The sequence below is a fragment of the Humulus lupulus genome, chromosome X, assembly GCF_963169125.1.
Source record: "Humulus lupulus chromosome X, drHumLupu1.1, whole genome shotgun sequence".
In the NCBI taxonomy this organism is placed as follows: Eukaryota; Viridiplantae; Streptophyta; class Magnoliopsida; order Rosales; family Cannabaceae; genus Humulus; species Humulus lupulus.
The window spans coordinates 155,547,013-155,619,101 of record NC_084802.1 but is presented as its reverse complement, the minus strand read 5'-3'; the positions used below and the strand labels follow the sequence as shown (position 1 = coordinate 155,619,101).

At 41.0% G+C, this 72,089-nt stretch overlaps 1 protein-coding gene across 1 annotated transcript; it reads left to right on the top strand.

The window, feature by feature from the left end:
* The first annotated feature begins 25,804 nt into the window (after positions 1-25,804).
* Positions 25,805-46,230, top strand: LOC133804499 (E3 ubiquitin-protein ligase UPL2-like). Its single transcript, XM_062242654.1, has 17 exons — positions 25,805-25,961; positions 26,182-26,311; positions 32,874-32,969; positions 33,044-33,250; positions 33,428-40,004; positions 40,195-41,273; positions 41,366-41,665; positions 41,756-41,960; positions 42,516-42,796; positions 42,903-43,198; positions 43,445-44,579; positions 44,668-44,814; positions 44,890-44,970; positions 45,057-45,282; positions 45,417-45,556; positions 45,715-45,821; positions 45,946-46,230. The coding sequence occupies exons 2-17, from the start codon at positions 26,213-26,215 to the stop codon at positions 46,046-46,048; spliced, it is 11,079 nt and encodes a 3,692-aa protein (XP_062098638.1). The 5' UTR covers positions 25,805-25,961; positions 26,182-26,212; the 3' UTR covers positions 46,049-46,230.
* Positions 46,231-72,089: the final 25,859 nt, after the last annotated feature.

Below are 72,089 nucleotides of genomic sequence, written 5' to 3'. Positions count from 1 at the left end.
AGGCTAGCGCTATAGCGCTAGTCACAGACTGGCCAACACCAGTTTTTCCCCTCTGCGATTTCCTCGAACCAACCTCAACCAAAACTCTTCCAAATCTTCCCCAACCTCAAAAACAACCTTATGACCATACTCCACTCATCCCAAGCACCCCAAATACCTAGAACTCAAGCACATGCATCCACAAACTCAGAATTCACCATAGCCACTCCTAAACACTTAAACTCAGCAGAAACCAATTGAACAACAAAGTTAGAGTTTATACTTTATACCTTTGATAGGATTTCGACCACAAGTTGCCTCTAGACTTCCTTGGCTTGCTCCTCCTCAGCCTTAGGCCTGAATTCCTTAAAGTTTCCATCCAATTCAACTTAAACACCATAGCACACAAAAACCAGAAACAGAAACTGAAGAACTCTAAAGTCTTACCTCAAGTGTTGATGAACCATTGCTAAACCTCTGCCAATTCCCCAGACTTAGCTTAGAATCCTTGATGCTTAGTTTATCCCAGCTCTCCTCTGAGATTTACTCCAGAAATCCTCAAGAAATAGGTGAAGGAAATATAAACCGACCTAGGGAACTCTCTCTGTTTGCTCTCCTTTCTTTTCCTTCTTTTTCAGACTGCTACATTTCTCTACACTTCCCACTAACATAAAGCCTTGGTGATACTTAACTCCTGTAAGTCAAATGACTATTATGCCCTCCCTATTAAGTCTAAACCCTTTAATCCACTTAAGGGCATTCCAGTCATTTTATCCCAATTCCCGCTAACTCCTCGAGTGTCTCTAATATTTCCCGCTTAATTCCCGATACCTATTTAATCACCAATAATATTCCTCAATACCAAGATAAACTCCAGTACACTCACTAAATTCCCATTTATACCCCCAGGCTCACCCCGAGCCGGGTATAAATCCCCGACATGACTTTTTCGCTACTTTGCTCACTAGGATCGTCTCGAGTCACAGATCACAAATATATCCACATAATAATGTGGTCTCGACAATTATCACATATATCAATACAGTTATGCCCATAATGGCCAAAATTACGATTATGCCCTTCTAACCTAATCAGGGCCTATAAGCATACTAATACACATAGTCATGCATCTCAAATATTCAAATAATCATATAACATGCTTTAAATCATAATCATGCATCTTAATCATTAAAGTCACACATAATTCCCATTATGCCCTCCAGGCACACTAATCAAGGCCCTTAAGCCTTATTAGCAAATTTGGGTCATTACATAGCACGGAAGTACGGAGGGGAATATATATATATTCTTTTTTATGTACAAGCTGAGTTAGCCTCGGCCCCATCACGTGATGTCATGCGCTACCCTAAGTTACGAACCTCGGTTTCCTAACAGACCCATGATATTTAGGGATCCGTGTGTCAGAATGTTAGGCCACTACTTTCCTTGGGAGGTGGTTTAGTGCAAATCCAACCAAGAAGCGTGACCCCCAAGCAACCTGGTTTGGACCCTAAAAACTTTTCACCTTCTATATCCCGAATGGGTATTTTCTAAACAACGTAAATTAATTTGAGCCATCTGATTTGGTTAGTACAAGATCCAAAGGCCATGGTTAAAAAGACAAAACGGTGACAAAAAGGTTACAAGACAATTATTATAGGCCTCGAAACCCGTACAGACGCCAATTATGGTATACCACGTGTCCAGTACTCGAATAGTGGGCAGGCATGGTTTAATGCAACAAAAGTCTAAAAGTCCCTACTATGTAGGTCAGAAGGTGACGACATGAACCACGAGCAGGGACTTGGGGGCAAATGTTGTACCCTAATTTCAGCACTCGTCCTTCACTCAGCTCGGGTACAGCTGGCAAATAAATATATGGAGAAATGACCAAGGAAATGATATTTGTTTATTATCCACGTAAGCAACTCTAGTTTCACATGGGCACATGTGGTGTTAGGCATCCTGGGATTAACTTGAGCTACAGACATGAAGGTTGTGAAGCACGAGCTCATGATATTCAAATGACTGCCGAAGTACGAGCTCGAAGAGATATCTAGTTCATGGTAATTCAAATATACTGCATACCTGCGGATCCCCAAAGACTCGGGTACTTTTATACGATTATTTATGACCAGCCTGTCATATTTAATATCCTAGATATTAGGAGATCATTTATTTCATGATCAAATCATATCCTAGTATAAATGAGAATTGCTTGTATTAAATGTAATAAATATGTAAATATGTGATTGACTCACGCGGTTACCCAAACCTGTCCATGGAATTTCTCTATAAATACTGAGAATATTGGACAGGGAAAGGGACGATAATTCTGTTATACTGAAACTCTGCCAAAAATAGAGAGAGAAACAGCAGTAATATAGACTCGTGGACTAGGTGGATTTTTAACCACTAAACCACGTAAAAAGATTTGTGTTCTTGTGAATTCATTTCATATTTCGGTTTATTCTTAAGCACTAGTAAACCTTATTATTTATTAAATACACTGTTGACGAAAAACCGCGTCAACACTATGTCAACAAAAGGTTATTGTGGGCAGAATTGAGGTACCTGTTGATGGAAAAATTGGCTCTTAGCCTGATACATTCATCTTGAAAGCTTCGACATTATTTCCAGGCACACCCCATTCATGTGCTAACTGACCAGCCACTACGACAAGTTTTGTCCAAACCAGAGGCATCTGGAAGATTGTTAAAGTGGGCTATCGAACTCGGACAATTCGAGATCACATACCACCCGAGAGCGACCATCAAGGGACAGGCCTTGGCGGATTTCATTGTCGAGTGTACTGGAATTTCAAATGATGAAGTTGTAACCTCAACCCGCGAATTGTGGATACTTTATGTCGATGGATCCTCCAACGAAAACGGGTCAGGGGCAAGCATTATACTGATTACTCAAGTAGGAAATCGATTTCACTCAGCTCTAAGGTTCAACTTTGAAGCATCAAATAATGAGGCTGAGTTCGAAGTGTTACTAGCAGGACTTCGAATAGCCAAAGAACTCAAAGCAAAAGTTATACACTGCTATAGCGACTCGCTGCTGGTGGTCAACCAAGTTTTAGGGGAATATCAGGCTCGTTGCATAAAAATGGTTGCGTACCTAGAGAAAGCAAAAGCTGCGCTCGGACAATTCAAATTCTATGCTATAGAGCAAGTCCGTCGAGAACAAAATTCAAATGCAGACGTGTTGGCCAGGCTCACTACAACCAGCGAGGCCGATACACTGAATGTGGTCCCGGTAGAGTTTTTATCGACCTTGAGTATCAGCGAGCCTGACGAAGAGGACATATGCATGATTGACTCACAACCTACCTAGATGACCCCAATAATTGATTACCTCAAAATTGGAAGTTTCCCAACAGACCGGAACCAGGCTCGGAGGCTGATGTATCAAATCCCGAGGTACATTATTGTGGAAGGAAGGTTGTATTAAAGAGGGTATTCTATGTCCTTACTCCAATGTGTAACTCCACCCGAGGCAAAGAAAATTTTGGAAGAAATTCATGAAAGGTTTTGTGGAGATCATACTGGGGGGCATAGTCTATCCAAAAAAGTGATAAGACAGGGGTATTCTGGCCCACAATCAAGGCAGATGCGTTCGAGTATGTCAAACAATGTGATAAATGCTAGAGATTTGCCTCAATTCCATGAGCTCCACCTACCGAGCTTACCATGTTGACCTCGCCATGGCCATTTGCAGTATGGGGGATCAACCTCATAGGCTCATTACCCACTTGCAAATGTGGAGTAAAGTACGTCGTGGTCGCGGTCAATTATTTTACGAAATGGACCAAGGTTGAACCCTTAGCCACTATTACCTCGAAAAAAGTTTTAGACTTTGTGGTAAAAAATATCATCTGTCGATATGGGATGCCCACAAAGATAGTGTCGGACAATGGAACCCAGTTCGACAGGGAAAGTCGGTAAAAACTTAGAGACAACAACAAAAAATAAATTAGTGGAATTTTTTAATGAGAACCAGGAGGTGTTTGCCTGGTCGCATAAAGATATGGTTGGGATAGACCCAGCGGTGATCAGCCATGTCTTAAATATAGACAAAAACTTTCCACCTATACAACAAAAAAGAAGGCTTCTCGACAAAGACAGATCGAAGGACCTAAAAGATGAAGTCGAGAAGCTGAAGGAAAACAGATTCATTAGGGTAGCTTTTTATCCATCTTGGGTCTCTAATCCCATACTAGTTCCCAAGTTGAATGGTAAGTGGAGGACGTGCGTGGATTTCACAGACCTTAATAAAGTCTGCCCAAAGGATTGTTCCCACTTCCAAGGATCGACCAGTTGGTCGATGCTACATCAGGGCATGAAATTTTATCATTCATGGACGCATACTCTGGGTATAATCAAATCAGTATGCATCCACCTGATGAGGATCATACTAGCTTTTGAACAAATACAGGACTTTATTGTTACAAAGTAATGCCCTTCGGTTTGAAAAACACTAGCGCGACTTACCGGCGACTGGTCAACCATATGTTCAAAGAGCTGATCGGCGTTAGCATGGAAATATATGTCGATAACATGGTGGTTAAGTCAAAGAAAGCTGAAGAACACATCGAGGACCTTCGAAAATGCTTCAACATCTTGAACAAATATCAGATGAAGCTAAACTCCCTCAAGTGTTCCTTTAGTCTTGGATTAGGGAAATTTTTGGGATTCATAGTAAACTCGCGAGGAATCGAAGCTAATCTCGAAAAGATTCAGGCCCTAATCGAGATGCAGTCTCCTGCCAAGATTAAAGATGTTCAAAGCCTAACTGGGAGGATCGCCGCATATCCAAGTCAACGAACAAGTGTGTCCCATTTTTCAATCTACTTAGGGGAAACAAGAAGTTTGAATGGACAGAAGAGTGCGAACAGGCTTTTCAAGAGCTAAAGTCCCACATGTCACAACCACCAATCTTGTCTAAGCCGATCGAAAAAGAAATGTTGTTCATCTATTTGGCAGTCACAAAATATGCTGCTAGTACTGTTTTAATCAGAGAAGAAAAGAACGTTCAGAAAGCAGTATATTATGTGAGCAAGAGGTTAGTGGAAGCAAAATTGTGATATCCACCCTTTGAAAAGTTAGCCTATTGCTTCATTCTGGCCTCAAGGAAGATGCGACCTTACTTTCAAGCTCACCCCATCATAGTACTCACCGACCAGCCATTATGGCAAGTATTATAGAAACCAGAAGTCACTAGTCGGTTATTAAAATGGGCAGTCGAACTAGGGAAGTTCAACATTTCTTACTATCCACGAGCAGCTGTGAAGGGGCAGGCTCTAGCGGATTTTGTCGCAGAATTCACCGGGATCCCAATTAGCGAGCCAATGGAAAAAACTGAAAGTCAAAATCAAACTCCTCCCTAGAAGTTGTTCGTAGATGGCTCTTTCAACGAGCATAATGCAGGAGTAGGTTTGATCTTAATCACACCCGAAGGACATCGGTTCCATTGTGCAATCATATTCGACTTTACAGCGTCCAACAATGAAGCTGAGTATGAAGCTCTGCTCGCAAGATTAAGACTAGCTAAGGACATGGATATAAAGTCACTGGAAATTTATAGCGATTCCCAACTAGTGGTTAATCAGATTATGGGAGAGTATCAGGCTAGGGGTCTCAAGATGGTTGCTTATTTGAACAAAGCAAAGGACTTATTGGCATAGTTTGAAAAGTATACTCTCCAACAAGTGCCTCGCGATCAGAATTCAAATGCTGATGCCTTGGCCAAGTTAGCAAGCGCGAAAGATGCTGACACCTTGAACATAGTACTAGTTGAACATTTGTCGGCACCGAGCATTCAAGCAGAAGAGTCTTCACTGGTGATTCAAGCGACAGACACATGGATGACGCCCATCGTTGAATATCTCGAGCAGGGATTGCTGCAAGCGGAAAGAAACAAAGCGAGGACTCTTCAGAGACAATCGGCTCGATTTATTCTGGTCGATGGAATTTTATATAGAAGAGGATACTTGATGCCTTTGTTGAGGTGTGTTTCTAAGGAAAAAGCCAAGGAACTAATGCAAGAGGTCCACGAAGGCTTATGTGGAGATCACGCTGGGGGGCAGAGTTTTTCAAAGAAGATCTTAAGGCAAGGATATTTTTGGCCTACCATGAATGAGGACTCAATGGATTTTGTTCAAAAATGTGACAAGTGTCAAAGATTCTCCAAGATACCGTGAGCAGCCCCAAATGAGCTCAAACAGAGCCCGTGGCCATTAACAGTTTGGGGGATTGATTTGATCGGGTCTTTACCTACAAGAAAATGGAATGTCAAGTATGCAATAGTTGTTGTTGACTACTTTACAAAGTGGGTCGAAATTGAGCCACTAGCAACAATAACGACCAAGAAAGTATTGGACTTTGTTGTCAAGAACATCGTGTGTCAATATGGGTTGCCAAGGAAAATTGTCTCGGATAATGGCACACAATTTAACAGTGACCTTTTCACTAATTTCTGCGAGAGGCATGGGATTATAAAATGTTTTTCATCGGTAGCTCATCCACAAGCAATTGGACAAGTTGAGGCTGTCAAAAAGACTCTGAAGGACACACTGAAGAAAAGGCTTGAAGAAGCAAAATGTGCATGGCCAGAGCAATTACCAGAAGTACTTTGGTCGAATAGAACATCCCATCGAACAGCAACATGCCATACTCCATTTTCCTTGGCCTATGGGTATGAAGTCATGTTGCATGTTGAGCTCAACCCACCATCACATAGAAGGCTGACATACGATCAAAGCACTAATGATCAATTCTTGATGGAGTCCTTGGATTTGGTCGATGAAAGGCGCGAGCAAGCTCAGCTTCGAGTAGCAGCTTACCAGCAAAAGGTCGCTCGATATTTTAACTCTAAAGTACGTGAAAGAAAGTTTAACGTGGGAGATTTGGTACTAAGAAGAGTTTTTCTCAACACTCGCGACCAAGCTGCCGGAGTGCTCGAACCAAACTGGGAAGGTCTGTATCAAATTGAAGAAATTCTTCAACTAGGCACATATAAACTTGCTCACTTAAACGGAGATCTCATTCCTCGCTATTGGAATGGAGAACACCTGTGCAAGTATTATCAATAAACAATTCTTTTTAAAGAACTGGCTTGTATTAATTTCACTTTTTACAAGTTTATGAACAAGGGCTAGTCAATTATATGACTGGTCGCTTACAAGTGTAAGATCAATTTTTGATCACTCATACATACACGATTTTGTCCATTTATTACGAGAAATAAAAGGAACTGTGCGCAGCAAGTTATTCTTGCCAAATTATTGTATTTATTACAAGTATTTGCTCATTACGTGTGTTGTTTTGCTATATTACCGCTTTTGATTATGAGTACGCGAGCACTAATGTTCGAACAGGACTTGGTCATGGCAAGTGACCGAGAACCCTAAGCTCCTCAATCACTTGGGGGGCATATAAGATACTAAGCAAGCAAAGCATATCAACATGCATATGTAAACACACAAGCAAAATAAGGGAAAGCATACTATAACACTTAGTATTTTTTTAAAAATTTAGTTTAAATTTTGTAAAATCAAAACAAAGTGCTATGCTAAGTTCGGTCATATGAACATATGTTATAATAGTACCAAACATTATAATATCATAACGAAATATTTTACACCGTGAGCAGCTACTGCTCGGATGCAAATTAATAAATTAAAAGAAAGCTGCCTTGAGCAGCAAAATTGTCTCAACATTACGAAACGTAGTTCGTATGTTCCAGTTACAAATATATATATATAAAAAGAGTATTTAAATCACTGAGCAGCAGGAGGATCTAGCTGGGATTGCTGGTCGACGGTGTTCCCTGCTTCCTCTTCAACAGCTTCGGTGCCAGTCACCAAGGAGATTTCAGGAGATTCCTGAGCTCTCTTCTCCTCCTCTAGGCAAGTGGCACACTTCTCCAGTTCAGTTTGCTTTATCTGCTCGAGAAGATAGTCGAAGTTCGCATCTGGATTGTTTTTCCAGAACAAGTAGAAGCAGTTGAAGGTCGCTCATTTGAACTTCTCCAAATTGTGAGAGTTGGTTTCCTCTAGCAGTTTAACTCACCCCTCCAGCTCAGTGGTTTCCTTCCGAATGATCACCAGATCATCTTGAAGTTTGGTTGCTTCTTTGAAGTTAATCTCCGAAGCCTCCTTAAACTTCTCCTTGACGACAGTAACTTTGGCCACCATCTCTTTGCACTTCTTCAGCTCCTTGCTCAGACAAGCAACCTTCTCCTCGCATGCTTTGATCTCCTTGGCATGTTTGGCCTCGGTCTCTTCAGCACGGCGCCAGCTATGGCCTATGGTCAGGATACCCTGCAAACAGAAAAAGAAAAGTGAACCAGTCAGGGGAAATTAGAGGAAATGTTGCTCGACTAAAAAAAAAAAAATACACTTACACTGAGGACTTTAGACAGCCCGCAGCTGATAACTTGGTTGCTCTTTAGCAGAGGGAGAAGAGAAAAGGCTTCCTGGCTACGACGATGCCTGGATAGCCTTTGCAGCTTCTCGTGGGTAGCATTGTAGGCGCTACCCAGCAGGTCGGTGGCCATGGATCTCCTTGCCTGCTCGGGGGGAGGGCTATGGCGAGGAGGAGGAGGAGGAGTTGTAGTCCTAGATGGAGTGGGCGCTGGAGGGTCTTCTATTCGAGTCCTTTTCTGGGAGGGATCATTACTGCTCTCCCCAGGGTGCCGCCTACTTGCTTTCTTTTTGTTCACAGAAGCTTCTGTGTTTGTGTATATATCGAAAGCATCTCCAGAAGGCATGATTGCAAAACAAAAACAGACGATCAGACAATGTAATTTAAAGGAGTAGTGGAATAATGAAAAGGGAAATTCTAAGTAATATACCCGAGCTATTATTATTGGTCGATACATTATTTATAGAACTACAACTACACTCACTCTCTGCCTCGAAGAAGTCTGAATTAAAATTATTGGTCGTAAATTTAAAGTTGCCATCCCTGTCAAATAAATGACAGGGGATGGGTAAGCTATCTAAGAGTGAGAAGTCTATACCGTTCTCGTCAGAAGACTCAAGTACAGGGTCGGTATACTCCGGTAGTTTTTGCTTGCCCCTCCCATGTTGGGCAGGGGCAACAGCAACCCGAGGGGTGCTAGATGGTTCCCGGATGGTCACTCCCATTGGTCGTCACCTTTGGGGTTGTGACACATCCTGCTGTTGCTCGGGGATTTCCTCTCTAGTAGCATTCCCCGCGATGGACTCCCTCACTTCCTGGTAGGGTGCCAAAAGGCCGACTTGCCTTAGATTGCTCTCAGTGACCAGCTCATTGATGCTCTTTTCAATGTTCGTCATGCTGGCCAGAGCTGCGGCCCTCATCTCCATCTCTAGAGTGGGGTCTAGTCGGTACCATGGACCTAGACACAACACCAATGTTCTAAAGATGATGAAGAAAAAACTGACAGAAAAGAAACGACCAGAGATTGAGAAATTTACCTCCTCGTGTGAAGGCCAGGTTGTTGGCGACCAGGTCTGTAATGCCCCAAAATCCCTAATGAGGTTTAATGGTTGGATTAGTAGGCCAGGAGAGCCATAATTGATTTATTATGCCATTAAATGATTATATGCATGTTTATGTGAATTATATTATTAAATGATGATAAATGCATGCATGTGGTTCCACATTTCATGATAGGGGCATTTTGGTAATTTGGCCCGTTGAGGGCATAATTGTGTATTTTCATGCATGTTGATGATTTATGATGAGGCCACATTATAATGTGGATTTGTTCGAGCTATTTGGCATGAGACGATCTTTTAATGCAGGTTAGCGATTTGGTCAAAACGGGGTTGATTTCGGGGCTCGGGGTGAGTCTCGGGGTAATTTGATGATTAGAATATTACCGGAAATTAAAGGGTAATGGGATATGATTTATTGGTATTTGAGAATATTAGGAATAACGGGAATTGGAGAGCGTTAATTAAGATTAATGAGATAGGGGGAAAATGACGGTTTTACCCTTGGAAGCCTTTAAAGGACTTTAAATGACCTAGGAGCAATATTGTCTTTTCAACTTAAGGATTATATTAACCATTGAAGGCTGTAGAAACCTTGCAAAACAGAGCTTCTTTTTCTCCTTCTTCCGATAGTCTTTTCTCTTCCTTTTCTCTTTGAATTTTTTAGCTTAATTTGAGGAACCAAGCTAGGGAAGTGAACCTTGAGAGTCTAGGATTGTGTTCCACCATTGAAGAGGGTTCTATACTGAGCTTAAGGTAAGTTTCTAGCCATTAAAACTCAGGTTTTATACTCTGTTTTCATTTGGTTTTCAGCTTGGATTTTTAGTTGGATAATTGAGGATTGATGAGAGTTTTTGGCTATGATTGATTTGGTTATGATGCTTAGGACTTGTAGAGTGGTTATTTGGGTTCAATTGGGAGTTTGAATGAGGTTTGAGAGCATGTTTTTCAAGTTGGAAATGGTGAAATTGAAGGAGAGAAAAAAACCAGGGCAGTTCTGCCTGGTCCTAGCGCTACAGCGCCCAAAGGAGGGCGCTACAGCGCTAGCCAGGGCAAAACTCCCCTGCTTGTAGCGCTAGGGGGCAGTGCTGTGGCGCTACCTTGCTTTTCCAGATTCCTATTTTGAGCACTTTTGAGGGTTTTTGGCTCTGGGTTTCAATCCTAAGGCTCGGGATCAAATCTACTCACCGTTTGGGTACTATTCGAGGTCCCGGGAGTGAGGTTTAGGTCACGAACCTTTCATTGCTCATTTTCATTGATGGAGGTTATATTTGGTTATAACTAGGTGATCGCTAAGGAATCAAAGGATCGATCATTCTCGAGGGTCGTTCTTTTACTAATTCTCGCTCGAACCAAAGGTAAGAAAACTGCACCCCATATGTGACATGGATGGTTATTAATGAGGCATGTTGAGTGTTTAAATGTGGACATTGATTGCATATCAAATGCTTAACAAATCTTACTTACTTGTGAATGGCACTGATTTATTAGTCAGAATCGGCAATGGTGTCGGTATTAACTGTGAAGTTGTGACTTACTAGTCAAGTTCGGCAGTAGTATTGAGCACTGGTCGTATGGTATTGGCTTAAGAGTCAAGAACAGTTTTAGCGTGTTTAACGCAAGCCGAAAAGATTAGATCTAATCGACATAAGTATTGAATGACTCATCATGAGCATTAGTGCCTGACCGACCTCAAGTTCGATGAAAATTAAAAGCGCCTGTCTAGTCTAATGGCTAGTCACTTAGAGCCAAGGCCAGAGGGCCCAGGTGACTGCATCGTCACATGGCTATGGGTGTTGAGCCCACGTTAGTGACTCACTCATCAGTCACTCATTTAATTAGGGCTACACGCCCCAGCATGGTTATTAGAATCAAAGTGTTAAATCACTCATATGATTAGGGCTATACGCCCCAGCATGATTATTAGAATCTCGATATTATTTTATTAGGGCTACAAGCCCCAGCATGGTTACCAAAACCTTGAAGTGATACTCACTCATCTGTTTAGGGCTATAAGCTCCGTATGATTATCATGATCATCATTTGGTATTATATACATGCAGTAATGAGTTTTCTTGTTGTGCCTTGGCTCACGGGTGCTATGTGGTTCAGGTAAAGGGAAAGAAAAGCTCACCCAGCCTTGAGTGGAGAGCTTAGGTGGCGATGTGTACATATGCGACCGCTTGACCACCACGACCAAGGTGTTTCTCAAAGGAACTAGGGGTTAACCCTATTTTCGCTGCATAGGTTGGCGGGTTGTAATTTTTACACTGTAATGACTATTTTGAGTTGTAAATAACTTGTAAATGCTTTTATGGGCCCATGTACAGTTTTATATTTTAAATAAAATATATCATTTCCTTTTGATCGAGTTTTTCACCTTAGCCTATTAATAACACCTAGATGCACGTTTATAACCAAATGACTTGATTAGCGAGTTAAGCACGGTTCAAATCTCACAGTAACGGTCTTGGAGTAACCAGGGCGTTACAAGGTTCGTCGTAAGGAAGTACTCCTAAAGTACTTTCCTACGTTGGATTTGTAGGTAACGTCACTCAGGAATATACGAGCAGATTCTTGGTGACAGAAGTGGAAAAACCCCATGTTGTTTTGGTTGGGGTTGGACTTGAGATTGAAAAGATAATTGATCTCGTGTGGTGTAGGCACAAGCCATTTTTTGTGGTTATAAAGGATATAGAGTGCTGATAGCACTCTATATCCATTGGGTGTTATTTGGAAGGGGCGACCTCGAAGTAATTGGCCACCCCTTGAAAAAATTCGTGCAAGGGCAAGATTGCCTCTGCCTCAATGTGAAACCTCGACCAAGCGCTGAAGGAGCCTCCAGGCACGTTTTCCATTTGGTCGGATGTAGGCTTGACTAAGGTAACCCCAGGAAGACCATACTTCTTGAGGTATTTTGTCACCATCCTAGTCGATATGACACTAAGAGGCGTGACGTACCAGTCAACTTCTGCTCGAGGGCCGTCACGAGGCCGAGCTTTCGGTTGAATATCTGGCGGTGCAAAATTTATAGGTTGAGGATCATTTGAAGGACCCATGGTACGAGAAGCAGGTTGGTTAGAAGGAGAATGGGTGGTTTTCTTTTTCTTGCAAGCTGTGTAATTCACACGACCCATATTTAGTTGACTGGTCAGGGGGTTTTGTTGTGAAGATGGAAAGTCAGAGTGTAACGCCCTGGTTACCCTTGAACAGTTACGGTGAACCGGAAATTTGACACGCTACCCGAGTCCTTTGGTTAAAAACGTGTTCTAAGTGTCATTAACAGGTTAAGGTGGAAAATCAATAAAAAGGAAATGATATATTTTATTGAATACATAAAACTGTTCATGGGCCCACAAGAACATTTACAAGTTATTTACAACTTAAAAAGGTCATTACTGTTTCAAAATCTCAAACCCGCCGACCTAAGCGGCAAAAATAGGGTAAACCCCCTAGTTCCTCTGAGAACTCCTTGGCCGTGGTAGTCAAGCGGCCGCATATGTACACATCACCACCTAAGCTCTCCACTCAAGGCTGGGTGAGCTTTTCTTTCCCTTTACCTGCACCACATAGCACCCATGAGCCAAGGCCTAGCAAGAAAACACAATAAAGCATGATATAATTTCAACAATGATCGTAATAATCATTCAGGATCATCAGTCCAAACAAATAGGTGACAGTCGCAAAAGTCACTAAATTGGGTCCAGCTCCCTTTAACCTTGTAACAATAGGGTCACCGGGGCTTTATAGATAAGTGAACTTTTATTAGTTCGAACAGGATAGGTGCATGGTGACTAGTCACCAACATAACCTTCCTCATGACCTTAGAGTCAAAACCCTGGAACAGCGTTCCCTAGCCATGTGACAAGCAGTCACCTGGGCCTTAGGCCCTGGCTCTAGTAACTAGTCTTAGACTAGACAAGCGCTTATAAGTTCATCGACCTTAGGGTCGGTCCAGCGTTAATGCCTTAGAACCAAACAACGCTGATATCGATTAGATCTAATCTTCATTTGGCTCGGCGTTCATGACACTATGCCATTTCTGACTCTTAGGTCAGTGTCCCTGACTAGTCAGTACATATACAAATATACAACATTCACTAGCATTTAATAGGCAATCCATGTCAACATTTATCAATTAACATGCCTCAATACAATCACGCATGTCACATATACACAGGGTGCAGTTTTCTTACCTCGGGTTTGAGCGAGAAATAATATAAGAACGACCCTTGAGAACAATCAACCTTTAGATTCCTTAGCGGTTACCTAATCATAACCAATTAGAAACCATCAATAAAGTAAATCAATTAATGGTTCACAATCTAAACCACACTCCCGGGATCAATCCCTCACTCTCGGGACTCTCATTCTACTCAAAAGGGGTAAAGAGCCAACCCCCGAGCCTTAAAATCCATCCCGAGCCCTAAAAACAACACATCCTGAAACTGACCTAGCGCCTAGGCGCTGCCAACCAGCGCTGTGGTGCTGCCCCAGAAACAGAGAGGGCTACTCTCTGCCCTACATAGCGCTGGGGTGCTAGGACTGGCGCTGGGGCGCCAGCTTCAGACCAGTAGCTACACTGATTTTCCCTCCTTGCGATTCCCCTTGAAACCAACCTTCCAAACCAATCCCAAACCTTACCAAAACATCCAATTCAACCCCTAAACCTCATCTACATCACCCCTCACCAAAACCCAATCAATCTTACACAAAAACTCCCATTGATTCCAACTATCCACATCAAAATCAAGAGCTGAAACTAACAACCAAAATAGAGCATACATGGAAACTAGTGGCTAAAAACTTACCTCAAATTCAGGTTGTGGTGCTCTTCAATGGTAGACCACTCTCCCAAGGCCTACTTCCCAAGCTTAAATCCTCAACAAGATCACAAAAATTCACAAAGGAGATGGAGGAAGGAGAAGGTACGGGTAAGCTTCACTAACTTGCTCTGTTTTCCCTTCAATTCTACAGCCTAAATCAGTTTATATCCATCCTAGGGGTAAAAAGACCATTATACCCCTAGGTCAATTAAAGATTTCTAAAGGCTCCCAAGGGCAAATTTGACCTTTCCAACCTATCTCGTTAATCATAATTAACGCTATTCAATTCCCGCTATTCTCGATAATCCCAAACACCAATAATTCATATCCTGTTACCCTTTTATTCCCGGCAACGGTCTAATCATTAAAACATCCCGAGACTCACCCCGAGCCTCGAACTTAATGCTGTTATGACTAAACCGCTACTTAATATTCAAAGACCGTCTCATGCCGAATAGCTCGAACAATTCCACATTATAATGTGGCCTCAACAATATATCACTGACATGCATACAAATATACAATTACGCCCTCAACGGGCCAAATTACCAAAATACCCCTGTCATGAAATGTGGACCCACATGCATGCATTTAACATCATATCATAATATAATTCACATAAACATGCATATATTCGATTAATGGCATAATTAAACAAATATGGCCCTCCCAACCTACTAATCCCGCCATTAAAACACATCGGAGAATTTGGGGCATTACAACTATCCCCCCTTACAGAAATTTCGTCCTCGAAATTTACTTGAACAGCTCGGGATACTGACTCTACATATCTGACTCCAGCTCCTAGGTCGCCTCCTCGACCTTGCTGTTCCTCCACAATACCTTAACCAAAGGTATCGTCTTATTCCTGAGGACCTTATCCTTCCTATCAAGTATTTGAACTGGTTGTTCCTCAAAGGAGAGATCTGGCTCAAGCTCCAGATCTTCATAGCTCAAAATATGGCTCACATCAGATACATACCTCCGAAGAGCTGAAACATGAAATACATTATGCACGCCTAACAACGCCAGAGGCAAAGCTAGCCTGTAAGCCACCTGACCAATCCTTTCCAGGATCTCAAATGGACCTATAAACCTAGGACTCAGCTTGCCTTTCTTCCCAAACCTTCTCACCCCTTTCCATGGCGAGACTCTAAGGAAAACATAGTCTCCCACTTGGAACTCCACGTTCCTGCACTTGGGATCTGCATAGCTCTTCTGTCTACTCTGAGAAGTAAGCATCCAAGCTCTAATCTTTTCAATGGCCTCACTGGTCCTCTGAACTGCTTCAGGACCTAAATATCTCCTTTCACCTGTCTCATCCCAATGAATGGGAGATCTACACTTCCTACCATACAGCATCTCATAAGGTTCAACTCCAATAGTAGACTGATAACTGTTATTGTAGGAGAACTCTATCAAAGGCAGATACTTACTAAGATCCACCAAAGTCCAGCACACATGCTCTCAGCATGTCTTCCAGAATCTGGATCGTCCTCTCAGATTGCCCATCTGTCTGAGGATGATAAGCAGTACTGAACTTCAACTGTGTCCCCGTGGCTTTCTACAAACTCCCCCAAAACTTGGAAGTAAAAGTAGGGTCCCGATCTGACACGATCGGCCTAGGTGCTCCATGGAGGTGCACGATCTCTCTCACATAGAGATTTGCATACTGGTCAACTGTATAAGTAGTCCTCACTGGCAGAAAGTGAGCTGACTTGGTATAGCGATCCACTATCACCCAAATAGAATCATGCTGACCAACAGTCCTGGGTAAGCCCACCATGAAATCCATCGTGATGTCTTCCCACTTCCACTCTAGGATATCCAGAGGCTGCAATAACCCTGCCAGCCTCTGATGCTCAGCCTTGACCTGTTGACAAGTCAAGCACTTAGCCACATACTCTACTACATCTCTCTTCATCCCTTGCCACCAATACAACGATCTCACATCCTGATACATCTTCGTGGTGCCTGGATGCAAAGAGTAAGGTGTAGTATGAGATTCATCCAGAATCTCTCGCCTCAAAGCAGTGTCTAACGGAACACATATCCGCCCCTTGTATCTCAACAAACCTAACTCAGACACTGCATAATCTCTGGATGCTCCAGCCAGAACATCCTCTCTGATCTTGATCAGCTGTGGATCACTCAGTTGACCCTCCTTGATCCTCTCCAACAGCGTAGACTGTAGCGTAATGTTAGCCAATTGGCCCACCAGCAACTCTATACCAGCTCTGGTCATATCATCTCCTAACTCTCTGGCTATCAGCCTCATACCATAAATCTGTCCTGGACCCTTCCGGCTTAAAGCATCAGCTACCACGTTGGCTTTTCCTGGATGATACAGAATCTCACAATCATAATCTTTTACTAACTCCAGCCAACGCCTTTGCCTCATATTTAAGTCTTTCTGGGTGAAGAAGTACTTCAGGATCTTGTGGTCTGTATAAATCTCACACTTCTCTCCATAGAGATAGTGCCTCCAAATCTTTAAAGCAAAAACCACAGCCGCCAACTCTAAATCATGAGTAGGATATCTCTTTTCATACTCCTTCAACTGACGAGAAGCATAAGCTATTACCTTCTCTGACTACATCAGAACACAGCCCAAACCCTGATGAGAAGCATCACAGTAAATCACAAACTTCTCCTGATCTGTCGGAAGACTCAGAATCGGAGCTGTAATCAATCTCTGCTTCAGTTCCTAGAAGCTGTTCTCACACTTCTCTGACAACACAAATTTCTAGTTCTTGCGTGTCAGCTCAGTCAATGCAGTAGCAATCTTTGAGAACCCTTCCACGAAACACCTTTAATAACCTGCCAATCCAAGGAAACTTCTAACCTCAGAAGCATTCTTTGGCCTTGGCCAATCTTTGACTGCTTCAATCTTTGTTGGATCTACGTTAATCCCTTCATTACTGACAATATGCCCATGAAAGGATACCTGAGACAACTAGAACTCACACTTCTTGAACTTTGCAAACAATCTGTGTTCCCTCAGTCTCTGTAGAACCAACCTCAAATGCTGCTCATGCTCTGACTCAGTATGAGAATACACCAGAATATCATCGATGAAGACGATCACAAACTGGTCCAGATAATCCTTGAACACTTTGTTCATCAGATCCATAAAAGCAGCAGGGGCATTAGTCAATCCAAAGGACATAACTAGAAACTCATAATGCCCATACCTGGTACGAAAAGCAGTCTTCGGTATGTCTCCCTCCTTAACCCTCAACTGATGATAACAAGAACGAAGGTCAATCTTTGAGAATACCTTCTTACCTTGCAACTGATCAAACATATCATCTATCCTCGGCAAAGGATACTTGCTCTTAATTGTCAGCTTATTCAGTTCTCTGTAATCAATACACATCCTCAGAGAACCATCCTTCTTTTTCACAAACAGAACTAGCGCACCCCAAGGTGAGAAACTAGGTCTAATAAAACCCAAATCTAACAGCTCTTACAACTGTACTTTTAATTCTTTCAGCTCAGCTGTGGCCATTCTGTAAGGCGCTCTAGACACTGGCTCCGTCCCTGGTGCCAGTTCTATAACGAACTCAATTTCTCTATGTGGTGACAACCCTGGTAAATCTTCTGGAAACACATCCAGGAACTCACATACAAGTCTGGTATCCTCTGGTCTCACTAGCATGACCTGAGTGGTATCAACCACACTGGCTAAGAATCCAATGCAACCTCTTTGCAATAAATCCCTAGCCCTCAATACAGAAATCATAGGAATGCGAGGTCCATGCACAGCACCAACAAACACAAAAGGATCCTCACCTTCAGGCTCAAAGGTGACCATCTTCCTTCTGCAATCAATGGTTGCCCCATACTTCGCTAACCAATCCATACCCAAAATCATGTCGAAATCAGTCATAACCAACTCTATTAAATCCACTGATAACTCTCTGCCCTTTACTGTCACTGGCAAAGATCTGACCCATCTCCTGGATACCACTAACTCTCCAGTGGGTAGCAAAATACCAAACCCCACAGCATAAAATTCACAGGGTCTACACAGTCTATCAATAACACTACTAGCAACAACAAAATGTGTAGCACCAGAATCAATCAAGACATTATAAGGGGTTCCAGCACTAAGAAGCTGGCCTGTAACAACTGAGGGAGAAGCCTTAGCTTCTGCTTGTGTCAATGCGAACACTCGAGCTGGGGCCGAGCTGTCCGCCTTTCTGGGTTCTTCCTTTCTTGCCTTAGGGCAATCCTTTTTAAGATGACCCACTACTCCACATGAGAAGTAGGCCTTTGCCCTACACTCTCCCAAGTGATGCCTCTTGCATCTTGGGCACTCTGGATAAGACTTCCAGGCTTCACCACCACCTGGACGACCCATTGAAATGCCACGGGGCCACCTATCAAGACCTGGAACTGGGAAGGTGTCAGGAACCTTCCTCTTCTGACCACTGGGGCCAACACGCCTACCTGAACCCACAAATGGAGGACTTGTCCTCCTGAAATCCTTTATGGTTGCACTATCACGCCAGATCCTGTTATCTGCACTCTCAGCTGTGAGTGCCTTCTCAACCACATGTGCATAGGTAGTAACCCCAGCCACAGTGGTGATACGTACATCACGGGCTAATATGGGTTGTAGCCCCTACAAGAATCTCTCTCTCTTGGTCCCATCAGTGGGCACTAGCTCCAAGGAAAACTTTGCCAAACGATCAAATTTCAAGGCATACTCAGTGACTGACAAACTTCCCTGAAGTAGCCTAATGAACTCCTCAGCTTTAGCTGCCCTGATTGCATCATTATAATATTTCTCATTAAACAGAGTCTGAAACTCCTCCCAACTCAGGGCATTAACATTCTTGGTCTGGGTAATCACCTCCCACCAAATCTGGGCATCCTCCCGAAACATATAAGTGGCACAGGCCACCCTCTCATTACCAGTTACCCTCATAAAGTCAAGGATATTGGTAATCATGCTCATCCATTGCTCTGCCTTGGCAGGATCTGCACTGCCCTCAAATATTGGAGGCTGTTGCTTCCTAAACCTTTCATAGAGAGGTTCCCATTTATTTCCTACCTCAAGCAGCTGCTCCGTTGTTGGCACCGACACAAGAGGTGCCTTTGATACACTAGCCATTGCAGGCACTTGTTGCTATCTCAGGAGACGAAGCTCCTCTCCCTGTTTCAACACTGTTGCTTGCAAATCATTAAACAACTGCTGCTAGTTTGCAGGAGCCGGCTGTGGAATCTGAGACTGGTCATTTTCCTGACCCTGGCTGTTATTATTATTCTAGCCCTGATCACTTTGGCCAGCTGAAGTATCTGTCTGCCCTGGATTCATTCTTATCTGAGACCTTGCTGAAATAATGATCAATACGACCATTCAGGTAGTAATAACCAAACCTCTTGCCGCCTTACGATCCAAGAACAAGCAGACAATTATCATATTCCACCGTCATTCAGTTATACAAGCAGATACATGTTTACAGCATTTAGCACTCAGCATGTATCACATAATAATTCATAATCAACCATACTTATAAGTATGTTCCAACAATCCCAGTACTAATTAGCACACAGTTGCTGAGGATATAATATTTCAGGGCACAGGTTTAACACAGTGTCTCATGCATACAGGTAAAGCATATATACTATATTTAAGCAGTTATGCACATAACTACATAAATAGTTATCAAACCATGAGTCAAGCTTGACTTCAGTGATGTGTGTACATACCTAGCTAGTCAACAGGAACCTTAACCTTGGCATGCTTTGATACCAAGTTGTAACGCCCTGGTTACCCCAGAACAGTTACGGTGAACTGGAAATTTGACCCGCTACCCGAGTCCTTTGGTTAAAAACGTGTTCTAAGTGTCATTAACAGGTTAAGGTGGAAAATCAATAAAAAGGAAATGATATATTTTATTGAATACATAAAACTGTTCATGGGCCCATAAGAACATTTACAAGTTATTTACAACTCAAAAAGGTCATTACTGTTTCAAAATCTCAAACCCGCCGACCTAAGCGGCAAAAATATGGTAAACCCCCTAGTTCCTCTGAGAACTCCTTGGTCGTGGTGGTCAAGCGGCCGCATATGTACACATCACCACCTAAGCTCTCCACTCAAGGCTGGGTGAGCTTTTCTTTCCCTTTACCTGCACCACATAGCACCCATGAGCCAAGGCCCAGCAAGAAAACACAATAAAGCATGATATAATATCAACAATGATCGTAATAATCATTTAGGATCATCAGTCCAAACAAATAGGTGACAGTCGCAAAAGTCACTAAATTGGGTCCAGCTCCCTTTAGCCTTGTGACGATAGGGTCACCGGGGCTTTATAGATAAGTGAACTTTTATTAGTTCGAACAGGATAGGTGCATGGTGACTAGTCACCAACATAACCTTCCTTATGGCCTTAGTGTCAAAACCCTGGAACAGCGTTCCCTAGCCATGTGACAAGCAGTCACCTGGGCCTTAGGCCCTGGCTCTAGTAACTAGTCTTAGACTAGACAAGCGCTTATAAGTTCATTGACCTTAGGGTCGGTCCAGCGTTAATGCCTTAGAGCCATACAACGCTGATATCGATTAGATCTAATCTTCATTTGGCTCGGCGTTCATGACACTATGCCATTTCTGACTCTTAGGTCAGTGTCCCTGACTAGTCAGTGCATATACAAGTATACAAAATTCGCTAGCATTTAATAGGCAATCCATGTCCACATTTATCAATCAACATGCCTCAATACAATCACGCATGTCACATATACACAGGGTGCAGTTTTCTTACCTCGGATTCGAGCGAGAAATAATATAAGAACGACCCTTGAGAACGATCAACCTTTAGATTCCTTAGCGGTTACCTAATCATAACCAATTAGAAACCATCAATAAAGTAAATCAATTAATGGTTCACAATCTAAACCACACTCCCGGGATCAATCCCTCACTCTCGGGACTCTCAATCTACTCAAAAGGGGTAAAGGAACCAACCCCCGAGCCTTAAAATCCATCCCGAGCCCTAAAAACAACACATCCTGAAACTGACCTAGCGCCTAGGCGTTGCCAACCAGCGCTGAGGCGCTGCCCCAGAAACAGAGAGGGCTACTCTCTGCCCTACATAGCGCTGGGGCGCTAGGACTGGCGCTGGGGCGACAGCTTCAGACCAGTAGCTACACTGATTTTCCCTCCTTGCGATTCCCCTTGAAACCAACCTTCCAAACCAATCCCAAACCTTACCAAAACATCCAATTCAACCCCTAAACCTCATCTACATCACCCCTCACCAAAACCCAATCAATCTTACACAAAAACTCCCATTGATTCCAACTATCCACATCAAAATCAAGAGCTGAAACTAACAACCAAAATAGAGCATACATGGAAACTAGTGGCTAAAAACTTACCTCAAATTCAGGTTGTGGTGCTCTTCAATGGTAGACCACTCTCCCAAGGCCTACTTCCCAAGCTTAAATCCTCAACAAGATCACAAAAATTCACAAAGGAGATGGAGGAAGGAGAAGGTACGGGTAAGCTTCACTAACTTGCTCTGTTTTCCCTTCAATTCTACAGCCTAAATCAGTTTATATCCATCCTAGGGGTAAAAAGACCATTATACCCCTAGGTCAATTAAAGATTTCTAAAGGCTCCCAAGGGCAAATTTGACCTTTCCAACCTATCTCGTTAATCATAATTAACGCTATTCAATTCCCGCTATTCTCGATAATCCCAAACACCAATAATTCATATCCTGTTACCCTTTTATTCCCGGCAACGGTCTAATCATTAAAACATCCCGAGACTCACCCCGAGCCTCGAACTTAATGCTGTTATGACCAAACCGCTACTTAATATTCAAAGACCGTCTCATGCCGAATAGCTCGAACAAATCCACATTATAATGTGGCCTCAACAATATATCACTGACATGCATACAAATATACAATTACGCCCTCAACGGGCCAAATTATCAAAATACCCCTGTCATGAAATGTGGACCCACATGCATGCATTTAACATCATATCATAATATAATTCACATAAACATGCATATATTTGATTAATGGCATAATTAAACAAATATGGCCCTCCCGGCCTACTAATCCCGCCATTAAAACACATCGGAGAATTCGGGGCATTACACAGAGAAAGGAAATGGCGGTTGTTCTTGATCTTCGAACAGCAACGCGAGAAGATCGTCATCTATTGGCCTCTCACCTCCCCAAGGATCGTGCATGAATATCTAAGAAGAGTAAATGGGAAGTGAGGATCTACGACCAATAGATAGAAGAAGAGGAAAAATATGGATAACGCTGCTCGTGTATAAAAGTTAAGCTTTTATACGACCAGCAACATCCTAATATAAACGCTACAAACATGCGAGCAGTTTGGAAAAATGGATCAAAAAGTGGAAGTGAAAAGTTTTTTCAAGAAAACTTTTTGACTCCGAAAACAGGCGGGGAAAACCCAGTTTTTCCGAAAATAATAAAATTGAATTTTCACTTCGATTTCAGGCCCTAAAACAGTATTCCTATTTTCCACATTAATTTGTAAGCCTCACCTAATGTTTTTTACTACCTAAAATTCCTAGTCTATCATGTTTCTGCATACGAACCCGATTACCCAAAGTTTTTTCTCAAGAACATTAAAAACCCAAACCAGAAAACTTACGAAATTTATTCTAGATTGTACAACAGAGAAGATGAGTTCAAAACTTACTTGGATTGCAGTTTTCAGAGAAGTCACGAAGGTTGTTGCTCGTAGCTGATCGAACGTGTCTCGGATCACTGAAGCTTTCTGGGTTTTTCTTGGGAAGTTCTTCTGAGTTCTTGAGGAGAGATAAGGATACGGTAAAAAGTAGAAAGTGAGAAAGGTAATATATTTATACTGATCGTGGTGCAATTAAAGAGGCAATAATGGGGGTAAGATTTCGATGCATGGGAAATCGCATTAGCTGTCGAAATATTTGTGGGAAACTGTAAATGTCATGATTGCTTACTTTTTCGAAAAGGTTCTGACAGATGTGACAGGTCAGATGAATAGTTGGTCGAGTAAGTTTATTAAATGCTGGTTGCAGTAAAATAAACTTGGGGGGCAAATGTTTACCCAAAAAAGATTCACCTGATGACGTGTCAAGATTAGTATGCACGTGGGATGCGCGTGACTATTTAAGTGGTTACCTTCTGGTCGACCTTCGACCAGAAGAGAATTCACTCGACAGATATTTCATGGGCGACCAGGTTGGTCGCAGTATATCAAATACTTTCTATTGATATGTGATCTCACATTTGTGTAATAATTGTAATTTCCATTATTATTTGAGATATGCTTGTATTAAATGTAATCTAGGCCCAACGGCCCATAAGAAGATCCTTGAGCCTATAAATATCAATGGGTTCATGAGAGAGGGATTTTGGGGATCTTTAGAGAGAGAATTATTGTTTTTACGCAATACTTTGTATCTTTTGTGGAGCTTGTGAAACTCGGTAAACCCTTGTTTACTGATCGCAAGTTTTCATACATTAATAAGAACACTAAGTGGACATAGGTCATTACCATCACATGGGGCCGAACCAATATAAATCTTTGTCATTTATCTTTTTGGCTTGAATTCATCTCATTTCTGTTGTTTACTTGACTCCGTGTCGTTGACCAAATCGAGGGTCAACACATGTATACTACTGTCTACACTATAACTTTTTCTATTATTATTTTATTTATAAATAATTATATATACCATAGAACTATAATTAATTATATTATATATATTTTTTAAAACAGTCAACCAGTTTTTATTAAAATTATAGACAGTGTTTACAACTTTAAAACTAAATAAAAATATGCTAAACCATTATTTTTACATATAAAAATATGGTGCATTCTAGTTTTAAAGTAAATTGTTTGATGTTGTTTATTAATTTGAAATTTAGTGTTCATAATAATTTAAATTTTGATATTTTTTATGTTTTATTTTATATATAATATATTGTAATTCTAGTTTTAAAATAAAATATTTTTTTTCTAATTTAAAAATAAAATATTCAATATAATATAGTATTAAAAAACTCTAAATTAAAAGTATGAAGTTTTATTTGATAAAATTTTAATTATTCAATTAAAACATTTTTAAAGTCAATAAAAAGGTTATATATAAATATATATTATTTAATTAATGGCTTGAACAATTAAAATAAGCAACTTCTCATTAAAAAAAACTAAACAACAAAATAATAAATATGTATATTTATGTAGCCTCAGACTATGGAACAAAGGATTATCCAAGACCTATGCCGAGGGATTGACGACGATTTTCAAATATCACAGAACAGAATGTGATACGATGAGATTGAATGCAATAGAAACAAAGACACATGGAATGAGTTACCTACTATCTTAACGGTCAAAGTGAATCCTTAAATCTCCCCTAGTAGGATTCCAAACAATTCAATTTGAGGTCACTATTACATATATGTTTGGATAAACAAAATACATTAAATGACAAAATAAATAAGTAATAAAAGAAACAAAAAAATAAATTTAAATATGTTATCCAAAGAATAGGCATGGATGACGTGGCAGACATTTTTAACACGTGGCTGACACCTGGCAAAGGTTCTGTTCGACTATCAACCAGGGAGGTTCCCCTAGCGTAACATTTGGACTTTATATACGACCAGCTTGGTCGTATACTCCGTATATTTTGAGAAGATCTTATGCAATTATAGTGATATCGGAGATTATCTCCCATAATTCTTGAGTATTCAATTATTTAGGAAATAATATCTGTAACAAATTTATGTAATCCTCCTTGAGCCTATAAATAGAGAAGAAATAGCTCAAGGAGAGGACTTTTTTGAAAGATTTAAGTTTATACTTTACAAGAGAATTAGAGCTATTATCTGACGATTGTATTATTCATCTCTCTAAGGCCTGTGAAACTCAGAGAACCCTAATTCTTTGATCACTCCTTTGAGAATTAATATCAATAATAACTTAAGTGGACACAGGTCATTACCAATTCGTGGGGCCGAACCACTGTAATTTGTTGTGTCCTTTACTGTTCTTTCCATTAGATCTATTTCAACACCTTCATTCACATCAAGCATTTGACTCCGTGTCAGTTGACCAAATCGAGGGTCAACAAAATACATAAATATTTTTCGGTTTTAGTTTTGAAAACATAATTGATAGAGTAATTTAAATACTTTAATATGAAATTTTAAAATATATAATGAGAAATTATTATAACTTATTTATTACTTTTTATTTCTAATTTATCAATCTTTGATGACTTTATTATTATTTTATTTTTTAAAATTTATTTACCTTATTTAGATATAATTAAAAAAACAATAAAAGTGTTAAATCTAATAAACTAACAATTTCAAAAACTCACATTTAGATTTGTATTATATTAGTCCATAATGTTTGCTAAGTGCTTCAAGAAAATATGACACCACTTATTAAAATTAAATAATACATAAATAAATAAATATAAAAAAAAATGTTTATAGAAACAACGTAGACCTTAACAAACCCCACAACGCCCTCCTCTTTTTCTCCTCTTCGCTTTGGGTTTTCACTTCTCTTTCCAAATCCTTAATATTTTATCTCTCATCTGCTCCAAACTTCTTCGGATGTGTATGCATCCACCGGCCCTCTCTCATTTCTCTTTCTGGTACTCTTTCATCGCTTTCTCTCTCTATTTTTACACATGTATACTGCATCTATCGTTGTATTAGTCTATCTGATCCTTATTCTTATTCGGAATTCATTAATCTACAATTTGTGTTTTTATTATGCGTTATGGGTGTTCACTATCTGGGTTTATTCAAATCCCCGATTCGGTTTCTGTTTGTTTCGATGTATATATATTTTGATTTTCATTTTTGGCGCAGTATTTAGAAGTAGTGAAACTGGGGCAAGGTTATGGCGGCCCCGAGATCGACCTTGCCCTCGAGGCTGCGGCAACTCCTGTCCGGCGGCGATGGCAGTTTTGGTCCTTCTGTCAAACTGGACTCGGACCCTGTGAGTTTTTGTGTTTATTTATTTATTTATTTTTTCTTTAAAACCCTTGCGCTATTATGTTTTTTTTTTACTTTTTTTCTTTTTAATGCTTGTATTGTATGTGCGTTACTTTTGAGTGTTTTATGAAAACCCATTGGTTAGGAAAACCAACAAGGTTTTCGTTTGAATCTTGTGTCTGGAAAGTTAGGATCCATTATAGCGAGCTTCAGTTGAGCTGACCAGAGGGTAGGTCAAAGGGGTCTTATGCTCCCCTCCCTCCTAAAATGTATAGGGTTGGATTTTTTATTTTTATTTTTGATTCTTATGCGGACTACTTAGCAACAGGTTTGAGTTTCTTGCCCAAAAAAAGATTTTAGGGTTTTGCGGGTGGACCCAGTTATGAAAAATATCGACATTACTTTAATTTTGAAGTTGGTTTTGCGCTTGAGATGTGGGAGTTGCTTAAGTAAGGTATTGACGGTTGTTTGGCTGATGGTTCCAAAGTAAATTTTTTTGCCAAGTTGTTTGTTTCTGTTGCAACCACGACTAGTTTTTGTTGATGCTATAAAGTCATGGCAACTTTGCCTGGCTTGTTCAGATTTATTTTTAGTTCATTGCTGTAGAATAGTTTGCTTTTGTAGTTTCATCGTTTGTGCTTGACACCCTTGAGGTATTTTACATTTGAAATGGGTCTAACAAATGTTGGTATTTATTTTATAATCTGTTATAGTTCACATGTCATGATGTTATGGAGGGGCGTTAGTTTTGAGCATTAGCCCACTAAGCGGGTTGGTGGGTTGTGCAATTTTTGTTTAGATTATATTTGTCTCTCTGCTATTTTTTCCTTTATCCTCTTTCTCTCTAATAAACTGAGTTTGATATCTGAAGAAAATAGAGAGGAAAAACTCTTCATCTTTTTCCACAATTTAGACTAGGCTATTGTACATAATTTATAGGAGAAGTTGGACAATAAATCTGCTGCTAACTCTCCTTTATTACATGATCAAATAATTCCTTAGAATCAGGGATTTACATAAAAAACCAATTACATCAATCCGGCAAGGAGATTTCAAATCTTAGAGATCGTTATCTTTTTATTGTAAGAATAAACCTAAATATAGAATTCTCCTAGAAATAAATTTGATACTCAACTCTCTCCCCCAAGCTGGGAAATAGATGTCAATCATTTTTAGCTTGGATATCATGTTTTCGAAAGAGTTTTTGTTAGAAATCAACTGTTTGAGAATTTGTTGGAGTATGATTTAGACACAGCACCCATTATTCAATCTCTTATTTAATAAAATGAGATCTAGTTCCACATATTTAGTTCTATCATGATGGACTATATTGATTGCTGCTGAATTGTCACAAAACATTTCAATTGTTGAGTTTGAGATTCTTAATTCTTCAAATAATATTTTGAGCCACATTCCTTCACAAATTCCTTGAGCCAAAGCCCATATTCAGCCTCAACACTACTTCTAAATTACCCCATACATAGACCTTCTGTCGGTAATAGAACTTGCCTAGTTTGCATCGGAAAAAATCTTAATGTCATTAGTTCCCTTCTTGAAGTACAACTCTTTACCATGTGTCACTTTCAAATACTTGAGAATTCTGTAAATAGCTTGGTGGTGAATTTTAGGATCATTAATAAATTGTCTAACAAAACTAATTGTAAAGCCAATGTCAAGACTAGTTTGAGAAAGGTGAATCCGCTTACCTACCATTCGATAATATTGTCCCCTTGTTGACAGGTGTGCTTTCTTCTTTTAAACTTTCTTTATAGCTTGGTTCCGTAGGTGTGTCACTGTTAGCTAGCTTACAACCAATCATTTTTGTCTCCTTCAATAGATTTAGAACATGCTTTTGTTGGGAGGCTACAGTAGCCTTTTTTGATCAAGCCACCTCCATGCCTAGGAAATGTTTTAGAGTTCCTCGGTCTTTGATTTCAAAATATCTAGCAAAAGCTTCTTTTAGTCCCTCCCATTCTTCTAAGAAATTCCACATCACAATAATGTAATCCACATAAACTATAAGAATATCAACCTTTTTGTCTTCAGAGTGCTTAACAAATAAAGTAGAGTGTTTAACAAACTAAGTATGATATGCTTGCCCTCGTAAGCACCCTTGTTGTTTAGTAGCTTTGGTAAATCTCTCGAACCAAGCCGTAGGTGATTATTTAAGACCATACAAGGATTTTTGGAGTCCACAAACCTTGGTGCTGTGTTTGGTTCCAAATTCTGGAGGAATGTCCATGTAAACTTCTTCCTTCAAGTCTCTATTCAAGAAATCATTTTTGACATCCTATTGATGCATGGGCTAGTCTAGATTTGCAACCAAGGTAAGTAGAACCCAAACAATATTTAATTTGGCAACTAGAGATCAATGTCGAAGGTTGAGTAAATCCCTTAGCCACCAACCTTGCTTTGGTACGATTTCCCTTTTGGAAAATTTGATAGTTGTTGTGATTTATTCTATTTAACTCTAATTTTCTCAATAGATGCTCTCCATTTAGGTTTCCCTAGAGCTTCATGGATATTATTAGGGATTTCAAAATTAGACAGATTAGTAACAAATGCACGATATTGAGATGACAAACCTTTATTAGAAACAAATCTCTAATTGGGATGTTGTGTGCAAGACCTTGCTCCTTTCTTCAAGGAAATACGGAACTTTAAGTTATTATGAGTATCAGTTTCGTGAGTAATATTACTTGGAATATTGGAACTTGGATTGATCAAGTTGAATCTTGATTATGAAACTCTATCTCCTCTTGAAGTCTTTTCCTCCTAGAATAAACACGCAACTCTTTAGTAGTAGTAGTGAGTATTTTCTATTGAGTGTCATGGAGAAAGTTTCTAGGAATTGACACTTGTATTTTTGGAGGAATGGAGATTAGTATATTAGGCTTGGAAGATAAGGACTTGGGCGGAGATGAGACCTCAGATGAAGGTGGGTTCGAGTGAGGTAGGTGTGGACTCTAGTGGAGTTGTGGGTTCGAGTGAGGTAGGTGTGGACTCAAGTGGAGATGTGGGTTTGGGTGAGGTAGGCTCATGTGTGAAAGTGGGATGTGTTGTACTTTGAGGTAGCCAAAATCTACATTCATGTGTATCCAAGTTCTCCCCTGAATGTGGGCATTTAGATAGTAAGCTCGATTTTCAAAAAAGGTTGCATCCATTGAGTATAGGTTTACTGAGTGACAGGAGAATTACATATATAACTTTTTTGTGTAGAGTATCCTAAGAATAGGCATTTGATGGATTTTTGGGATCTAATTTGCTTAGACTTGGTTAGTGATTATGGACAAAGGCCGTACATCCATTAATTTTGATTTTTAGAGACGAGATAATATGAACTTGAGGGTAGGATAGTAGGGGATTTTGGTAAGGGGTTTGAAAATTTACGACTTTAGAAGACATTCTATTGATGAGGTAGGTGGCAGTAAGAACTGCTACCCCTAAAAAATGTTTAGGAACATTCATAGCGAACATGATAGATCGAGCAACCTGTAGAATGTGTCATTTTTTTTTCTCCCAGCAACCCTGTTTTGTTGGGGTGTATTAATACAAGGAGTATGCTATTTTATTGAAGAAAGTCACCTAAAATCGAGTTGTAGTAATCTTTGGCATTGTCAGCCCTTAAGGATGTCTATTTTGTCTTGAAATTGGGTTTGGATTATGTTGCAATCTTTTTTTTTTTTCGTTTCAAATATTGCAAGTATCTAACTTTTGTTTTAGTAGATACACCCAAAGTTACCCTAGAATGATCTTGATCATCCATTGAAAATTAGAAATATTATTGCTAGATGGACCCCAAATTTCACTATGAATTTAGAAAAATGATGAGACATTTTATAGCCTTGACTAGGATATGTGTTTCTCACATGTTTTGTGTTACATCATGTATATAGTTGTCAATTAGTTATCAATTAGATTAATTGTAGAGATCCTAATTGACATAGTTTCCTAAGTTAGCTATACTAGTTTGTATATAAATATGTATAATTTTTCAATGAAAAGTAATGGAATAAAATTCTTTTCACCTCAGATAACATGGTATCAGTGCATTAGGGTTCGAATTTAGGGTTTTCCACATTTAGATTTTCTTTGGGTTTATAAACACAAATTAGGGTTGTATCTTTTAGGGTTCCATTTTAGAAATTCTCACCGCTTGTCCTGTGAAGAAGTCCACCCTTCGATCAGCCGTTAGCCGGAGTTTGGTGACCAGAAGACCTGCGCGTGAGCCCCACGCGCCGCCGTCCTCTGCCACGACACTCTCCACGCGTCAGCGCGCGTGGCACAATTTTCGGCCGCCGTTTTCTCGTTGGTTGTTCTCCTCTGCGTCTCTAGTTTGTCTGTACTTTGCTTTCGTCCATCTAGCTTTTGAATTTGAGTTTGTGAAGGTTTGATTTCTACTGGGTATGTGAAGACAGGAGAACAATTAGGAGATCTCTTTACAAAAGCGTTGAATGGGGTTCGGGTTGAATATCTTTGTAACAAGCTGGGCATGATTAATATTTATGCGTTTGAGGGGGAGTGTTACAGTATGTATATAGTTGTCAATTAGTTATCAATTAGATTGATTGTAGAGATCCTAATTGACATAGTTTCCTAAGTTAGCTATACTAGTCTGTATATAAATATGTATCATTTTTCAATGAAAAGTAAGAGAATATAATTCTTTTCACCTCAAATAACATTTTGAAAGTTGACGAACATCACATTGAAAATGTATAGTATTTGATTTATGAGTGAGGTAGGAAACAATTTTCTCTATTAGAAAAACCTATAATTACACAACGTAATATCGTTCTCTTTATTGGAGACAAATAAAGACACATTGCTAGCTGTTGGAGTTTGGTTTTTGGATTACTAGATGTCTTCAGAAGATAGAGCCAGACACCTTAGCATTGCCCATCGTCCTCTCCTATTCCAAGCCCAAAAATTCACAATATGTAGGGAAAGATTTAGTAATACAACTCATATTCATTGTAACCTTTGCTTATAGATAACTAATTGTATGTCAAACTTGTAGGATAATAACCGTACCAATCCTTGCTACTTTGGATAAGGAACCATCGACAATTCTCACCATAAAATTTCTAGAAAATGGAGTGTAAATATGAAATAGTGTAGCATTACCAATCGTATGGTTAGATGTCTCAGCCTAAGAGTCCAATGTCATTGCAAAATTTCCTCTTTTTGTCAATGAACTAGTACTTACGGTAGTAGTTTTGAGTTTGGGCTGAAATGTTGAAGATGGAGAATTGAATGATTTTTGAATGAGCTTCATCTTATTCTTGATGAGAAAACCAGTTGTAGGTGTGAGATTGGAATCTTGGATTGTAGCGAGGCCACGATTTTAAGGAGCTCCTTTTGGTTTATGTCTAGTGATTGGCAAGGATGATGTTTTAGACGTCCCTCGTTGGCTGAAGAAGAAAACCTCTGGAATGGAAGTCACTTTGGAGGTGGGACTTTACTTTTCACTAGTCATTTTGTGCTTAACCATCTACTTTTTTTAGGGAGAGCAGAACCCGCTCATGGATACCATGGAGAAAGTATAGAGTTAACACTTTATCTTTTTCTACAATTTAGACTTAAGCTATTGTAAATAATTTACAGGAGAAGTTTGACACCACTAATTCTCTTTTATTACATGATCTAATAGTCTTTTTAAAATCAAGAATTTATATAAAAAACCAATTTCATCAAATCGGCCAGGAGATTCAGATCTTAGAGATCCTTATCTCTTTATGCTAAGAATAAACCTAAAAATATAAAGAAGTCTCCTAAAAGTAAAGTTGATATTCAACAATATCCTTGTAATTGGTCGGCCTATATTGGGAAGTAGGATTTGATTGGTTCCTTTCCTCCAAATTAATAAAATTAATGATGAACCATCCATCTAATTGTTTTCCCCTAATAGACTTTGAATTTTGACTGGCTGAGCACATTAAAACGTGGATTGCTTTACCAGTATGGTAATACTTTTGTGTTTTGAGACTGGTGTCGAGTTTGTGTTTGTGGTTGTTGATAGGGATAATATCACTTTTGACTTTCTGTTTTTGCTAAATATTGGTTTGGACCTTTTGTTTTGAAAGTTACTTTTTTGGAAATCAAAATAGTCCCTCTAAACCCAATTTTGGCCAAAATAATTTTTTTTTAATGAAACACTGTAAAGATCTATGGATGTCCGTCAAAGTTCCATGTGTTTCTGAGGTTGATGACTATAAATATAGTCCAAGGACAAAACTATTTTGACTTTTATCGGGTTTAGGGGATTAGTTTGATCCAATTTACAAAACTCGGTAGTATCTTTCAAAACAGAAAGTTCAGACAGGTTTTTATTAAAAGATCCCTTGTTAATATTGATGAACTCACTAGTTCTTTTTGACTTGAAAGATGCATAAGTTGACAATATGTATTCTGCCTGGGATTGTGTTTGTTACGATTATTATTTTATCTGTTTTTATATTTATTTTGTAATGTGCGACCTGATCTTCATTTGTTTAAATTTGTCTTTTTTCTACCTTGTGAGTAACAACCTTATAATAGTCGTGACTACCTTTCTTTGCTTGCAGCCACCTAAAGTCAAAGCTTTTGTTGACAAAGTTATACAATGTCCATTACAAGATATTCAAATACCTCTCTCTGGTTTTCGTTGGGAGTATAATAAGGTGTGTATATCTGCTTTTGATTTTCAAATTATTGATATTTATTAATTCACTTATTTGTTGCTTTTGACTTTCAGGGGAATTTTCACCATTGGAGGCCTCTTTTTCTTCATTTTGATACATATTTCAAAACGTATTTGGCTTCTAGGAATGACCTTCTCTTGTCAGATAAAATCTTAGAAGATGAGTGTCCTTTTCCTAAACATGCAATTCTTCAGATTTTGAGGGTGATGCAGATAATATTAGAGAATTGCCATAACAAGGGTTCTTTTGATGGCTTGGAGGTATGCGCTTTTGGTTTCATCCCTGTAAAAAAATAAAACTAAAAATAAATAAAAATTGGTAGCTTGCTACAGTGCAATTGGTCATAGATTCTATTTATTTAAAAATTTGTTCATTTCTTGCAACTTTCAACCATCTGTCTGTAATTTTTTTTTTTAACTTTTGCCATATTTGTTCAGCATTTCAGGCTCCTACTTGCATCAGCAGATCCCGAGGTCCTTATTGCAACACTGGAAACGCTTTCTGCACTAGTAAAGGTTAATCCTTCTAAACTTCATGGTAGTGGAAAGCTGATTGGTTGCGGGTCAGTGAACAGCTATCTCCTGTCTTTGGCACAAGGATGGGGAAGCAAGGAAGAGGGTTTGGGCTTATATTCATGCGTTATGGCAAATGAGGCTACCCAAGATGATGGGCTGCATTTGTTTCCAGCAGATGTGCAAGTTGATAGTGACAAGTCCCAGTGCCGTGTGGGATCTACCCTTTATTTTGAATTACATGGAAATCCCCAAAGTACAGAAGAGAGCAGTACTACTGTTAGCTCTTCTAATTCAAGAGTTATACAAATACCCGATCTACATTTGCGGAAGGAAGATGATTTAGAACTGATGAAACAGTGTATCGATGAGTTCAAGGTACCTTCTGAACTCCGGTTCTCCCTGTTGACTCGAATCAGATATGCTCGTGCCTTCCGTTCTCCCAGAATATGCAGGCTGTATAGCAGGATTTGCCTTCTTGCATTTATTGTGCTTGTTCAGTCTAGTGATGCTCACGAGGAACTTTTGTCCTTTTTTGCAAATGAGCCAGAGTATACTAATGAATTAATCAGGATTGTACGTTCTGAGGAAACTGTTTCTGGAAACATTAGAACACTTGCTATGCTTGCTTTAGGAGCTCAGTTAGCTGCATATTCAGCATCACATGAGCGGGCACGAATTTTGAGTGGATCTAGTGTCAGTTTTGCTGGGGGTAACCGTATGATACTCCTGAATGTGCTTCAGAAGGCTGTTCTATCCCTTAAAAACTCCAATGATCCTTCTTCTCTTGCTTTCGTTGAAGCACTTCTTCAGTTCTATTTGCTACATGTGGTTTCATCCTCAACTACTGGGAGTAATATAAGGGGGTCAGGCATGGTTCCCACATTCTTACCACTTCTGGAGGATTCCGATCCTACGCATTTGCACCTTGTCTGCTTTGCTGTGAAAACTCTACAAAAGCTTATGGATTACAGCAGTTCAGCCGTTTCTCTTTTTAAGGAGTTGGGAGGAGTAGAACTTCTGGCTCAGAGACTGCAGATAGAGGTGCATAGAGTTATTGGTTCTGATGTGGTTAATGATAATTCAATGATGATCGGTGAAAGCTCAAGATGTGGTGATGATCAGCTGTACTCCCAAAAAAGACTCATAAAAGTTTCGTTGAAGGCACTTGGTTCTGCCACATATGCTCCAGGGAACTCTTCCAGATCTCAACATTCTCAAGATAGTTCTTTACCTGCTACCTTGTCTCTGATATATGGAAATGTAAATAAGTTTGGTGGTGACATTTATCACTCTGCAGTAACTGTTATGAGTGAAATAATACACAAAGATCCAACTTCTTTTTCTTCTTTGCATGAAATGGGTCTTCCTGATGCATTTATATCCTCAGTAGTAGCTGGAATTCTTCCTTCTTCAAAGGCCCTTACCTGTGTTCCTAATGGTCTTGGTGCCATTTGTCTTAATGCCAAAGGCTTGGAGGCTGTGAAAGAAAGTTTGGCACTACGTTTTCTTGTTGACATTTTCACTAGCAAGAAGTACATTGTATCAATGAATGAAGCAATTGTTCCTTTAGCAAATGCCGTGGAAGAACTTTTACGCCATGTATCTTCACTAAGAAGCACCGGTGTTGATATTATTATTGAAATTGTTGAAAAAATTGCTTCATTTGCTGACGACAATAGCATAGGGTCATCTGGAAAAGTTATTGGAAGTACTGCAATGGAAACGGATTCTGAGGACAAAGAAAATGAAGGACCTTGCTGTTTGGTCAATGCAGTAGATTCAGCTGCAGAGGGGATCAGTGATGAGCAGTTTATTCAATTATCAATCTTTCATTTGATGGTATTGGTGCAAAGAACGATGGAGAATTCTGAAACATGTAGGTTGTTTGTTGAGAAGTCAGGCATTGAAGCATTATTGAAGCTTCTATTACGACCTAGTATTGTCCAGTCATCTGATGGAATGTCTATTGCTTTACATAGCACCATGGTCTTCAAGGGTTTTACGCAACATCATTCTGCTGCACTTGCCCGTGCATTCTGTTCCTCTCTTAGAGACCACCTTAAGAAAGCTTTGACTGGATTTGATGTTGCTTCAGGGTCTTTCTTGTTGGATCCCCGTATGACACAAGATGGTGGAATATTTTCTTCACTGTTCCTTGTTGAATTTCTTTTGTTTATTGCTGCCTCAAAAGACAATCGCTGGGTGACTGCATTACTTGCTGAATTTGGAAGTGGCGGCAAAGATGTTTTAGAAGATATAGGGAGTGTTCATCATGAAGTTCTTTGGCAGATTGCTCTTTTAGAGGATGCCAAGCCTGAGATAGAGGATGGAGGTGCTGATTCTCCTGCTGAGTCACAACAGTCTGATTTGATTACATATGAAAGTGAAGAGCAACGATTTAACTCTTTCAGGCAGTTCCTTGATCCATTACTGAGAAGGAGAACATCAGGTTGGAATATTGAATCTCAGTTTTTTGACCTTATAAGCCTATATCGTGATTTGGGCCGTGCTACTAGTTCTCAACAAAGAACTAGTGATGGTTCTTCAAATATACGTTTTGGATCTGGTCATCAGTTGCATCATTCTGGACCTTCAGATTCTAGTGGACCTCTTAGTAGAAAGGAATATGACAAACAGAGATCCTATTATACTTCTTGCTGCGACATGGTGAGATCGCTTTCTTTTCACATTACCCATTTGTTTCAAGAATTGGGGAAGGTAATGTTGCTTCCCTCTCGTCGGCGGGATGATATTGTGAATGTTTCTCCTTCTTCTAAGGCAGTGGCTTCCTCATTTGCTGCCATTGCATTGGATCACATGAATTTCGGGGGCCATGTGAATGCTTCTGGATCTGAGGTGTCTGTATCAACAAAGTGCCGCTACTATGGAAAGGTGATTGATTTTATTGATGGAAGTCTATTGGAGAGAACAGATTCTTGTAATCCTGTTCTACTAAATTGCTTGTATGGACTTGGTGTTGCGCAATCAGTTTTGACCACATTCGAAGCTACTAGTCAATTGCTATTCACAGTCAATAGGGCACCAGCATCTCCAATGGAAACTGATGATGTAATTTTGAAGCAGGATGAGAAGGAAGATACTGACCACTCATGGATTTATGGGCCTTTAGCTAGTTATGGAAAACTTATGGACCACCTGGTGACATCATCTTTCATTTTATCTCCTTTTACAAAGCACCTACTTGTGCAACCCTTGACCAGTGGTGATGTCCCTTATCCACGTGATGCTGAGACTTTTGTGAAGGTCCTCCAATCCATGGTGCTGAAAGCAGTGCTTCCTGTTTGGTCTCATCCACAATTCATTGAGTGTAGTTATGATTTTATTACTACAGTCATTTCTATCATAAGGCACATTTACTCTGGGGTTGAAGTGAAGAGTGTTAATAGCAATACCAGTGCTCGTATTACTGCCCCACCTCCAAATGAGACAGCTATTTCAACAATTGTTGAGATGGGGTTTTCCAGGTCTAGGGCTGAAGAAGCTTTGAGACAAGTTGGATCAAATAGTGTGGAGTTGGCAATGGAGTGGCTATTTTCCCACCCGGAAGAGGTCCAAGAAGATGATGAACTTGCTCGTGCACTTGCCATGTCTCTTGGGAACTCCGATACAGACACTAAGGAAGCTGGTACAAATGACAGTGTTCGTCAGCTGGAAGAAGAGATGGTCCAGCTTCCTCCTGTTGAAGAATTGTTATCTACATGCACAAAGCTTTTGCAAATGAAGGAACCTCTAGCTTTTCCAGTTAGAGATCTGCTGGCAATGATGTGTTCCCAAAATGATGGTCAATATAGGTCAAATATTGTATCATTTATTGTGGACAGAGTAAAGGAGTGTAGTTTGACTGCTGAGGGTGGAAATGGCACCATGTTATCTGCTCTTTTCCATGTTCTTGCTTTAATTTTTCAAGATGATGTCGTAGCACGAGAAGTTGCCTCAAAGAGTGGTCTGGTAAATGTTGCCTCAGACCTGCTTTCTCAATGGGAATCTGATTCTGGTTTAGATAGCAGGTTGAAGTGTCAAGTACCAAAATGGGTTACAACAGCTTTTCTTTCTATTGATCGGCTGTTGCAGGTGGATCAAAAATTGAATTCTGAAATTGCAGAGCAGTTGAAAAGGGATGGTATCGGTGGTCAGCAGGGGTCCATTAGCATTGATGAGGATAAGCAGAACAAGTGCCAGTCTGCATTGGGAGTGTCTTCTAAGTATATAGAAATGAAAGAACAGAAACAGTTGATTGAGATTGCATGTGCGTGTATTAAGAACCAGCTTCCATCTGAAACAATGCATGCTGTTTTGCAACTATGCTCTACTCTTACCAGAACACATTCTGTTGCTGTTAGTTTTCTTGATGCTGGAGGTTTAAGTTTACTGCTATCATTGCCGACTAGTAGCCTCTTTCCTGGGTTTGACAATATTGCTGCTACAATCATTCGTCATGTCCTGGAAGATCCTCAAACTCTTCAGCAGGCTATGGAATTTGAGATAAGGCACAGCCTTGTGGCAGCTGCCAACAGGCATTCAAATGGAAGAGTTTCTCCCCGCATTTTTCTATCAAGTTTAAGTTCTGCCATTTCCCGTGATCCAGTGATTTTTATGTGTGCAGCTCAGTCTGTTTGCCAAGTGGAAATGATTGGTGAAAGGCCTTATGTTGTATTATTAAAGGATCGTGACAAGGATAAAAGCAAAGAGAAGGATAAATCTGTAGAGAAAGAAAAACCCATACTTAGTGATGGGAAGAATGCTTTGGGTAATATAAATGCAGTGACTTCTGGCAATGGGCATGGAAAAGTTAATGATTCAAATATGAAAAGTGCCAAAGCACATAGAAAATATTGTCAGAGTTTTGTCAATGTGATTGAGCTTCTTTTGGATTCTGTGTGCGCTTATGTACCTCCCTTGAAAGATGACATAGTCACGGATGTACCCGTTGATAATCCATTAACAACAGACATGGACATTGATATTGCTGCTGCTAAAGGAAAGGGAAAAGCAATTGCTACTGCATCTGAAGATAAAGAAACCAGTAACAAGGAAGCTTCTGCATCTCTTGCTAAGGTTGTATTTGTTCTGAAGCTTCTGACAGAAATTTTATTGATGTATGCTTCCTCTGCTCATGTTTTGCTTCGAAGAGATGCTGAAGTTAGCACATTTAGGGGCTCCCATCAAAAGGTTTTGACAGCCATATGCTCTGGTGGAATATTTCATCACATCCTTCTTAAGTTTCTCCCATATACTCGTAGTGCAAAAAAGGAAAAAAGAACTGATGGTGATTGGAGGCACAAACTAGCAAGCAGAGCTAGTCAATTTTTAGTGGCAGCATGTGTTCGTTCTTCAGAGGCAAGGAAAAGGGTTTTTACAGAGATTGGTCACATTTTTAATGACTTTGTTGACTCAGGTAATGGTTATAGGCCACCCAACAATAACATACAAGCTTTCATTGATCTGCTCAATGATGTTCTGGCTGCCCGTACTCCTACTGGTTCATATATATCAGCAGAAGCTGCTGCTACCTTTATAGATGTCGGTCTAGTTGGTTCATTGACCCGAACTCTCAAAGTGTTGGACCTGGATCATGCTAACTCACCTAAAGTTGTTACAGGTCTTGTCAAGGCTCTAGAGTTGGTAAGTAAAGAACATGTCCATTCTGCCGATTCTAGTACAGTAAAGAATGATATTAATGCTAAGCAGCCTGATGAAAGTCAATCTGGGAGGGCAGACAACGTTGGCAACTCATCCCAATCCATGGATACAGTGTCTCAATCCATGCATGATTCTGTGCCGCCAGAGCACATTGAGTCTTATAATACTGTGCGATCCTTTGCTGGCTCTGAGGCTGTGACGGATGATATGGAACATGACCAAGATCTTGATGGCGGTTTTGCTCCCACCACTGAGGATGATTATATGCATGAAAATTCTGAGGATGCCAGGGGTCTTGAAAATGGCATTGATATAAGGTTTGAAATTCAACCTCATGTGCAAGAAAATCTTGATGAAGATGAGGATGATGACGACGACGACGATGATGAAGAGATGTCTGGGGATGATGGAGATGAAGTAGATGAAGATGAAGATGAGGATGATGAGGAGCATAATGACAGGGAAGATGAAGTCCATCACCTGCCACATCCTGACACTGATCAAGATGATCATGAGATTGATGATGATGAATTTGATGAGGAAGTCTTGGAAGAAGATGAAGAAGACGACGAGGATGATGAAGATGGAGTTATACTGCGGCTGGAGGAGGGCATCAATGGGATTAATGTATTTGACCATATTGAGGTTTTTGGTAGAGATGACAATTTTCCCAATGAAACTCTCCATGTGATGCCTGTAGAAGTTTTTGGTTCTAGACGTCAAGGACGTACGACTTCCATTTACAACCTTTTGGGCAGAACGGGTGAGAATGCTGTTCCATCACAACACCCTCTTTTGGTGGGGCCATCATTGCACCCAACCCCTCCTAGGCAGTCAGGTACACCTTAAACACTTTTTTTTATCCTTGTTTTTGGATATCTGACTTGATTTTGAAGTTACCCTGATTTAGTCTTCTGTTCTCTTCCCCCTTCTTTTTTTATTTTTATTTTATATTATTTTTTTTTAAAATAAAGAAATTATTTGTTTTCCCCCAATTGCTTGTTGATGCTGGAAATTCAATATTTCAGAGCATGCTCGTGATGCGCTTACTCCAGATAGGAATTTGGACAACACCTCATCCCAACTTGATGCAATTTTTCGATCACTGAGAAATGGTCGCCATGGACACCGCCTGAACTTGTGGATAGATGATCACCAGCAAGGTGGTGGATCAAATGCAGGTGTAGTACCCCAAGGCCTTGAGGAGTTGCTTGTTTCCCAATTAAGGCGACCTACCCTTGACAAGATACATCAGGACACATTAGGGCCTCAAAACAAAGATGGAGTTCAATTACAAGAATCAGAAGGTGGAAGACCTGAGAACTCTGTTGAGAACAGTGTGGATGATGAAAGTAGAGATGTGCCTGCTCCAAGTACTGATTCTTCAGGAAATGCTACTGTGAGACCTGCTGCAAGTGAATCTCTACAAGCAGCAGATGTGCCTAGTACACAATCACAATCTGTTGAGATGCAGTTTGAACATAATGATGCAGCTGTACGGGATGTAGAAGCTATTAGCCAAGAAAGTGGTGGGAGTGGGGCAACTTTAGGGGAGAGTCTTCGTAGCCTTGATGTTGAAATTGGAAGTGCTGACGGTCATGATGATGGTGTAGAGAGGCAAGCTGCTTCAGATAGAACGCTATTGGGGGATCCACATTCAGCTCGTACAAGAAGAACAAATGTGTCGTTTGGAAACGCATCAACTGTTAGTGCAAGAGATGTGTCCCTGCATAGTGTAACTGAAGTTTCAGAAAATTCCATCCGAGAAGCTGAGCAGGATGGTTTGGCTACAGAGCAGCAAATAAACAGCAATGCTGGTTCTGGTGCAATAGACCCTGCATTCTTGGATGCTCTTCCTGAGGAGCTGCGAGCTGAAGTCCTATCAGCTCAGCAGGCTCAGGTGGCTACTTCTTCCAATGCTGAACCACAGAGTGCTGGAGATATTGATCCAGAATTCCTTGCAGCCCTTCCCCCAGACATTCGAGCAGAAGTTCTTGCACAACAGCAAGCTCAAAGGCTACACCAGTCTCAGGAACTGGAGGGTCAACCTGTTGAAATGGACACAGTCTCTATAATTGCTACATTTCCTTCTGATTTACGTGAAGAGGTTCATTTTCCTTGCTATATTTTCTGTATATGTATTCACTTACAATTTTGCTTGTTGTGAGAAGTAATTGATTGTTTCTTTTTATTGTTCAGGTGCTTTTAACTTCGTCCGATGCCATAATTTCCAATCTCACACCTGCACTAATTGCAGAGGCAAACATGTTGCGTGAAAGATTTGCCCATCGTTACAATCGTACCCTATTTGGTGTGTATCCTAGAAACCGTAGAGGTGAAACTTCTAGGCGAGGTGATGGTATAGGCTCTAGCCTGGAAAGAATTGGGGGCATTGGCCCTCGTAGGACCACAGGAACCAAGGTAGTTGAAGCAGATGGTGTTCCTTTAGTTGATACAGAAGCTTTACATGCAATGATACGGTTACTTCGTATTGTTCAGGTAAGAATATTTATTAAGAAATGATTCATCGCTTCTTTATGCTTTCATTTTCTCTATGTTCGGAAAACTAATGTATCCAAATTTATGCAGCCATTATACAAAGGCCAGCTGCAAAGGCTTCTGTTGAATATATGTGCTCACAGTGAAACTAGAACTTCTCTTGTGAAAATTCTTATGGATACGCTCATCTTTGATACAAGAAAGCCTATGAATCTATTAGCTGATGTCGAACCACCTTATCGGCTTTATGCTTGCCAGACTAATGTTATGTATTCACGTCCTCACTTCTTTGATGGTGAGACCTATTTTCTCTAAATGATGGTTAAGTGTTAAATATTATAATTTTATTTGAGTGAAGGGAGTGAACATGGAAATTCTTTGTTCTCTTTTCCTATATAATATATTTATTGTTGAGTGATATATTATTTGGACACAGCCAAACACATGATAATAATAATAAAAAAAGATAATCATTAGGTTGCTTGTATCTTATTTGACCTTGATACTCATTTTATTTATTTATTTGGTTATTGGAACTTACCATTGTTTCATTTGAGAATTTTCATGTGTTATTTTACTAATGCCTGCCAATCAGGTTTTTTCATTATTGTAATTTCTGTCATAACTCTGGGAGATGTTAGTTCCTGTTACCTGTCTTTTGGGGTCAATTTTCTCATGGATTCTGGAATAGATTATTTTGTTACTACACAAACAAGTCTAAATCTATTCTTTTTTTTCCATCTCCATCATTTCTTAGTCTGCTGAAATTTTGTATTGATATATTTTCACATATATATATATATATATAGACTGCATAGTTGTACTGATATATGCCAATTTTTAATTATAGGAGTGCCTCCCTTGGTGTCTCGTCGTGTGCTTGAAACTCTAACTTATTTAGCCCGACATCATCCCTATGTGGCAAAAATTTTGCTTCAATTTCGGTTACCTTTCCCTCTCCCACAAGAATCTAAAAACAGTGTTGATAAGAAATCTGGCAAAGCTGTGATGGTTGTTGAAGAGAATTGCCAGAACAAAAATGAGCACCAGGATGGATATTTGTCCACTGTGTTGCTTTTGAGCCTCTTGAATCAGCCCCTTTATTTGAGAAGTATATCACATCTAGAACAGGTGAAAACCCACTAATTTGGGAAATTGGGATGGCTTTAACATTATAAAAACATTATTTTATTTTGTATTAGTTTTAATCATTTTTTTTATAAATTTATTTCTCCAGTTACTCAACTTATTGGATGTCATCATCGATAAAGCTGAAAGCAAGCAGAGTTTATCTGTAAAATCTGATGCTTCGGTTTCCGAACAACCCTCTGCTCCACATCTTTTGACTTCAGATACTGAGATGAATGCAGAGTCTGGTGGCACTTCAACTGTTGCTGGTGCATCATCTAAGATTGTTGATTCTTCCACACCCTCAACTTCTGGTGCAGATAATGAATGTGATGCTCAAACTGTCCTACTTAATCTGCCACAAGCAGAGCTTCGGCTTCTATGCTCCTTGCTTGCTCGAGAAGGGTATGAAATAGATAATGCATTTAATTTTTTTTTTGGAGAAGTTACTAATCGTCCATGATGATTTTCTTATGTTTATACTGGTGTTATTTTAGTTATGATATGTATAAGTTCTATAACACTTTTCCTGCTTTTTTTTTATTGTATCTAGGTCGTAAGACAATATGCATCTTTTCACTCCTTGTTTTTTGGTGCACCAAGAATTTGTCATGTATATTTGGTGTTTGACATTTTGTGTTTACCCTCCAGATTATCAGATAATGCATATGCTCTTGTAGCTGAGGTGATGAAAAAGTTGGTGGCAATTGCTCCTACTCATTGTAATCTGTTCATTACTGAGCTGGCTGAAGCTGTTCAGAAATTGACCAAATCTGCTATGGATGAGTTGCACTTATTTGGTGAAGCTGTTAAAGCACTCCTCAGTACCACATCTTCTGATGGCACTGCAATTTTAAGAGTCCTGCAGGCTTTGAGCTCCCTTGTTTCCTCACTGGCTGAGAAAGATAAAGAGGAGAAAGAGAGAGATTTACAGGTTGTACATGTGAAGGAGCATACTGCTCCTCTTTCTCAGGTATGGGACATAAATGCAGCTTTGGAGCCTTTGTGGGTGGAGTTAAGCACTTGCATAAGCAAAATAGAGAGCTATTCGGATTCTACCCCTGATATGTTAAATTCATTAAAAGCTTCTTCATCTAAACCATCTGGAGTTGCATCTCCACTGCCTGCTGGAACTCATAACATTTTGCCGTACATAGAATCTTTCTTTGTGGTGTGTGAGAAGTTACGTCCTGCAATGCAAGGTCCTGGTCATGACTTCAATATTTCTGTGGTGTCTGACATTGATGATGCCGGCACATCTGCCAACCAGCAGAAGGCCTCAGGTTCTACTTTGAAAGTTGATGAAAAACACATGGCTTTTGTGAAGTTTTCAGAGAAGCACAGGAAACTGCTTAATGCTTTTATTCGGCAGAATCCTGGTTTGCTTGAGAAATCTTTTTCCGTGCTACTGAAGGTTCCTCGCTTTATTGATTTTGACAACAAGCGCTCTCACTTCAGATCGAAAATTAAGCATCAACATGACCATCACCACAGTCCTTTGAGAATTTCAGTTAGAAGAGCTTATATTCTTGAAGATTCATATAACCAATTGCGCATGCGATCAACTCAAGATTTGAAAGGGAGGTTAACAGTTCACTTTCAAGGAGAGGAAGGTATTGATGCTGGTGGACTTACAAGGGAGTGGTACCAGCTGCTTTCTAGAGTCATTTTTGACAAGGGAGCACTACTATTCACAACAGTAGGCAATGAATCGACATTTCAGCCCAATCCCAACTCGGTCTACCAAACAGAGCATCTTTCATATTTCAAGTTTGTTGGACGAGTGGTGAGCACAAGGTTTAGTTGATCTTGTTTTCTTCAGAGCTTTGTTATTGTGTGTGGGCAAGAAACTCAGTTCTCAATATTTTTTTCAGGTTGGGAAAGCACTTTTTGATGGGCAGCTCTTAGATGTCCATTTTACACGATCTTTCTACAAGCATATATTGGGGGTCAAGGTCACTTACCATGACATTGAAGCTATTGATCCTGATTACTTTAAAAACCTTAAATGGATGCTTGAGGTATGCTCAATGCCAGAATGTGTATGTGCACTCATGTGATAGATGAATTATAACTCATGTTTCTCTAATTTGCAGAATGATATCAGTGATGATCTGAACCTTACTTTCAGCATTGATGCTGATGAAGAAAAGCTGATTTTGTATGAAAGGACAGAAGTATGTTTTCTTCCTCGTTTTTATCTTGCACAAATTTTTCTTATCAGATGTTTTGTTGATGCTTAACTTTTATGAACTTATTGAAGGTAACCGACTACGAATTGATTCCTGGTGGGCGGAACATCAAGGTGACAGAAGAAAATAAGCACCAATATGTTGATTTAGTCGCCGAACATCGGTTGACAACAGCCATTCGCCCTCAAATAAATGCTTTTATGGAGGGTTTCAATGAATTAATCCCTCGGGAACTCATCTCTATTTTCCATGACAAAGAATTGGAACTATTGATCAGTGGGCTTCCAGATATTGATTGTAAGTTCCTCTCACATTATTAAGGTTCCTTTCTACTAAAGGGTTTTCTTGGGGAGAGCTTGAAACGTGAGTTCTCTCTTTAGTTTGATGTACATAGCATAGAATCCTAACTAATATTTTTTTATTGATTTCAGTGGATGACATGAGGGCAAATACTGAATATTCTGGATATAGTGCTGCGTCTCCTGTTATACAGTGGTTTTGGGAGGTTGCCCAAGGTTTTAGCAAGGAGGATAAGGCTCGTCTCTTGCAGTTTGTGACTGGAACCTCAAAGGTATTAATTTACAATTGCTAATTAAGCGGGGTTCTCAGCTTAGGAGATCTTAACAAAGTTTATGTGCAATCTAAAAAAAAATACGCGAATTAAGTATCATTAGTTCTGTCTTGCGTGCGTCCATTTGTAATATAACATTGGCGTTTCAATTTGCACAGGTTCCTTTGGAAGGTTTTAGTGCACTTCAAGGAATATCAGGTTCTCAGAAATTTCAGATACACAGAGCATATGGAAGTCCTAATCACTTGCCATCTGCACATACTTGGTACTTTTAACTTCATTCTTATTCTTTTGTTTTAGGCTTTATTTTGATCTTCATAATTACTTTTCATACATGGATTTTGTTCAAGTGATCTGTCTCTTAATACCCTCTTTTCGAATGTTTGCAGTTTCAATCAGTTGGATCTACCGGAATATCCTTCCAAACAACATCTGGAGGAGAGGTTGCTTCTCGCGATTCACGAGGCAAATGAAGGGTTTGGATTTGGCTAACGAGTAATACAGCGAGGGCGTTTCAAAGTAGTGATAATTATATGTATAGATACTGCTATAAAGCTTATGGGAATTGGGTAGCAAAGGTGGGATATGAGATAATTGAGTTTTGAGTTGATACATGTTTATAAACTGTACAGTCGTTTATTGGCAATGGGAAATGCGTCTGGCAGTTTTTTCAATTTGCCAATGCCTTGTTCCGTTTTATTATTCCCTTATTTTTTTCCCTAGTATCATTGTGTTTGCAGATTGATTATATAAAGTACTGTACGAGAGCCCATACTTGTCTTTCAGTAAAATCAATTTCGAGACAATATATTAGTTTCACATATAATTACACATCATGTTAATTTTTCAACTTTATTTACAAAAATTATCTAGGAAATTCAAAATATTACTTATTTGGAAGAATTTTGCCAGGAAAAAAAGCACTAAGACCATCTCCAAATCGAGAAAAAAAATGAGTTAATGATACATTTGGTCTAATATTTGCAATTGTGTTCTAATACACAAGATGTTAATTAATACAAAAAGTCAATAATTCATTTAATATTTATTAAAATTATACAAAATAATTTTTTTTTGATTATTTTTTTTTATCATATTTATGTATTCTAAGAGATTTATCATTACTAAATCATAATAATTAGTGGTAACGTATAAACAAAAAAGTGATATTTATTGATGTGTCAAATTTGACCCAATTTTTAGCTTGTCCTAGCTTCTTGCTGCACATTTTTTTTTCTTCATTTTTTATGATTTTCAAAAATAATTTTGTAGTTACTTACGATATCGATAAAATACTATTTCAAATTAAATGGAATACCCATTTTTAGAGAGCACCTTCAATTTTTAACCAGTATTTAAAACTCTTTCATTTATGACCAATTTTTTAGTGTCTCTCCCATAATACCCTTTTTCTCACTGAAACTCAGTACCCATCGTCTTCCCCAACATGACATATACGTCAGCTTCTTCACCCATCTATGGCGGATCTCCGTAAAGCTTCCGTCCGACTTCGAGACCACGTGCGCCACCAACTGATGGTCTCTCACTGACGCGAGCAAGGCTCAGAAATTTCAAGCTCTAAGAAGTTATAATGAAATCCTCACACACAATTGGCAGCCGCAGCCCCCTCCATCTTCATCTCCTCCGAGTCCTGGCCATGAGAAACTCCAAGAGTTGAGAGATCTCCCAGTTATGGCTGGACCTCCCTCTCGTCGCCAACCTTCCCTGCGGACTCTGCTACTTCTCCAACTTCCACTCAACCTGTTACTTCAAGTCCACCGATGGCCACAACAACAACTGGTCCTTCGACTATTCTCACCTTAATCTCCCTGTACTTGCTCACCTTACTAGTACACCCTCATTCTTTATTTGTTTAATTAAGTGGTCATAACACAAAATTGGCACTGACAAAAAATTCTTAAAATTATTATTAGAAAATATGTTGGGAGAGAAAGGAGGGTGTATAATATTGGATTCAATCTGTAAAGGGAAGATATTTCTGGATAGCATACATTGTATTGCAGAAACTGAGCTTGTAGTTGGCAGTAGTTGGTTGATTGCTTGGTTCGTTTAAATTACTATACACTTCTTTCATATATATGACCCGTTTAAATTATTTGTAATATAAGTATATTTATGTATATAGACCTTGTTTATGTTATCTTTAGCAAGAAAAGATTCAATAATGGTTTATTTGTTTGCTTGAGTTGATTTTCATACCCTTTATATGTTTGATAAATTGCCTCAGTTATATTTCATGTGTTTGATGCTTAAAACTGCTTTGTGTGTGATGCTATCTTTCTACCTTTTGAACACTAGGAAGATGGGTACTACAGTAATGTCTTCTCATATTTGTCTCAACTTTTTATGTTGCTAATCTTGCTATTGCTTATAGTATAAGGTGCATGTGCTATATGCAAGCAAAATGTAGCTAAACAAAAGACATAAACTGAAACAAATACAAATAGAACATGAGCAAGAAACAATGAGATATCATTGATGCGCTGTTTGTTTTTCTCAAATTTTGGAGGTATATTTTATACATGAATATTAGTTAACGTTGGTTATATTGAGAAAGTTATTGTTGGAGAAATAAAGGGACACATTCATTAGCATACAACATATTAAAATCTAAACCAAAACTCTTTATAATTTAAACTACTAGGCTTAAAATTTAAACTACGACCCTTTAAATTATATAATTAAACTATAAATCATATCATTTAAAATCTAAACCAAAACTCTTTAAAATTTAAATCACAAGACTTAAAATTTAAAGCTGGTGATTTAAATTTTAAGTCTTTCTTGTTTAAATTTTAAAGAGTTTTGGTTTAGATTTTAAATCACATGCTTTAAAGTTCAAAGGGTCGTGTTTTAGATTTTTAGCAAATTGGTTTACATTTTATGTTTTGTAGTTTACATTTTGAAGAGTTGTGGTTTAGATTTTAAGCATTGATGTTTAACTTTTAAATGGTCGTGGTTTAGATTTTATGTCTGGATGTTTATATTTTAAAGAATTGTGGTTTACATTTTAAGCTCTTTGATTTAAAATTTAAAGAGATGTGATTTATATTTTAAGCCTTGAGGTTCACATTTTAAATGGACATTGTTTAGACTTTAAGCCTAGTGGTTTAAATTTTAAGCATTATAGTTTAGTTTTTAAAGTATCATGATTTATATTTTACATGGTCATGGTTTAAATTTTAAGTCTTGTGGTTTAAATTTTAAAGGAATGTGGTTTACATATTTATATTGTCGTAGTTTAGATTTTAAGCCTAGTGGTTTAACTTTTAAGCCTTGTGGTTTAATTTTTAAAGAGTCGTGATTTAAATTTTAAGCATTGTGGTTTAAATTTTAAAGAGTCGCGGCTTAAATTTTAAGCCTTGTGGTTTAAATTTTAAAGAGTAGTTATTTAAAATTTTAAAGAGTCGTGATTTAGATTTTAAATGATTATGTTTTATATTTTACATGGTCGTGATTTAGATTTTAAGTCTAGTGGTTTAGATATTAAGTTTTATGATTTAAATTTTAAAGAGTCGTAGTTTAAATTTTAAGCCTTGTGGTTTGAGCTTTAAAGACTAGTGATTTAAATTTTAAAAAGTCGTGGTTGAGATTTTAAAGAATCATGGTTTACATTTATACATTGTCGTGGTTTAGATTTTAAGCCTAGTAATATAATTTTTAAGCATTGTGATTTAAATTTTAAAAAGTTGTGGTTAAATTTGAAGCCTTGAGATTTAAATTTTAAGGAGTCGTAGTTTAAATTATAAAGATTTGTCGTTTAAATTTTAAGGCTTGTGATTTACATTTGAAGTCTTGTGGTTTAAATTTTAAAGACTAGTAGTTTAAATTTTAAAGAGTCGTAATTTAGATTTTAAATGATTGTAGTTTATATTTTATATGGTTGTGGTTTAGATTTTAAGCCTAGTGGTTTAACTTTTAAACATTGTGGTTTAAATTTTAAAAAGTCGTCGTTTATTTTTTTAAGCCTTGTGGTTTAAATTTTAAAGAATCGTGATTTATATTTTAAGCCTTGTAGTATAAATTTTAAAGACTAAATGTTTAAATTTTAAAAAGTCGTGGTTTTGATTTTAAAGGATTATTATTTATGTTTTATATGACCGTTGTTTATATTTTAGGCCTAATAGTTTAACTTTTAAACCTTGTAGTTTAAATTTTAAGTCTTTTGGTTAAAATTTTAAAGTGTCGTGGTTTAAATTTTAAAGAGATGTGGTGTAAATTTTAAAGATTCGTGGTTTAAATTTTAAAGAGTCATAGTTTAAATTTTAAGCCTAGTGGTTTAAATTTTAAAAACTAGTGGTTTAAATTTTAAAGAGTCATGATTTAACTTTTAAATGATCATGATTTATATTTTGTACAGTCGTAGTTTAGATTTTAAGCCTAATGGTTTAACTTTTATGCCTCGTGGTTTAAATTTTAAAAAGTCATGGTTTAAATTTTAAGCATTGTGGTTTAAATTTCAAAGAGTTGTGGTTTAAATTTTAAGTCTTATAGTTTAAATTTTAAAGAGTTGTGATTTAAATTTTAAGTCTTGTGGTTTATATTTAAGCTTTGTGGTTTACATTTTGAAGAGTTGTAGTTTTGATTTTAAGTCTTGAGGTTGAGCTTTTAAAGTGTCGTGGTTTAGATTTTATATCTTGAGGTTTATATTTTAAAGGATTGTTGTTTACATTTTAAACTTTGTGGTTTAAATTTTAAAAAGTTGTGATTTAGATTTTAAGCCTTGATGTTTACATTTTAAAGAATAATTTTTTATAGATAAAATACATTTCTATAAATATAGTTGTGGCACATAACTATGACACACTACAATTAGAATGTATTTCCAATTTCACTATAATATGACACATATGGTACATACTATAACAACACTTAGAACCATGTGCTCAAATAAGGGTAATTTGGGAGTCTCACGATAGTAATGGGTAAAGTTTAACTAAATATATTTAGTGTTTAGTTTTAGTTAACTACTCTTAAAAGTGGGTAGTTCTCAACTTTTCCCGATTAAATACTTTTTTATTGAAATTCTGTTTTTAGTAATTACTAAATTAATTAAACCATGTGAATTAATTAAAGTGCGGAATGGTAATTAACTGTTTAAACATATTGCAGTTCTGTCGGGACAGAATCTGAACTTATCACAACAGAAATTGAACACAATAAAAAGATAGTGCAAAACAATAAAGAACACAACGAATTTTTACAAGGTTCAGAAACCCTTTCGGATAACCTACTCTTTGGGGCCACGCCTAGAGAATAAAACCAATTAATAAAGAATCACAAGTACAAAATATTGACTTAAACAAAACAAGACTCCCTCTTGAGATTTGCCGCAACTTTGTTGTACTTCTCTTCACTAATCTAATCTTAATTGAAACGCTCAACCACTTGAACTCCCTTCAATGGCCAGCGAGTGCTTGCATCCTCTCGACGCAAGGCTTGTAAAAATCCTCTCCCGAAGACTTATAAAAGTTGTGTTCAAATTACAATGTGTATTCACTCATGAATGTGGTATAAACTCACCACATAAACTAAACTCTCATATTTTCTACAAGATCACGTGAATACAATGATCTTGAATACAAATAAGGAACTCTCACAAATATTACAATACACTCACAAATTATGCATCTAAGAGTTCACTTTTTCTCAAAGCCTTAGACATCTATTTATAGAGTCCATTTTCGTGCTCATAAAGGCTGAGAAAGAATCTCCTAATAAAGGAAAGAATAATTGAAGATATTCTTCATTGATGAAGAATTGCCTTTTTTAGAAGATGCTGATCCGAAAGATACGATTTTGGTGGGGACAGCTCATACCTGTGTCGGATAAAAAACATGCTCAAAATAGAAAGAACAATTAATGACATCAAATATTCAGTTTCCTGAATTTCAATTCTTGAGTTGCACGAAAATATACAATCAAATATTCCAGAAATGACTTTGGGTAATGATAACTCTATGATATAAAGTTATTTATTTGACTTTTACACTTAATTATGCATAAAAAGAGTGATGATTTTGGTGTTTGTTTGTTAATTTTAAGTTGTTATCTATCTATATAATTAGTTGATCTAATATTGGAGTCTTACAATATTTTGGGTTTAAATTGGAATTAAATAACTAATCTTGTTCTAGTTTTCTGTGTAAAAAGGGAATCAAGCGATCCATGGAAGGATTGAAGAAGAGAAATTGGAAGTTTGGTTTGGAAGCAAAAGCTGAAACTTTCCAGATTGCTAAAATTCATGCTGCAGCATGCTGGAGCTCACTTGCTGACGTGGAAATTAAAGGCAGCTGTGTCATTTCTTTTTAATTCGTGGCCAGGTGGCATGGGTCCATAACTGGTGCCAGCTGGAGTTATTTTTGGGCAGAAAAGTGGTCCAATTTAGTGGGCCTAAGTGGAGGAAAAGAAGGTGGGCTTTCTAATTGGAGACATGATATTTTTGTACCCTAAGTTGGAAAAAGGGAGTACCAGCCGTATCACCTTAGTGGCAGCCATTGAAGGACTATCACTAGAAGAAAAAGTACAGAAAAATAGAGAGAAAAAGAAAAGTACAATTGTTGAAGGGGAACGAGAAGGACAAGGAGGATTCACACACCAACTATATCGGATTTGTCCCATTTACTCTTCTTCTTTTATTTTTGTATTTCCTAATTTAGAATAGCTATTTTAGAACTCATGGATATCAATTTTCCATTTCAGATTTTGGATACTAATTTAGCTATGAGCTAAGCTTTTTGAGACTTGAATGGTTAAAGAACCCTATGTCATAGTTATTAAAGTTTAAATGCATATTTACGTAAATTCACCATTGTTCATTCAAGTGTTGTTCATGATTATTGTTTGTTGTTGTTTGGCCAACAATGGCAGATTATTAAGCTAGATTTAATTCTGGAAAGGTTGAATGTAGTAGTTTGTACTTGAATGATGCAAGAGCATAACCATTGTTAGGTTGTTCTTAGTGAGTAGAATAGGAGTATTTTACTTACCTTGCATAACTTTTGAGAATTAGTGCTGTTATTTGTGTTCTAAGTCTGATTTGATATAGGAATATATTTAATTGGATGGTAGAACTATATTCACGAGTTTTGGAAAAATCTGGTGAGCATATTGGGAATTCTAGTTAACTCTGGTGCGATTAGCTAAATTTAATGCTATAGCATTCTGGGCAGTTTCTGACATAGGGGGATTTAGCTATTCAAGTCCAATTTTTCCATTGATAATTCTTCTTGCTGTTATTTCTCTAGAACTTGTGGTTAATTTTAAGCATATTTTAATTTCTTTCATTTTATTTTAGTTTCAACAACCACTCAATTCAGTTTCTTAAATTTCTATATTGTAATTTATTGGTGTTTACATTGAACTTTTTAATACCAATCCCTGTGGAGACGATTCACTTATCATTATATTACTTGTGTTGGACTGTGTACACTTGCACATATAGTTTTCACAACAGGTAAGTACTGAATATTTGCAAGGTGTACGCCCTGGATTTCCCACGGGCTGATTAGCAAGCCGAGCTGCGGCCTAACCATGATTACCTCATGAACAACCCCAATACCGGAGCTTCTGTCTCGAGGTCGTACCTCCTTAGCTCGGGAAGACCCCAAGGGCTCGCCAAGATTGCCCAAGGCTGGGGGAAGGACTCTGAAGGTCGAAGGTCGAGTCAAGTATGCAGCTCGTGGTACGAGCTAGATATGGAGGCTATGACCCTTTGTAAAGTCTACACACGCAAGGTAAATGTGCATATATCAGACATCACGTGTCTGATATCCCCTTGACTTCTCGGACACGCAGCAGGGCGCAGCAGGAACGTGCGTATTCAGACACCCACGACTGGGTTGGGCCGTGCGGCCCATTATCTCCTTACCTATTGATTTGACCGCACTTATGTGTCAGGTTTAGGAATTAATCATGAATGTCACAGAGTTGATACGATAGGTAAGAGGGTCACGGGATGACCTTCTTACCAACTCCTAGGTGCCTTCTCCTATAAATATGGAGACCCTGGGAGTAAATAGGGGTTGGACTCTCAAATGTAAAAAAGGCCCTGTAATTAAATACCCAGTACAGAGCAATAATACTGACTAGTGGAGTAGAAGGATTTTAACCTTTGAACCACTTAAAATCCGTGTCTTGAGTCACCTTTCCATTTGCTAAGATCATATATCTGTTTCGGTTCATTATTAGCACTAATCTCTTTCTCTTCTTCTTTTAATTACCTGTTGGCGAAGAACCGCGTCAACAGTTTGGTGCTTTCATTGAGAGCAAGTTCGATTAGTGCTGTCGCAAACATCCAACTATGGTGACTACGCGGTCCAGGCATGGTAACGAGACAGAACAACATGATGGGTAGGAGGCTCATCATACTGCCATCCCTGGTGAACAAGTTCTTGAAGTCCAGCAGCGGCCAGGAAAACAGCCGGCGGGCCAAGATGATACTGGTAGTTCGGCGCCCCGGCCACCTAATCTGAACCCATGTTATTATACTGCGGTGGAGATGGAGAACGCTCAGCTGAGGAGTCAGTTAGCAACAGCTATTCAGCAAATCTAGGATATGCTGGCCCGACTACCCCCTCTCACAACCGGCGTTAACGTCGGAGAGAGGCAAGGCGAGGCTCCTAAGTCTCGCCGGGGTAACCGATCCAGGCATAGCCGTTCGGATAGACTTCCAGTAGCAAACTCCACCCCTTCATCATACCGTCGAGAGGCAAACTTCGAGGAAATGCCTAGGGCCGGACAACAGCAATACAGCCGTTCGGTCAGGACGTCGACTCCTAGCTCCCAACCATCCTCGAGAACGCCTAGGGGAGCTCGAGGAAATTCCCGAAGGAGATCTGGGGAGGGCTCGCGACGTCAGCCCGTCCTCGACGACCGTCCTGCGCCTCGTCCAGATCGCCCGGCGCGGGACCAGCAGGTTGGCAGGGCCGAAAGGCCCCCACCAAACTTGATCCGTCCAGACGGAACTAGGATCGCCTCCCCAGTCAACCATCCTCCTTCTCCAATCAGATATCCATCTCCTCCTCGGTCCGTCCGAGACATCCCAGCCTATGGGAGTAGTAGGAGAAACCCGCAATCAGCTGGACCTTCCCGGCGTAGCAGGGTGCCAGGGGAAAGCTCAGATCCTCACCACCAAAGGCGGACTCCAAGCCTATCAAGCAGGAGCCATTGGACCGGCAGTCGCCGGAGTGATCTCTCTGGGGGAGATCTGCGTCAGCGTTTAAGTTCGGCACAAAGTCACCAGACCACCCAGGGAGGCGACCTGCGAGATCGCCTCAACTCTCATAGAGGGGGCTGAGCAGGAGGAGATGGCCAGGCTCGCTCAGGGGGGGCTCTGTCCGAAGTACGTAATGGAGGGAATGTCCCAAATAACCTATCTCAAGATTGGAGGGGCAATAACCCACCAAATATGTACAATGGATCCGGAGCAGTTCAACAGCTCCGGAATAACCAAGGACATCAGGACCAAACCCTCGAGCGCTTAACTCAGATGGAGGAGCTGATGAGGAAGCTCCTGTCAGAAAAAGAAAAAGACGAATATGATTCAGGGGACGAGATGGAACTCTTCGCACCCAATATAGCAGCGACAGCATACCCATCTGGTTTCCGTATGCCTCACTTGTCAAAATTCAATGGGGACGGAGACCCATCAGACCATTTAGGGATGTTCAACACCCTGATGATGGCCCATAACATTGGCCTCGAGCTGCGATGCTTAATCTTCCCTTCCACGCTGACCGGACCAGCCAGGCAGTGGTTCAAGCAAAGTAAAAGACAGTCAATCAGTTCTTGGAAGACCTTCTCAGCTGACTTCAAAAGGGCATTCCGAGCCTCCCAGGCCGCCCGTGTCCAAGCCGACTCCCTGGCAAACGTGAGACAGCAGCCCGGTGAGACTCTGAAGGCCTACCTAAGCAGATTTGCGAATGTTGCTACTCGGGCTAGAGACGCGGATGATAGCTCCAAGCTCATGGCCATGAGAACCAGAATCCTTGTTGGAGGAGACCTCTGGAAGGATATACAAAGGAAGGGAGTCAGCTTGGTTAATGAATTCCTTAACAGGGCCCAAGAATGGATAAACTTGGAGGAAGCTGAGGCCTTAGCTGCAGGAACCAGCCAGGTTCTCGATCAGCCCGCTGGAGTAGGGACGGAGGTCGTGGCAGTGACCCAAAGCGTCACACAGAACAACCAGCCCGATGGAGGCAAAAGAAAGGGAAATGGCGAAAACAGTCAGCATGGCCAAAAGAAGAATAAGTCCGTAGACAAGTTTAAGCCCATTTTCACGACGTATACCGAGCTCACCCAGTCCAGGGAGAGTAACTTCCTGGCCAACTCTACTCGAGTCCCCTGGAAGAGGCCGGAGCCATTGAAACACCACAAGGGAAAGAGAGATACTTCCAAGTTTTGCAGTTTTCATAACGATGTGGGCCACAATACCGACGATTGTAGGCATTTAAAAGATGAGATCGAGACTCTCATCCGAGCCAGCCCCTTGGCTCAATACTCACGGAACAGGGTTACGGCGAGTCAACTTGCTCCAGAAGTCCCAGCCAGTCAGCTCGGGTCTCGGGTAGATCAGGATGTCTCTCCTCCCGTGGTCAGAGGAGAGATATCCACCATCTCTGGAGGTCCGCACATGGCTGGCACGAGCAGAGGCGCCCAAAAGAGATACGTGAATGAACTAAAGGCTCATAACGGAGTGGAGTTCGTCCCGGAACAGCGTCAGTCAAAGCAGCAGCGATTGGAGAGGCAACCGATCATTTTTACGGAGGAAGATGCAGGCCATGTCCAGTTCCCTCACAATGATCCCTTGGTTGTGGCAGTCCAGCTCACCAACCGGAGAGTGAGGAGGGTACTGATAGACAACGGAATTTCGGTGAACTTGCTATTCCGATCCACCTTAGAGAAGATGGGCTTGAATGTCGCCAAGCTTAAGGCAACCTCCATGATGTTGTATGGTTTTTCGAGAGAAGGATCAGCAGCGATAGGGACGATCGAGCTGGTGATCACCCTAGGTGAAGGACCTCGGACAGTCTCCAAACTACTCGAGTTCGTGGTTATTGACTGCTCTGCTGCCTACAATGCCATTTTGGGCCGACCTACGCTTATAGCCTTCGAGGCCGTCACGTCCATTCGACACCTCGCAATGAAGTTCCTTACTTCAACAGGAATCTGCACTATCCAGGGCGATCAGCTCGCTTCCAGGGAATGCTACAGCATTTCCATGAAGGGAAAATCTAAACCCGGGCAGCTGGCAATGGCCATTCAAGGCGAAGAGGAATATCAGGAACCCTTAGCGGATCCTGAGATTGAAAAACCTCAAAGCGCCGAGGGGGAAAATGTCGTCTTAAGTGAGGATATTGACCCCCGAATAGGCGAGGACAGATCCGAGCTCCAGGCTATTGAGGAGCTCGAGGAGGTGAACATTGATCCGCAGAATCCGTCGCGGATGGTCAAGCTCGGGAAAAACCTCTGCGGCAAGAGGAAGGCGGAGCTAACTACGTTTCTGCGGGATAACTTAGACGTAATCACATGGTCGCACGAGGACATGGTGGGGATTAGCCCGAGTATTATCATGCACACACTTCATCTGGATAAAAGCATTCCTGCCAAGTCTCAGAAGCAAAGACGTTTAGGAACAAACCGGGCTGAAGCCCTAGAAGAAGAAGTAGCCCAGCTCAAAAAATGTGGCTTTATCCGTGAAGCCAAGTTTCCAGTCTGGGTCGCAAACCCCGTGCTAGCTCCGAAGCCTAATGGGAAATGGCGGACCTGTATCGATTTCTCCGACCTGAATCAAGCCTGCCCCAAGGATTGTTTTCCATTGCCAAGGATTTACCAGTTGGTGGATGCCACGGCGGGGCACGAGCTCATGTCCTTTATGGACGCGTACTCAGGCTACAATCAGATCGCGATGAATCCGGCGGATCAGGAACACACCAGCTTCATGACCCCGACTAATGTATACTGCTACAAGGTCATGCCGTTCGGTCTGAAGAACGCCGGAGCTACCTACCAAAGGCTAGTAAATAGAATGTTCTCGGACCAGATCGGAGAAAACATGGAAGTGTATGTTGATGACATGCTAGTCAAGTCAAAAACTTCCGATAACCATGTTTCCGACCTGGAAGAATGTTTTAAGATACTACGGGAATATGGCATGAGGCTCAATCCACAGAAATGCACTTTTGGAGTCGCGTCAGGGAAATTCCTGGGGTTCATAGTCAATACACGAGGAATTGAAGCAAACCCCGACAAGATCAGGTCATTGCTCGAGCTTCCTTCGCCCAGGTCGCAGAAAGATGTCCAAGGCCTGACAGGAAGAGTGGCAGCCCTCAACTGGTTTATTTCCAAGTCCACCGATAAGTGTTTGCCCTTCTACACCCTGCTCCGAGGAAACAAGAAATTTGAATGGACAGTAGAATGCGAAAGCACATTCCTCGACTTGAAGGCACATCTGGCTGAGCCGCCCGTGCTATCCAAACCCAAGGTAGGAGAGCCTCTTTTTCTCTACCTGGCTGTCACTGAGGATGCAGCTAGTGCCATGCTGGTACGAGAAGAGGATCAAGTTCAGAAGCCAGTCTACTACATCAGTAAGAGACTTCTCGGGGTGGAATCCAGATACCCACTGATGGAAAAATTGGTGTTCTGCCTTATCACGGCCTCGAGAAAGCTCATGCCGTACTTCCAGTCCCACTCAATACATGTCATGACCGATCAGCCTCTAAGGCAGGTTTTGCAAAAACCTGAAGCATCGAGACGTTTGTTAAAATGGGCAGTCGAACTTAGTCAGTTCGAGATTTAATACACTCCGCGAACTGCTATAAAAAGTCAGGCCCTGGCCGATTTTGTGGCAGAGTGCGCGGGATTCCAGGAGGATCTAGCAGAGGACTCACCCCGGGCCACCTCGCCCCAATCGTTGTGGAGGATCTTTGTGGACGGTTCATCCAACAAAAGCGGCTCCGGGCTGGAATCATTTTGATATCCCCCGAGGGACATAGATTCCACTCGGCTTTGAGATTCAGATTCAAAGCCTCCAATAACGAGGCCGAATACGAAGCTTTGCTGGCAGGACTGAGGATAGCTCAGGAGTTGAAGGCGAGCTCCGTCCAGTGCTTCAGTGACTCCAAGCTCGTGGTAAACCTGGTTCTGGGCGAATATCAAGCACGAGGACCCAAGATGGCCGCCTTTCTGGCAAAGGTGAAATCTGAGCTGTCCGCATTTGAGCGAGGATCGATCGAACAGATACCTCGGGAACAGAACGCTAATGCAGATGCTCTTGCCAAGCTCGCCACCTCCGGAGAGACGGAGACCTTGGGGTTGGTACCAGTAGAATTCCTGGAAAAACCAAGTATAGAAGGAGCCAGGACGGAGGTCAAGATGATCGACGCCAGGCCGACCTGGATAACCCCCATCCTTGAATATCTCATCGAGGGCAAGCTGCCGAAGGACGTAACGATGCACGGTGAGTCCTGTATCAAGCTCCTAGATATACTATAGTCGATGGTGTGTTGTACCGACGTGGGCACTCCCTACCTCTCCTCCGGTGCGTTCTTCCAAGTGAAGCAAAGGCCATCCTACAGGAAGTGCACGAAGGATTTTGCGGAGACCACACTGGGGGGCAGAGCTTGGTCCTAAAGGTTCTCAGGCAAGGGTATTACTGGCCAACTCTGTCCAAAGACTCGATCTCATACGTGAAGAAGTGCGACAAGTGCCAGCGATTCACCACAGTTGTCCGAGTTCCTCCAGTCGAGCTGAAGATGATCTCATCCCCATGGCCGTTTGCCGTTTGGGGGATAGACTTGGTTGGCGCCCTCCCCACTGGAAAAGGCGGGGTCCGTTACGCCGTGGTAGCCATCGACTACTTTACTAAGTGGGCTGAGGTAGAGCCGTTGGCAACGATAACGTCCAAAAAGGTGCTTGACTTCGTGGTTAAAAGCATCATCTGTCGATTCGGCTTGCCCAAGAAGATAGTTTCCGATAACGGCACTCAGTTCGACAGCGACCTGTTCACAGAGTTTTGTGAAAGACATGGAATTGTGAAAAGTTTCTCCTCCGTGGCCTATCCTCAGGCTAATGGCCAGGTCGAAGCTATCAACAAGACCCTAAAGGCGAGCCTCAAGAAGAGATTAGATGAAGCGAAGGGAGTCTGGCCAGAACAGCTCCCCCAGGTCCTCCCCGTGGAAATTAAGGTTCTTTCGCATAGAGTCCAGTCTTACGACCAAGATCGAAACCACGAGCTCCTGCGCCATTCCCTCGATCTGGTTGATAAAAGGCGAGAGGATTCGCAACTCCAGCTCGCCCATTATCAGCAGAAAATCACTCGCTACTTCAACACCAAGGTCAAAAAATGCGCCTTTAGCGTGGGCGACTTGGTCCTAAGGAGAGTTTTACTCTCCGGTAAAGATCCTAAAGATGGAGTTTTGGGACCAAACTGGGAAGGACCATACCAGGTCATCGAAGTCATCAAGGAGGGAACTTATAAGCTAGCTCGACTTGATGGAGGGGCGGTCCCGCGAACTTGGAACACCATCCACTTAAAGAAATATTATCAATGATTCACTTGTAAGGCTTGGAAGGCCACTTTTTATGTATTAATGAAAATCAACTTCTTATGCATATTTGCAAGTGTAATATAAAGTAACCACGAAAGAACCTTTCCCAGTTACTTGGGGGGCATATGGTACCTGGATATAACCAGGTCTCCTTAACGACTTAGAAGTTGATTCATATCGATTGACCATTGTTTTCTTAAAAACGCGAGATATTGATAAGGGTTAACGATAACTAAGTCCTATCCTGGTTTTAACTAGGTCATAAAACTTAGAAGTTGATTTAAATCTATTGATCGTTGTTCTTCTTAAAGAGCTCGAGATATGGATAAAAGTTAACGCGAAATAAGTTTTCAAATTAAGTTCATGGTTTTAACCGGGTCATAAAACTTAGAAGTTGATTTAAATCTATTGATCGTTGTTCTTCTTAAAGAGCTCGAGATATGGATAAAAGTTAACGCGAACTAAGTTTTCAAATTAAGTTCCTGGTTTTAACCGGATCATAAAACTTAGAAGTTGATTTAAATCTATTGATCGTTGTTCTTCTTAAAGAGCTCGAGATATGGATAAAAGTTAACGCGAACTAAGTTTTCAAATTAAGTTCCTGGTTTTAACCGGATCATAAAACTTAGAAGTTGATTTAAATCTATTGATCGTTGTTCTTCCTAAAGAGCTCGAGATATGGATAAAAGTTAACGCGAACTAAGTTTTCAAATTAAGTTCCTGGTCCTAACCGGGTCATAAAACTTAGAAGTTGATTTAAATCTATTGATCATTCTTCTTCTTAAAGAGGTCGAGATATGGATAAAGATCATCATAAACTAAGTTTTTCAAAAGATTGTGACCGGAATACGTAAAGGCAAAAAAGAGAAGATCAATTAAAAGCGTTAAAGCAAATTGTCTCGAGGTGAAAGCACCTCATGCAAAGGTTACATAAAAAAAAAAAAGAAAGAGTATTATATTGGGGGGGGGGGGGGCACAAGAAAAGAAACGCCCTAAGCTCCACCAGGTGATCCTTTGGAGGTCACCGTCTCGCCTTGCTCAGCTGCGCCAGAACCATCCCCGGTCTCCGAGGGCGCCTCTTCATCAAGGCGAGCTTGGAACTTCACCAGCAAGCACGCCCAGAGACTCGCCGACATGAAAGAAAAGTCTGCGTTTGGATTGTAGACCCAGCAATGGTAGAACAGATCTTCCATGGACTTTTCTGAAGTTGTCCGCTCGGCCTCCAGGGCATCCTGTGCAGCCTGGACCTCAGTCTTCTCAGCGTCTAGCTCCGTCTTCGAGGTGGCAAGGGAGGACTCGAGCTCTTGGATTTTCGAACGAGATTTCTCCAACTCGACCTGAGAGGCCGCCAAGGCATCCTTGGCCGCTTGTAGGGTAGTCTGATGCTCGTCCCTCATGTCCCCGAGCTGAGTTTTGGTCCTGACGATGCTCCGGTGAAGGGCGACAACGCTCTGCAAAGACGGAAAGACAATTGCCTTAGGAAAAAGCAGGGCAAAGAATAACAAAGTAAAAAACCACAAAAGTTAAGGTTGGCTTACTGTCATGGCCATGCCTAGTGAAGACTCCAGCACGCCCACCGGGCTCATTGTCTCGATGACCCGGAGCTCCTTCTCGGTGAACTTGTATATATGGCTGACGGCGTAGTTCGCCGACTCATACACCGTTCCCCGAAAGGCCTTGGGGATCTTCTCCAGGTCCTGGGGATTGACTGGTATGCGCACATCGGAGGATACGATGGCCAAAGTCCCGACCTCCGTTATTGCGTTCCGGGCGGTGAGTGGAGCTCGCGGAGCCGGTGGAGGCATATTGCTTCCCCCTGCAGCAGAAGGAACCGCTCCCGAAACTTGTGAAGCTAGGGCTTGATCCTTCTCCTTTGCAGGAGACTTGGTGGAAGTCCCGGCTGCGTTCTTGGATGTCCGGAGCCTTTTCATTCTTGGCCCAGTTGAGGGGTTCCCCCCGAAGACCGCACTTCGCAGGCTCTCCTCGGGCTGAGACATCTCATCTGTCAAAACAAAAGCATGGTTAGTAAGAGTTAGCAACCATACAGATACAAAAACTAAGAGGTAAAAAGTATATGAATACTAAGGGAATCCTACCCCCTGAGCTCGGGGAAGAATCTAAGTCGATTACTTCCCGAGCTGGCGCAAGTTCTGGGCCCGAGTCTGACTCGGGGCTAGATTCGTCTACATACTGCCTAAGCCCCGGAGCTACGTCACCCCTCCGGAGTGATGGCCATGTTCGAAGGTTGGTCCCATACTCCTCGAATAGGATCGACCTAAAGGCTAGGGTGTTATCTACTACTACGGTACCCCTAGGTCGACTATCTTGGTAATCCAGCACAAGCCGGTCGACGCAATGGAGCAGGGTCGTGTTCAGGTCCGGATCCCTTCGGTGACGATGGACGATCTGCCTAGGATTGAACCTAGCCAGCTGGGGGTCTGCTGTGGCCCTGTCTAGACTCCTAAACAAGTAAGGGTTACCTTGGCCAGAAGGACCCACGGCTGCTCCAGATTGGATCCTCTCCAAGGTCCGCTTCCTATTCCTCACAAGCGGAACTTCGTCGCCCTCGTCCTCCTCATCTTCGTCTTCCGCGACCTCCTCCACGACGATGGGTCTGGTGTCGTGAGCTGGGGGAAGCCCCTGGGGCCTCCTGAGGTTTAAAGTCTGATTCGGGAAAATCAGCTTGCAAGCTATCATCGTCTTGTCTGTTACGAGCACGCGATAATCCTTCTCGCTGGGGGGAAAGCCCGCCAGCGTCTCGTATTGGGCCCCGAGGGTCACAGATTTCTCTATCCTCGCGAAGATGGCTGCAGAAATAGCCTAAGTCAGAAAGGGGTACGGGAGGAGCTAAAACGACACTTAACTTACGAGCTAAGGAGAAAAGATACTTATGAGGACGATTGAAGTAGTGGAGCTCGCAATTCCTGAACCCCGTCGACATGAAGAATTGATCCTTGAAGTCGTTGGGGTGGCTGGGTAGCTCGATGACCGCAGCCGTATTGGGGAATTGGGTTAAGTAGTAAAACCCGTCGCCTCGCCCCCGCTGGTACGGGCTGGCTTTGAGGCAAAAAAAAAATATAAAATGTCCGCAGGAGTGGGGACCTCCCACTCGTGCTTTTGAAACAAATACTTCAACCCTGCCAGCAAGCGGTAAGAGTTGGGCGGGAGCTGAAATGGTGCCAACCTCACATAATTAAGGAAATCAGCAAAATACTGATCCAGTGGGAGGAAGGCCCTCGCCTTAAAATGTTCGCCGCTCCAGGCCGCGAACGATTCGTCGAGCGGCGCACAGCTCCGCTCGCCGTCTCCAGCATGTCGGGCCACCACAGACGCCTTCCCCAGCGCGATGTTGTGGGAAAGGAAGATCTTGTTGATCTTCACCTGGTCGGTCATTTTTGAGACTATCCTCTCCGCCTCAAAAAATGCATCAGGAGCCACCTCGAGCTCCTTCTCCACTGCCGGCCCAAAGCGGGGGATCGGGGAGTCCGGCACCACCACTTTGCCTTTGTCCTGCTGGGAGGCCGAGCTTCTGACGGTCTTCTGTGGGGCATTCCTTTTTGGTGCCATTTGGTCGCCTAACGAACAAAAGAAAACATTTTAGAAAAGGCGACCCAAGCATGAGGGAAAAATCAAATGTTACTTGCACGAGCTGAGGTAAGCCCAGCCCGTGGAGAGTGAGACCACGCGGTTCTATGAACACGCGCCTGTGCTCCCAACAGATCCCCGATTACTCGGAATTCGTGTGTTAGGAGGGTTAGGATAGAATTTGCCTTGGGGGAAAAGTTTCAGTGGGCAAAAATTGCAAAACCGCCTATGAGGCGTGTTCCCTAAGCTACCCGGTTTTGCACCCAAAAGTTCCAAAACTCCTACCCTGAAATTTTCCCCAGAAAAAGCATCTTGAAAACCATACTCTTAAGTGATTTCCTACAGCAAAGAAACCCTAACCTAAAAGGGCTTTCACCCTCCGTATCCACAAAACCCAGTAAACCCTTGCATGCGGCTACTGTAAAATTATAACCTAAGCTACAGTGACATATATTTTCAAAACGCACAGGGTCAGGGAACTTACAGTATTTGGTTGGAAGGTGGGTGAAGGTATCGCCTTGATGAAAGCTGCGTTGGTGTGTTGGCTTCCAAAGCTTTGAAGAAATCCTTGCGTCTGAGCTTCTTGAACGCTGAAAGTAGTAGCCACAGAGAAGAGGGTTTGTTCTTTTGAAATGAAGAGAGAAGAAGGAGAGAAGTTTGGAAAAATTTCGAACAAAAGGGTGGCCCATGCGTAGGGTGGCCACCCCCTTTATATACGTGAAGGATCACGTGTAGATGGCCGTTGGATGACCCTGGTGAGGGATCCAAGGCCCTCCACTCGAAATACGAAGCGACGGCTGAGCATAGGCTAGGCCATTAAATGCGGTTCTCGTAAGATGTACCGTCACCAACCACGATGTTCCACGTATCAGGCGCCTGAATAAGAGGTGGAATGTGAAGAGCTCATGGGGAAGCCTAAAAGCCCCTACTGTGGTCCCATACGACGTGGCGTACCACGAGCAGGAGCTTGGGGGGCAGATGTACACCCTGGATTTCCCACGGGCTGATTAGCAAGCCGAGCTGCGGCCTAACCATGATTACCTTATGAACAACCCCAACACCGGAGCTTCTGTCTCGAGGTCGTACCTCCTTAGCTCGGGAAGACCCCAAGGGCTCGCCTAGATTGCCCAAGGCTGGGGGAAGGTCGAGTCAAGTATGCAGCTCGTGGTACGAGCTAGATATGGAGGCTATGACCCTTTGTAAAGTCTACACACGCAAGGTAACCGTGCATATATCAGACATCACGTGTTTGATATCCCCCTGACTTCTCGGACACGCAGCAGGAACGTGCGTATTCAGACACCCACGACTGGGTTGGGCCGTGCTGCCCATTATCTCCTTACCTATTGATTTGACCACACTTATGTGTCAGGTTTAGGAATTAATCATGAATGTCACAGAGTTGATACGATAGGTAAGAGGGTCACGGGATGACCTTCTTACCAACTCCCAGGTGCCTTCTCCTATAAATATGGAGACCCTGGGAGTAAATAGGGGTTGGACTCTTAATTGTAAAAAAGGCCCTGTAATTAAATACCCAGTACAGAGCAATAATACTGACTAGTGGAGTAGAAGGATTTTAACCTTTGAACCACTTAAAAACCGTGTCTTGAGTCACCTTTCCATTTGCTAAGATCATATATCTGTTTCGGTTCATTATTAGCACTAATCTCTTTCTCTTCTTCTTTTAATTACCTGTTGGCGAAGAACCGCGTCAACACAAGGTATAACTTCCCTTTATAATAAAATTGAGACAGTATAAAGCTAAATAAGGAAGCTGACATAATCCGAAATTCACAAAAAGGGAAAGTGAAATTCCGAAAATTACAATAAAGGGAAACATAAATTGATCTTTTAATAAAAAAGATATGTCTATAAAATATGCCAATTTTAGGATTTACAATCTCCCCCTTTGGCAATTTTATAGACAAAGCATATATATTTTTAAAAGATCCCTGCAAAACACAAGTAAGTGCTTAAAATCACAAGAGTCACAAAATGACTCCCCCTGCCAAAATGAACCAAAGCACAAGATAAATCTGTTAACAAAAACCAATTAGAAACAGCAGGTCAATCAACAGAATCAAAGTACCAAAAATAGACTTACTCTCTCTCCCCCTCATTGTCTAAGAAAATGCCAAAGAACAAAGGAAACTAAACCAAAAGAAAGACACATCTAGTGTTCTTTTACATGTATCAAAAGCAAATAAAAAAAGATCGAAAGGAACTGTAACCATCATGGAGCAGGAGAGGTGGATGCACTGATAAGGGCCAAGGAAGCAAGAATTTGGCGGTGAGTATCCTCCATGAGAGTGAACCGGTCAGAAAGACTTGTAAGACCTATCTGGACAGAAGCGAGATCAGTCGGGACAGCAGGAGTGTCAGTCACAACATTGCCAGAACTAGTAGCAGCCAGATTAATGCCTTTGACCTTTCGAGCTATGGATGGAGCATGGTCATCTTTGACAGTGTAGGTAGGACCAACCAAAGGAGAAGTCAAGGTCTCGTGGGACTTCTTCAAAGGACGTTGAGAGTCCAAAAGTTTATAAATGACTTGCGGAAACATCAAGTGTTGGCCCTTGCGTTTGGCACCACTCAAGGACATGATTTGATAAAAAATAACAGCAGCAAGATCAATTGTGATTCCAGTCCCAATTTTGAACAATAGGAAAGCCATGTCTTGAGTGATGGTAGAGGAATGAGTGGTAGGCATCCAATTAAACATTGCGAATTTGAAAGAGCACCATAATAGTGAATGAGATCTGAGACTCATAGAGAGGTGCTTGTGTAATGCCCTACTACCTTAGAGCCGTTACTAAGTGAGTTTAAAATGTGCAATTAACTCGCTAAACGAGGTTTTTAGAACAAAAGTGTGATTAAACAGAAAGACAAGGCTGTAATCTTTGAAAGTATTCTATTTCATTTAAAATTCCAAGTGTGTAACATTTGGGATCCCAAAAGAAGGTTTATAAAATATTTACAACTCAAAATAGGTTTACAGATAACTAACTATCAAAATCAAAGTTTAATACAGCCATTTCTCAAAATGGCCCCAACCAAAGCAGTCGGGCAGGCCAAACATGTACGCGCTGCTTCACACTCTCCGTACTCAAGGCTGGTTGACTTTCTCTTTGCCCTTACCTGCAACACAGAGCACCCATGAGCTGAAGCCCAGCAAGAAAACTCATACAACACATAACATATGCATATTATATAAACAACACATCAGATAATCCACAGATTAACAGATAGTCTATCAGACTAAGCAAATACGGCCATGTCGTCCCAGAAGTGTTACCAAAGCCTGGGGTCTCGGTTCTCACCGTAAGGATATCCCATGTATCCATTGGGGTCTCACCCTAACAATAAGCACTCCATGTGCTAAGTATTATTCCCGGCCCCATTTCCGTTCTCGGCCTTCGCCGTTCTTGGCCCTTCGCCGTTCTCGGCTCCTTTGCCGTTCGTTCTACTATAACCACACATAGCATAACTCAAACAACATTCAAGCATATATTAATTCAATCAAGGCCACACCCTAACATGTAATACAATCTAGGGCCGTGTCCTGCAACAACACTATGGGCCCACGCCCTGCTCTACGGGTACTACAGTTTTCTTACCTGTATCCCGAGCTTCAAAATGCACCAAAGTCACGAGCACGGTCCTATATCCCGAGCCTCTCTGAAAACCTAGTCACAACACATATAAAACACCCTTTAATACTAACCAATCCAAAACCACTTCCCGGGACCAATCCCGTACTCTAGAGACCTCCAATTTCCCAAAACAATACAATGAAAACATCCCCCGAGCCCCCTGGGCAAAAACCCTAAAATGGAAATTTTCCCCCTGCCCAAAATGGCCTAGCGCTGCGGCACCCAGAATGATCCGTCCCCTGCTGTAGCCTAGCGTCGCGGCGCAAAAGAACAGGACCGCGGTGCCCCTTCGCGAACCCAGATTTCTGGGTTTTCCCCTGCATTTTCCCCAAGCCAAAACACTCCCAATTCAACCCCAATGCGTACCTAAACCTCAAAATCAATCCAAAACCTCAAATAAACCATCTAACAACCTATAAATACCAACAACAAGCATAAACACATAATCACTCCTATAAATCACACTTTGGTTTCAAATCTCAGGAGTTTAAACCAGTAAACCAGAAACTTAAACCAAAGCTTATAAAACTTAAACCATGCTTCAAATTTCTTAAACCACAACAGAAACAAACCTCAAAATTGCATAGAATCCTTACCTCAAGTGGAGAATTCAACCTTAAGCTTCCTTGATTCCAGCTTCAAGCTAAACCCTCTGGTTTCTCAAACTGAATTCTCAAACAAACCAGCCATAAACCATCTTTTAATTTCCAACCTAAATTCTATAAGAACTTGCAAAAACACAGAGATTTCAGAGATGAAACTTACCTCTGACCAATCTTGATTTCTATTTGGCTTCAATTGCCTCAAACCACCTTGATTCTTCTCCTAAGTCTCAAAAATCCCAACTCCCTTCCTTTCTTCCTTTTTTCCCTTAGTTCCCCTTTACTTTCAGCAAAATCTGAATTGCCTAAGTGAAAAAAAACATAAATGATCTTTCCCTCAGCTGAAGTTATTTAAATCCCTGCCAAAAGACCATTTTTCCCTTCCATCTAATTCCCTTCTAACTAAACCTCAAGGACATCCTAGACATTTCACATTCCTTACAAATCTACCACTTTCCTCACCTAAAATTGTTACTATCAATAGTTACCAATGGTCACTCAAGTTACTCAATTACCACTAACCATTAACCATTAATTCTCAAACTCACTCTTGCAAAATTCTCAAAATACCCCTAGGCTCCTCCTGAGCCGGGTATTTAATCCCGTTGTGACTTTTAAACTAATTAGCTCCCTAGGACCATCTCGGCACGTGCATCACAATAATATCACCACTCACACGTGGTACTAATCATATAATACAATTATCACATCTTATGCCCTCAGCGGGCTAAAGTTACCATTTTACCCCTAACATACAAACAGGGCCCACATGCATATTTATTCCACCTAAACATGCATTCTAATCACATATTCATTTACACTCATATATTGACATGTTAATTCACTTATTGCCCTCCAGGCACGCTAATCAAGGTCCTAAACCTTATTAGAAAATTGGGGTGTTACAATTATCTCCTCCTTACAGAAATTTTGTCCTCGAAATTACCTGAATAACTCGGGATGCCGCCCCCGCATATCAAACTCAAGCTCCCATGTCGCCTCTTCTACCTTGTTGTTCCTCCACAGCACTTTAACCAAGGCGATGGTCTTGCTCTGCAAGACTTTGTACTTTCTATCATGGATCTGAACAGGCCTCTCCTCGTATGATAAATCCTGATCCAGCTCCAAATTCTCTTAGCTTAACACATGAGTAGTATCTGATACATATTTCCGGACCATGGACACGTGAAACACGTCATGAACTCCTGATAGAGCTGGAGGCATCGCTAATCTATAAGCTACCACTCAAAATCGTTCTAGAACCTCGAAGGGGCCAATAAACCTGGGACTCAACTTGCCCCGAGCACCAAACCGTTTCACTCCTCTTAGGGGCGAAACCCTAAGGAACACATGATCACCGACCTGAAATTCTATGCTCCTGCGTCTCAAGTCTGAATAACTCTTCTGGCGACTCTGGGAGGCGAGCATACGCTCTCTAATCTTTTCAATTGCCTCATTAGTCCTTTGAACCATCTCTGGACCTAGATATCTTCTCTCACCTATCTCATCCCAGTGTATCGGTGATCTACACTTTCTCCCATACAACATCTCATACGGAGCCACTCCGATAGTCGCCTGATAACTATTGTTGTATGAGAACTCAATCAAAGGGAGATATTTACTCCAAGATCCCCCAAAATCCAACACACAGGCTCGTAACATATCCTCCAGTATTTGAATCGTCCTCTCAGATTGACCATCTGTCTGAGGATGATAAGCGATACTAAACCGTAACTGTGTGCCCATTGCCTTCTGCAGGCTCTCCCAAAACTTGGAGGTGAAGGTGGGGTCCCTGTCGGATACTATCGACCTCGGAGCCCCATGAAGTCGAACAATTTCCTTCACATATAGCTCAGCATACTGCTCCACAGTATAAGTTGTCCTCACAGGTAAAAAGTGGGCAGACTTAGTGTATCTGGCCACAATCACCCACACCGAATCATGCTGACCCACGGTCTTCGGCAATCCAACCACAAAGTCCATGGTGATATCTTCCCATTTCCACTCGGGAATCCCCAAAGGCTGCAATAACCCTGTTAGCCTCTGATGTTCAACCTTAATCTGCTGACAAGTTAAGCACCTAGCCACATAGTCCACCACATCCCTCTTCATGCCTGTCCACCAATATAAAACTCTCAAATCTTGGTACATCTTCGTAGTACCTGAGTGCAAAGAGTAGGGAGTGGTATGAGACTCATCCATAATCTCTCGCCAAATATCTGGATCATTCAAAACACAAATTCGTCCCTTGTACTTCAATAAACCAATCTCTAAGACAGAGAAGTCCTTAGTCATTCCAGTTAGGACATTCTCTCTACGTTCAACCAACTGGGGATCCCTCCCCTATGCTTCCTTTATCCTCTCAAGGAGCGTTGACTGAAGAGTTATATTGGCTAACCTACCAACTACAAACTCTATACCTGCTCTGGTCATCTCCTTAGCTAGTCTGTCAGATATCTGTCTTGAACTAAACAACTGTCCTGGGCCTTTTCGGCTCAATGCATCAGCCACTACATTAGCCTTCCCAGGATGGTATAAGATGTCACAATCGTAATCCTTTACCAGTTCTATCCACCCTCTTTGATGCATGTTCAAATCTTTCTGAGTAAAGAAATACTTTAAACTCTTGTGATCAGTGTATATCTCGCACCTTTCACCATACAGGTAATGTCTCCAAATCTTAAGTGCGAACACCATTGCAGCCAACTCTAGATCATGCGTGGGATATCTCTGCTCATACTCTTTTAATTTCCTTGATGCGTAAGCTATTACCTTCCCAGCTTGCATCAACACACATCCCAAACCCTGTCTGGAAGCGTCATAGTAAACCACGAACTTTTCTTTGTCTGTCAGTAGGCTCAACACTGGTGCAGTAACCAATCGTCGCTTTCCTTGAAGCTGTTCTCACATCGATCTGTCCACACATACTTGGTCTTCTTTCTTGTCAACTCTGTCAATGGAGTAGCAATTCTGGAGAATCCCTCTACAAATCGCCGGTAGTACCCTGCCAACCCAAGAAAACTTCTGACCTCAGGTACACTGCTCAGTCTAGGCCAATCTCTCACTGCCTCTATCTTGCTTGGGTCAACCATTATCCCCTCCTTACTGACAATATGGCCTAGAAATGTAACTTGCGGTAACCAGAACTCACACTTGCTGAACTTGGCGTATAACTTATGCTCTCTCAATCGCTGCAACACCAGGCGCAGATGATGCTCATGCTCTGTCTCTGTCTGAGAGTACACTAGTATATCATCGATAAATACAATCACAAACCTATCCAGATAATCTTTGAAAATCCTATTCATCATATTCATAAAAGCTGCTGAGGCATTGGTTAATCCAAAGGACATAACCAGAAATTCATAGTGCCCATACCTTGTTCGAAAAACAGTCTTTGGTATGTCTTCTTCCCTAATCCTCAACTGATGGTAACCTGACCGGAGATCAATCTTTGAATACACCGTACTCCCCTGTAACTGATCAAACAAATCATCGATCCTAGGTAGTGGATACTTATTCTTAATAGTCAACTTATTCAACTCCCTGTAGTCAATGCACATCCTAAGTGATCCATCCTTCTTCTTAAAAAATAACACTGGAGTACCCCACGGCGAGAAACTCGGTCTGATGAACCCCAGATCCAGTAACTCCTGTAACTGAATCTTCAACTCCTTTAACTCCGCCGGAGCCATTCTATAGGGTGCCCTGGACACTGGCTCTGCTCCCAGTGCCAACTCTATGACGAATTCGATCTCCCGCTGTGGCGGTAATCTCGGCAAATCTGCTGGAAATAAGTCTGGGAACTCACAAACCAATCTGGTTTCATTCGGTCCCACTGTTACCACTCTAAAGGTATCTACAACACTCGCTAGGAATCCAATGCAACCTTCCTGCATCAGGTCTCTAGCCCTCAGTGCTGAGATCATAGGCACTCGCGGTCCATTCACCATCCCCACAAATACAAAAGGTACCTCGCCTTCTGGTTCAAAAGTCACCATCCGATGCTTGCAATCAATCGTTGCTCCATACCTCGTTAACCAATCCATCCCTAGTATTATATCAAAATCATCCATGTCTAGTTCAACCAGATCAGCAAACAATTCCCTACCATCTATCT

Coding starts and splice junctions, on each gene's coding strand:
- LOC133804499 (XM_062242654.1), top strand. CDS start 26,213: ATGGCGGCCCCGAGATCGACCTTGCCCTCGAGGCTGCGGCAACTCCTG. Junction 32,970..33,043: donor TTCGTTGGGAGTATAATAAG/GTGTGTATATCT, acceptor TTTGACTTTCAG/GGGAATTTTCACCATTGGAG. Junction 44,971..45,056: donor TTTTGTATGAAAGGACAGAA/GTATGTTTTCTT, acceptor AACTTATTGAAG/GTAACCGACTACGAATTGAT.